This window comes from Heterodontus francisci, unplaced genomic scaffold (genome assembly GCF_036365525.1).
Source record: "Heterodontus francisci isolate sHetFra1 unplaced genomic scaffold, sHetFra1.hap1 HAP1_SCAFFOLD_267, whole genome shotgun sequence".
Lineage (NCBI taxonomy): Eukaryota > Metazoa > Chordata > Chondrichthyes > Heterodontiformes > Heterodontidae > Heterodontus > Heterodontus francisci.
Window position 1 is genome coordinate 1,179,049 of NW_027140560.1, and position 72,089 is coordinate 1,251,137.

Below are 72,089 nucleotides of genomic sequence, written 5' to 3' on the forward strand. Positions count from 1 at the left end.
AGTCCACATACCCCTCGTCCAGAGTTGGGTCACCAAATCCTCTGCCCTCCCTGATTGTCTGCAGCAGCTCACAACACGGCCTCCAGAAAACCATCCACAGCACCTCCACTAACTTTACAATAGCAGAAGTAAGTCAAAAGCCCCTCACCTGTAAGTTGGATGCCTGGTCCTTTTAAATAACACCAGAGGGGGTTCCTCGTGCTGCTGAATGTATGTTCAGCTGAGAGTGACTAACACAGGCGGCCAGTGGAAATGCACAAACCAAGTTTCAAAGACGTACATCAAAGCTGCCGGAATGGTTGATTGACATCACATTCAGACACCTCCTCACACTGCAGACAAACGCACACAATTTCTGTTCATCCAGGACTGGATGTCGGATAAGCGGTCTGATAATTTAACAACCGTGGAGGAGAGGAGAGAGCTGGTGGTGAGGTAAACTTGATGGGTTCTTCGACAAAACAGTGGAGAGGGTTGATGAGGGTGGAGTGTTTGAAGTTATATATATGAACTTTCAAAAGGTGTTTGATCAAGTGACATTCAATAGACAGGTTAGGAAAACTAAAGTGGCTGTCCTGCACAATGTGCTGGATGTGACCGGCAGTGCAGATCGCACCATTTTATGGATCCAAACTTCCACAGTACCAGTAGAGTTGGAGAGATGAAATGTGTGGTTAGGGAGAGAGACAGAGGGAAATAAACCCGCTTTGAAAATGGAATGAGATAAAGACATTCAGATGAACAAGTTTCAGGAATTTTAGAAATGGGGAGGGGATTGGGATAATCAGAGGGCTAAGGACATGGAGGGGTTTGATCACATGAGTGAGAATATTGAAATTGAGGTCTTACTGGACCAAGCGTCAATGTAGGTCAGTGAGCACAAGGATGTTGGGTGAAGAGAATTTATTGTAAATTAGAAGATGGCAGCCGAGGTTTGGATGACCACAAGGTTACAGAGAATAGAATGTGGGAGACCAGCCAGGAGTGTGTTAGAATAGACAAGTCTAGAGGTAACAAAGGCATGGATGAGGGTTTCAGCAGCAGATGAGCTGAGCTCTCACTCTATCTCTCTCTGTTTCTCTCTGTTTCTCTCTCTGTCGCCCTGTCTTGCTCTATCACACACTCAGCATGTTATATGTTTCAATCAAGTCGCCTTTTAACCTTCTAAACCCCAGCTGCTGTACGCCTAGCCTGTCCAGCCTTTCCTCATATGACAGCCCGCTCATTCCAGGTATTTGTTTAGTAAACCTTCTCTGAACTGCTTCCGGCACATTTAAATCTTGCCTTAAATAAGGAGCCAGTACTGGACACAATACTCCAGATGTGGCTTCATCAATGTCCTGCATAACTGAAGCATAACCTCCCTACTTTTGTATTCAGTTCCTCCTGCAATACATGATAACACACGATTAGTTTCCTAATTACGTGTTGTACCTGCATAAAAACCTGATACAATGCATGCACTATGACACCCAGTTCGCTGCATCTTGGAGCTCTGCAATCGCTCACCGTTCAGATAATATGTTTCTTTTTTTATTCGACCTGCCAAAATGGACAGTTCCACATTTTGCCACATTATACTCCATTTTCTAGATCTTTGCCAACTTACCCAACCTATCTATATCCCTTTGGAGCCCACTTATGTCCTCTTCACAACTTACTTTCCGACCTGTCTTTGTTTCATCAGCAAATTTAGCAACCATACCGTCGGTCCCTTCATCCAAGTCATTTATATAAATTGTAAAATGTTAAGCCCCCAGCACTGATCCCTGTGTCACACCACTCGATGCATCTGACCAAACAGAAAATGACCCATTTTTGCCTACTCTCTGTGACCTGTTAGGTAGCAAATATTCTATCCATGCCGAAATGTTACCCCCTACAGCATCAGTTTTTATTTTCCGCAATAACGTTTGATGTGGCACCTTAGCAAATTCCTTCTGGAAATCTAAATACAGTACATCCACCGGCTCCCCGTAACACAGTACGTGTTACTTTTTCAAAAAACTCCAATAAATTGGTTAAACATGACGTCCCTTTCACAAAACCATGTTGACTCTGCCTGATCACCTTGAATTTCCTGCCTGCCCTGCTCCAACATCCTTAATAATAGCTTCTAACATCTGATCCATAGCCAGAAAGCCTTTCTCACCTGTCACAGGTCGTATGTCTAGTGTGTCTATTCTGATATTGTGCTGTATTTGAACTATCACTCCTCAATAAACTGCTGGTTGCCCTTTGATCTCCTTTTAGTTAATCTGTGATCCTAGACCAGATCTTACAGTGGTTTAGGAGAGGGAACAGAGTCCATGTCAAAATCCTGCCTCCCTTTCATATGATCCTGCATAATGGACAGGGACTACTGGGCAGTAAATTGCTCAAAGGTTATCAGCAGTAATTGATTATCTCTATATTTGTATATTGTGGAACTTTAAACCATATCCCTACTCTCGTGTCCAGTGCGCCCTCAATATTCATGATTAAAATATCAGAGGAGTGTGAACCAGTCACCTCTGATCACCCTGAGGTACAGGCGATTCTCGAGTCGGTGCTGAGTGTATTCACAACCCATAAAGATAACTGTGGAAACATGAGCAGACCCGAAGAAATTAACTGACCATTGCATGCTCCATGAAGCAGTATTCTTACCGAGCTGAGATTATATCATATATTCCAGACACCATCAGGTCATTGTTATACCAGGGTGTAGTTCACAAAGACACATTCACTACCAACTGCGCGATTTGGCTGGTTAGAAAAGCGGATGGCTGTTGGTGACTGATATTGACCACCACAAACTGAAATCAGTCACCCCTGTGTGTAATACCGGTTATCTGATAGACACCCACCCTCCTCTCCCGGATTCGCTTCTGAGGACCAGAGATACCCTTGAACAAGGGGTTCCACAATAACCCCACTATTTTCCACAAACATATGGCCGGAGCCCTTGTGAGATTTGCACAGTCTTCCTGCTTGCTGAAATATTTCGATGATCTCCTCCTCATTACCACAAACAGTGTCCACACATTTAACGCTTGTTCAGGAACTACTGCAGTTACTTTGGGAGCTGGACTAAAAGAACATCCAAGTAAGGCCTAGCTGGTGTGAGATCGAGTCATATTTCTATGTGTCCAGATAGGATCATTCAGCATCAGGCCAGACCAACATCAGGTCAAGAACATCAAGTGTCTACCTCTGTCCACCTCAAAGCCTGCCCTGTGTCCTATCCTCAGGCTGGTGGGGTATCAGCGGACCCTCATCCAGTGTTTGCCCCTGTTCACATCAAAGACTGTTTTGTGCCATAGCCTCAGGCTGGTGGGGCATCGGCGGACCCTAATCCAGTATCTACCCCTGTCCATCTCAAAGACTGCCCTGTGTCCTATCCTCAGGCTGTGGGGTAACAGTAAACCTTCATCCAATGTCTACCCATGTCCACCTCAAAGACTGTCCTGTGTCCTATCCGCAGGCTGTGGGGTATCAGTGGACCGTCATCCAGTGTCTACCCCTGTCCACCTCAAAGACTGCCCTGGGTCCTATCCTCAGGCTGGTGGGGTATCAGTGGACCGTCATCCAGTGTCTACCCCTCTCCACCTCAAAGACTGCCCTGTGACTTATCCTCAGGCTGGTGGGGTATCACTTGACCCTCATCCAGTGTCCACCGCTGTCCACCTCAAAGACTGCCCCGTGTCCTATCCTCAGCCTGGTGGCGTATCATTGGACCCTCGTCCAGCCAGTGACGTCCCATGTCCACCTCATAGACTGCCCTACGTCTTATCCTCAGACTGGTGGGGTATCAGTAAACCCTCATCCAGTGTCTACCCCTGTCCACCTCAAAGACTGCCCTGTGACCTATCCACAGGTTGGTGGGTTATGAGTGGACCCTCACCCAGTGTCTCCCCCTGGCCACTTCAAAGATTGCCCTGTGTCCTATCCTCCGGCTGGTCGGGTATCAGGAAACCCTCATCCAGTGTCCACCCCTATCCACCTCAAAAACTGCCCTGTATGCTATCCTCTGGCTGTTGGGGTATCAGCAAACCCGCATTCAGTGTCTACCCCTGCCCACCTCAGTGACTGCCATGTGTCCTATCCTCAGGCTGGTGGGGCATCATTGGTCCCTCATCCAGTGTCTACCGCTGTCCACCTCAAAGACTGCCCTGTGTCCTATCCTAAGCCTGGTGGCGTATCAGTGGACCCTCGTCCAGCCAGTGTCTACCCCTGTCCACCTCATAGACTGCCCTGCGTCTTATCCTCAGGCTGGTGGGGTATCAGTAAACCCTCATCCAGCGTCTACCCCTGTCCACCTCAAAGACTGCCCTGCGTCTTATCCTCAGGCTGGTGGCTTATCAGCAAACCCGCATCCAGTGTCTACCCCTGTCCATCTCAGTGACTGCCCTGTGTCCTATCCTCAGGCTGTTGGGTATCAGCGGAACCTCATCCAGTGTTTACCCCTGTCCACCTCAAAGACTGCCCTGTGTCGTATCCTCAGGCTGGTGGGGTATCAGCGGACCCTCATCCAGTGTCTACCCCTGTCCACCTCAAAGACTTCCCTGTGTCTTATCCTCAGGCTGGTGGGGTATCAGTAAACCCTCATCCAGTGTCCACCCCTGTCCACCCAAAAGACAGCCCTGTGTCCTATCCTCAGGCTGGTGGGGTATCAGCGGACCCTCATCCATAGTCCACCCCTGTCCACCCCAACAACTGCCCTGTGTCCTATCCTCAGGCTGGTGGGGTATCAGTGGTCCCTCATCCAGTGTCCACCCCTGTCCACCTCAAAGACTGCCCTGTGTCCTATCCTCAGGCTGGTGGGGTATCAGTGGACCCTCATCCAGTTTCTACCCCTGTCCACCAGAAAGACTACCCTGTGTCCTATCCTCAGGCTGGTGGGGTATCAGTGGACCGTCATCCTTCGATTTACAGAGACTGTGACTCCTATTTATGGACTACCTAATGGTGATGATGAGCAGGTTAATCCCGTTTGGACTGAAGGGAGCACGGAAACAGTAACACAATTGAAGAAAGCTGTCGCCCAGGCAACGTGTCTTAACCCTGTCAAGACTTTCCACATGGAGGTGGGGGACACAGTGAAAAGCTTGCGTGCTGTCCTATATAGAGAAAACCAGGAAACACTACTCCCCATTGTGAATGACTACAGAATTGTGGGTGGGGCTGAACTGATTTACCCTGCTTGTGAAGGACATTTGTTAACCACGTTCTGGAGCATCAAACATTTCACTTACATCACGGGGTTCAACAGGGTGATACTGTCCAGTCCATTATAAACTTTCCCAGTATAGGAAAGCCATCGTAATAGTATTCTCCTGTCAGAGCGCCGTATAGTCATAGTCATTTCGGTACAGAATGAGGCCATTTGGCCCATCGAGCCCATGCCTGTTCTTTGTCGATAAATCCAGTCAGTCTCATTCCCCAGCTCTGTCTCCATATTCCTGCAAGTTTATTTCCCTCAGGTGTTCATCCAATATCCTTTTGAAATCATTCACCATCTCCACTTCCACCACCCTCGTTGGCAGTGGCCATTCCCACTCGCTGTGTAAAAAAGTTGTTCCACACATCCCCGTTTATCTCTTGCACACCACCTTAACTCTAGTCCTTATACCATTAACTAATGGGAACATCTTTTCCTGTCGACCTTATCCAAACATGTCATCATCATGTATACCTCTATCAAATCTCTCCTCTTTCTCCTTTACTCCAAGGAAAATAATCCCAGCTTTTCCAGACTAGCCTTGTAGCTAAAATCCTCCATCACTGGAACCATTCTGGTAAATCTCCTCTACATCCTGTCAAGGACCCTCACATCCTTCCTAAAGTGTGGTGAACAGAACTGGATGCAGTACTCCAGTTGGGGCTTAACCAGAGCTTTATAAAGGTTCATGGCCCTCCTGCCTTGGGCGCTATGGCATTGGTAGGGTGAATGAGAATGGACAGAGACTGCTTGAGTTGTGTACCTATCATAACCTCTGCATCACCAGCTCATTCTTTCACACTAAACCCTGTCACCAGGTTTCTTGCAGGCACCCAAGATCACGTCGTTGGCACCAGCTGGACCTCAAAGTCATAAGGCGAGCCTCTTTAAACAGCGTTCAAATCACACGCAGCTTCCACAGTGCGGAATGCGACACCAACCACTCCCTGGTGTGCAGCAAGGTTAGACTCAGACCAAAGAAGCTGCATCACTCCAAGCAGAAGGGCCACCCGTGCATAAACACAAGCAGAATTTCTCATCCACAGCTGTTACGTAAGTTTCTAAATTCACTTGACAAAGCCCTTCAAAACACTCCCACGGGATTCAGGGACCAAGTGGGCCCAACTCAGAGACGCCACCTATGATTCAGCAATGATCCCCAATGGCAAACGTGTGAAGCGGAATGTTTCAATCTCACGCTGAAGAGCTGGGACCTGTCACAGCCACTAAGGGCAGTGCACTGCGGAACTACAAGAAAGCCCCCAGCGAGTTAACATCCATAGCTCTTAAAGCTACAAAGAACAGCCAGGCGCTGCGCAAATGATTACTGGCAACACCTATGAAGTCATATTCAGCTGGCCTCTGACAGCAGAAACGTCAGAGGAATGTATGATGGCATTAAGAGAGCTTTTGGGCCAATCATCAAGAAGATTGTTCCACTCAAATCGAAATCGGGGACGCAATCACTGACCAACGCAAGCAAATGGACCGCTGGTGGGAACACTACCTAGAACTGTACTCCAGGGAGAATGTTGTCACTGAGACCGCCCTCAATGCAGCCCAGTCTCTGCCAGTCATGGATGAGCTGCACGTACAGCCAACAAAATCGGAACTCAGTGATGCCATTGATTCTCCAGCCAGCGGAAAAGCCCCTGGGAAGGACAGCATTACCCCAGAAATCATCAAGAGTGCCAAGCCTGCTATACTTTCAGCACTGTCCGAACTGCTTTGCCTGTTCTGGAACGATGGAGCAGTACCACAGGACATGCACAATGCCAATATCTCACCCTCTTTTAGAACAAGGGTGACCGCAGTGACTGCAACAACTGCCGTGGAATCTCCCTGCTCAGCATAGTGGGGAAAGTCTTCACTCGAGTCACTTTAAACAGGCTCCAGAAGCTGGCAGAGCGTGTCTACCCTGAGGCACAGTGTGGCTTTCGAGCAGAGGTTTCCACTTTACTGTATTTAGTACTCTGCACAAGCAGTACCCCCTTAAAACTGGGCTCTGTGCAACCTACTGTATTTAGGGTTTAGGGAGAGAATTCCAGAGATTAGAGATGAGAACAGAAAGTGCCGAAAATACTCAGCAGGTCTGTCAGCATCTGTGTAGAGAGAAACAGAGTTAATATTTCAGATCTGTGACCCTTCATCAGAACTGATAAACGTTAGAAATGTAACAGTCTTTGAACAAGTGAAAGAGGGGAAGGGGGAAGAAGAACAAGAAGGAAGGGCTGGGATGGGACGGAGATGGGAGTGATTAAATGCCAGACTGTTACATTTCTAACCTTTACCAGTTCTGATGAAGGGTCACAGATCTGAAATATTACCACAGTGGCACAGCGGTTAGCACCGCCGCCTCACAGCTCCAGTGACCCGGGTTCAATTCTGGGCACTGCCTGTGTGGAGTTTGCAAGTTCTCCCTGTGTCTGCGTGGGTTTCCTCCGGGTGCTCCGGTTTCCTCCCACATGCCAAAGACTTGCAGGTTGATAGGTAAATTGGCCATTATAAATTTCCCCTAGTATAGGTAGGTGGTAGGGAAATATAGGGACAGGTGGGGATGTGGTAGGAATATGGGATTAGTGTAGGATTAGTATAAATGGGTGGTTGATGGTCGGCACAGACTCGGTGGGCCGAAGGGCCTGTTTCAGTGCTGTATCTCTAAACTAAACTAAACTAAACTCTATTTCTCTCTACATCGATGCAGCCAGACCTGTTGAGTATTCTCAGCACTTTCTGTTCTCATTTCAGAGTTCCAGCATCCGCAGTATTTTTATTTCATTTTAGTGTTTAATTGACTGCCACTTTTCTTCCAGGAATGTCTACCTTGAAGAAGTTCTGCTCTTCTCTTCCAGAGCTTAAGGCCTCGGCAGCTGAAGGCACAGCCACCAATGGTAGAGTAGGATTACAGGAAGATAGGAACATAGGAGCAGGAGTAGGCCATTCAGCCCATCGAGCCTGCCACACCATTCAATAGCCCGTTTTACTGATGTTGTGAGCATTTCGTAGGAAGCTCATCTCAAGGCATCTCAAGGTTAACTATGGAACCAGGTTTGTGAACAGTTTGGCTTAGGCTCAAGCATTTCCAGAGAGGGATAGAGGGTGTAGCTGGGAAATGTTTGGAGCAGAGACAGAAAACAATTACTTCAATCTACTCAATATCTAATTGGCATTGCAGACGTGTGAGGTAATACGTTTTGGAAGGGTGAATGAGGAGAGACAATACAAGTTAAGTGGTACAACTATAAAGGTGGTGAAGTAACAGAGAAACCAGGGGTTTCTGTACACATATCTTTGAAGGGGGCAGAAAAGGTTAACTAGACTGTTAATAAATATATGGGATCCTAGTCTTTATAAATAGAGGCAAAAATAGCAAAAGTAAGGACATTATCATAGAAAGATAAATAAAGTCTGTGCAGACCATCAACCACCTATTTCTACGAATCCCATATGCCCTACTACATCCCCAGCTTCCCTCAATTCTCCTAACACCTCTCTACACTAGTGGTAACTTACAACGGCCAATATATCTATCAACCTGAATGTCTTTGGCTGTGGGAAGAAACCGGAGCACCTGACGGAAACCCACGCGGTTACAGGTAGAACTTGCAAACTCCGCACAGGCAGTACCCAGAACTGAAACCGGGTCGCTGGAGCTATGAGGCAGCGGTGCTAACCACTGCACCACTGTGCCGTCCGATATGCGATATATATAAAGTACTAGTTCAGGTGCATCTGGAGTCTTGTGTCGAATACTGGGAACCATACTTTAGGAAGGACATGAAGCCTTTGGAGAGGGTCCAGAACTGTTTTCCGAGAATTTGTTCAGGCATGAGGGATTACACTTATGTAACTGGGGTTGTTCGACTTCGAGCAGAGAACTTTCAGAGGAGATTTGATTGAGGTGTTAAAATTAGGAAGGATTTAGATAAATTAAATTAAGTGAAACTGTTTCCAATGTCCAAGGGACCACTAACCAGAGTCACAGATTTAAGTCGATTGGTAAAAGAAGCAGACATGAGGACGTTTGTTTCTGAGTGGTTTGGATTTGGAATGTACTGTCTGATAGGCAGATGGATGCAGATTCAATAGTAGATCCCAAAAGGGAATTGGATAAATATCTGAAGCAGGAAAAATGTAAGGATATAGTGAAAGGGAGTGAGACTAAGTGGATTGCTCTTTGCAAGGGCCAGCACAGACGCGATGGGGACATGAGGATAAACACAGTGAGTGGTTAGAATATGGAATGAACTGCCTTAGAGTGTGGTGGAGGCAAAGTCAAACGCAATTTTCTAAAGGGAATTGGATAATTATCTGAAAATAAAAAAGGTGCAGGTATTAGGGAAAAGGCAGGGGGAGTGGAACGAGCTGAGTGACTTTCACAGAGATGCAACATGGACATAAAGGGGCGAATGGCCTCCTTCTGTGCTGCAACAATCAAATGAGTCTCTGAAACACCACGTGCAGATTCTGACTCTATACCATCCTTGAAGGTACAGACAGTGTAGGTACTTGATCTGGTGACTGTGAGTGACAGACCAAGTGATGGGGCTTCACCATCAGTGCTGTGCTGCTGCTCTCTCTCTGCTTCCTGGAACTGCTGTGACTGGGAAGCTGGCAGTTTTGCATTATCCTTGGAAAGTAAAAAACCATCTGCTTCACTATTGTCCTTTAGGGAAGGAAATCTGTTGTCCTTACCTGGTCTGGCCTACATGTGACTCCACAGCAACTTTATTGACATTTAACCTGCCCCTGAAATGGCCTAGCAAGCCATTCAGTTCAAGGGCAAATCAGGATGGGCAGCGAATGCTGGCCTTGAAAGGCACATACAACCTCATGATAGAATAAAATAATCCTAATTTTTGGGATGAGGGATTGGGGCCAACACTGTCTTGACAGTCTGTGCTATTCTATGATTATATGATTGTTCCTGTCTGTACTTTCCCAATATTCCTATCCTTTCAACAAGCGTTTGATAAAGTACCACATAACAGCCGTGTTACCAAATTAGAAACACAAGAAGTGTTAGGAATAAGGGTGATGAACTTAGAGCATGGATCAGTACTCGGAGCTACGATGTTGTGGCCATTACGGAGACGTGGATATCACAGGGGCAGGAATGGATGTTGGAGGTTCCGGGGTTTAGATGTTTCACAAGGAATAGGGAGGGAGGTAAAAGAGGTGATGGTGTGGCATTGCTAATCAGGGATAGTATCACAACTGCAGAAAGGGAGGTCGTCGAGGAGGGTTTGTCTACTGAGTCAGTATGGGTAGAAGTCAGAAACAGGAAAGGAGCAGTCACTTTATTGGGAGTTTTCTATAGACCCCCCAATAGCAACAGAGACACGGAGGAACAGACTGGGTGCAGATTTTGGAAAGGTGCAGAAGTAACAGGGTTGTTGTCATGGGTGACTTCAACTTCCCTAATATTGATTGGAACCTCCTCAGTGCAAATAGTTTGGATGGAGCAGCTTTTGTCAGGTGTGTCCAGGAAGGTTTCCTGTCTCAATATGTAGACAGGCCGACCAGAGAGGAGACAATGTTGGACTTGGTGCTTGGCAACGAACCAGGCCAGGTGGCAGATCTCTCGGTGGGAGAGCATTTCGGTGATAGTGATCACAACTCCCTGACCTTTACTATAGTCATGGAGAGGGTGTGACGCAGACGGGATGGCAAAAAATTTAATTGGGGGAGGGGGAATTACAATGCTATTAGGCAGGAAATGGGGTGCATAAATTGGGAACAGATGTTCTCAGGGAAATGCACGACAGAAATGTGGAGGTTGTTTAGGGAGCACTTGCTGCGAATGCTGGATAGGTTTGTCCCGATGAGGCAGGGAAGGGATGGTAGGGTGAAGGAACCTTGGATGACAAGACATGTGGAACAGCTAGTCAAGTGGAACAAGGAAGCTTACTTAAGGTTGAGGAAGCAAGGATCAGGCAGGGTTCTACAGGGTTACAAGGTAGCCAGGATGGAACTGAAGAATGGACTGAGGAGAGCTAGACATGAAAAAGTCTTGGCGGGTCGGATTAAGGAAAATCCCAAGGCGTTCTACACTTACGTGAGGAACAAGAGGATGGCCAGAGTGAGGGTAGGGCTGAACAGGGATAGAGGAGGGAACTTGTGCCTGAAGTCTGAGGAGGTAGGGGAGGTCCTAAATGAATACTTTGCTTCAGTATTCATTAGTGAGAGGGACCTGGTCGTTTGTGAGGACAGCGTGGAACAGGATGATATGCTCGTACTGATTGAGGTTAAGAGGGAGGATGTGCTGGAAATTTTGAATGATATGAGGGCAGATAATTCCCCGGGACCAGACGGGATATACCCAAGGTTATTACGGGAAGTGAGGGAAGAGATTGCTGCGCCTTTTGCGATGATCTTTGCGTCTTCACTGTCCACTGGAGTAGTACTGGATGATTGGAGGGTGGCAAATGTTGTTCCCTTGTTCACGAAAGGGAATCAGGATAACCCATGGAATTATAGACAAGTCAGTCTTACGTCGGTAGTGGGCAAATTATTGGAGAGGATTCTCAGAGGCAGGATTTATGATTATTTGGAAAAGCATGGTTTGATTAGAGACAGTCAGCATGGCTTTGTAAGGGGCAGGTCATGTCTCACAAGCCTCATTGAATGCTTTGAAGATGTGACAAAACACATCTTGGTAGTATGGAGGAACAGAGGGATCTTGGGGTCCATGTCCATAGATCGTTAAGAGTTGCCACCCAAGTTGATAGGGTTGTTAAGAAGGCGTATGGTGTGTTGGCTTTCATTAACAGGGGGATTGAGTTTAAGAGCTGCGAGGTTATGCTGCAGCTCTATAAGGCCCTGGTTTGACCACACTTGGAATATTGTGTTCAGTTCTGGTCGCCTCGTTATAGGATGGATGTGGAATCCTTAGAGAGTTTGCAGAAGAGATTTACCAGGGTGCTGCCTGGACTGGAGGGCATGTCTTACGAAGAAAGGTTGAGGGAGCTAGGGCTTTTCTCGTTGGAGTGAAGAAGGATGAGAGGTGACTTGATAGAGGGGTACAAGATGATGAGAGGCATAGATAGAGTGGATAGCCAGAGACCTTTTCCCAGGGCGGAAAGGGCTATCAACAGGGGGCATAATTTTAAGGTGATTGCAGGAAGGATTCGGTGAGATGTCAGAGGTAGGTTCTTTACACAGAGAGTGGTGAGTGCCTGGAATGCGCTACCAGTGGTGGTAGTGTAAGCAGATACATTAGGGGCATTTAAGCGACTCATGGACAGGTACATGGATGATAGTCGAATGAAGGGTAGGTAGTTAGTTTGATCTTAGAGCAGGTTAAAGGTTCTGCACAACATCGTGGGCCGAAGGGCCTGTACTGTGCTGTACTGTTCTATGTTCTATGTTCTATGTTCTATGTACATGGGATTAAAGGACCAATGTCAGCCGTGGCTCAGTTTGTAGCTCTCTCCCCTTTCAGTCACAAGCTTCTCGGTTCAAGTGTCACTGCAGGACTTGATGACAAGAATAAAGGGTGACAAAGCAGTGCAGTACAGAGGGAGTGTTGCTCCATCAGAGGTGCCGCCTTTCGAATGAAACGTTGAACCAAAACCCCCGCCCGCCCTCCCTGGTGGATGTTAAAGGTCCAATGGAATTATTTTGAAGAGGCACATGGGGGTTATCCCCAGTGCCCTGGTCAACATTTACCATTCAATCAACATCACAATAACAGATCTGATCATGATCACAATGCTGCTTGTGGGATCTTGCTGTGCAGAATGTCAGGCAACCACCTCCCCCACAAAGACTCCTCCCCCACAGTAAGAGGAAAAAGGAACCACCCAGCCCCTGAAGCCAAATGTCTTTACATGAATCAGGGAGATGAGGATAGATCTGCCCCCGCCCCTACTAACTCTCCTGAGGGAAAAGAAAGGGAAAAAATTAAAGCAGACCTGGCACCTACAACAGACCATGTTTAATAAGCTTAAGATTGGTAAATGAAAGGACTTTCTATATCGTATATTTCTCACACTCTGTTATGAAGTGCACCGTTTGTCTTCAAATCACATTTTATTCCCCTGGGTGGGGAGGTTTCAGGTAAACCCCCCACCTGCCAAGACTAAGGCACACATTATTTCATCACATGAGCATTAAAACCTAAACATTGCAAGTTCCTGACTGGGAAGATAATTGAATAGTAGCAGACAATGTGGAGACAAAGGAAGCCAGTACCTGCCCCAATACACAGAAAGAGATCTGGTCACAACATTCGGTCACGTGACCACCTGGACAACTCGGGGAGTTTGAAACAGATTTTAAACTCAGAACACCGTATGCTCCTGGACTGAGAACATCTCCTCTCCTGTCTGCCTGCCTTCATCTTTTCCCATGGAACAGAATCTTGTAGAAACATGAGAAATTCAAAGAGAAAAGGGTTTCGCAGAATCACAGAATAATGCAGTGCAAAAGAGGCCCTTCGGCCCATCGACTCTGCACCGATGCATTGAAGACACCTGACCTGTCTACCTTATCCCATCTGCCAGCACCTGGCCCATAGCTTTGAATGTTATGACGTGCCAAGTGCTCATCCAGGTACTTTTTAAAGGATGTGAGGCAACCTGCCTCGCCGACCCTCCCAGGCAGGGCATTCCAGACCGTCACCACCCTCTGGGTAAAATGTTTCTTCCTCAAATTCTCCTTAAACCTCCTGCCCCTCAGCTTATACTTGTGTCCCCTCGTAACTGACCCTTCAACTAAGGGGAACAACTGCTCTCCACCCACCCTGTCCATGTCCCTCATAATCTTGGACACCTCGATCAGGTCACCCCTCAGTCTTCACTGCTCCAGCGAAAACAACCCAAGCCTATCCAACCTCACTTCATAACTTAAATGTTCCATCCCAGGCAACATCCTGGTGAATCACCTCTGCACCCCCTCCAGTGCAATCAGATCCTTCCTATAATGTGGCGACCAGAATTGCACACAGTACTCCAGCTGTGGCCTTACCAAAGTTCTGTACAACTCCAACATGACCTCCCTGCTTTTATAATCTATGTCTCAATTGATGGAGGCAAGTGTCCCATATGCCTTTTTCACCATCCTATTAACCTGCCCTTCTGCCTTCATAGATCTATGGACAAACATGCCAAGGTCCCTTTGTTCCTTCCCAGTGTCAGGCCATTCATTGAATACTTCCATGTCCTTCCAAAGTGTATCAGTTCACACTTTTCGGTGTTAAATTCCATCTGCCACTTTTCTGCCCATTTGACCATCCCGTCTATATCTTCCTGTAACCCAAGACATTCAACCACACTGTTAACCACTCGACAAATCTTTGTGTCATCTGCGAACGTACTGATCCTACCCCCCACATAGTCATCTATGTCGTTTATATAAATGACAAACAATAGGGAACCCAGCACAGATCCCTGTGGTACGCCACTGGACACTGGCTTCCAGTCCCTAAAACAGCCGCCTGTCATCACTCTCTGTCTCCTACAGCTAAGCCAATATTGAATCCACCTTTTCAAGTTACTCTGTATCCCATGTGCATTTGCTTTCTTGATAAGTCTCCCAGGTGGGACCTTGTCAAAGGCTTTGCTGAAATCCATGTAAACTACATCAAATGCACGACCCTCATCTACACACCTGGTCACATGCTCAAAAAATTCAATGAACTTTGTTAGGCATGACCTACCTCTGACAAAGCCATGCTGACTATTCCTAATCAAATTTTGCCTCTCCGAGTGGAGATAGGTTCTCTACTTCAGAATTTTCTCCAATAGTTTCCCTACCACTGACGTGAGACTCACTGGTCTGTAGTTCCCTGGCTTATCTCTACAACCTTTCCTAAATGGTAGGACCACATTAGTTGTTCTGCAGTCTTCTGGCACCTCCCCCGTGGCCAGAGAGGAATTAAAAATTAGGTTCCGAGCCCCTGCAATTTCCACCCTCGCCTCCCACAGAATCCTGGGACACAAATCGTCCGGACCTGGAGATTCGTTCACTTTTAAGCCAGCTAAAACCTCCAATACCTCGCCAGTCCCTGTGAGACAATTTGCTCAAGAAACTTACAGCCTCTCTCTCTCTGAATTCTATGCCAACATCCTCATTCTCTTGGGTGAAGACAGATGAAGTATTCGATCAACACCCTACCAATGTCCTCTGGCTCCACCCACAGTTTTTCCCCTTGGTCCCTAATGGGTCCTACTCTTTCCCTAGTTATCCTGGTTATCCCTGGTTATTTCCATTAATATACTTTTAGAATATCTTGGGATATTCCCTACTTTTGGCAGCCAGAGCTTTCTCATATCCCCTCTTTGCTCTCCTAATTGTTTTCTTAAGCTCCATCCTACACTTTCTGTACTCCACTAATGCTTCCGTTGATTTGCTCTCCTTGTTTTTGCTAAAAGCCTCTATTTTCATTCTCATCGTCCCCTGAATGTTTCTGCTCATCCATAGTTCTCTGGGCTTGTTGCTCCTATCTATTACCCGAGAGGGAACATGTTGGGCCTGTACCCTCCCCATTTCCTTTTTGAATGCCCCCGACTGCTCTTCTGTTTCCTCCCTGAACAAGGTTTTAAGAAGACTACTGGGCCCCAATTAAACACAAGACCATATCTACAATCAAGGACTACAGCGAGCTCGAGAAACAGTGACAAGATATTGCCTCAATCTGTTCTGCTTATCTTTTCTTCTGTTCTTTTATGTCCCTATCGGCATACTTATATTGGGTATACGTGCTGGCGTGGGCCGGTCGTATATCCGTAGGCATGAACCATAATAGAGTGTAAATTTAAGGTTTAATACATTTCATTCTTTCTTCTTTTAACCAAAGAAATCCTGTTTGTGCTCATTTCTTTGCCTTATAATTGGACCGTTGTGAACAAGGATTCACAAAGGGGGAGCTCAAAACACAGTGTGTTTCAAATTAAACCCTGTTACACAAAGACCAGGTAAAGAGCCCGAGACACATTTCTCACCTGGTCTTAACAGAAATTGGGTGTGAGCATCTGGATTGTAACGCACAGACACACAAGTGGAAATTGGAAGTGGGAAGCCCAATTATTCCCAATCAAAAAGAGCAAATCAATACAGGTTTTTTGTGGTTTGTGCGCTTGAACACTAAGATATCTGCAACTGAAGCTAGTAGCTCTCCAAGCCAGGGTGAAGTAACCTGGGATAACTTAAAAGCATTCTCCATGGAGGAGTTGAGGAAAATGTCTGAGCAATCTGGGATCACTGTATGTTGCAAGGCTAGGAAGTCTGAACTCCTAAGGCTGGTGGCCCACCATTTTTCCCTTGAATTTGAAGAAGTAGGAATCGGCTTAAAAGCAGAATCCGACAGGGTGGTGTTAGTAAAGGTACAATTGGAACAAATGAAACTTGAATTTGAGGAATAGGAAAAAGAGGGAGAGAGGCAGGACAGGGAGGAAGAGAGAGCCTTTCAAATGGAACATAAAGAGAAAGAAATACAGGAGAAGGAACGAGAGAGAGAGAGAGAGAGAGAGAGGAGCGTGAAAGAGAAAGAATATTCCAGAAAGAATGTGAAGAACGAAAGCTGAAGTGGCTTGAGTTAACTCGGGGGCGACAGCGTAGCCCTTGTGAAAGCATGGACAATATTGAGGAACAGAATTCAGGACTGGGTACAAGATTGCTGAAACTCGCCCAACCGATTCCAAAATTCAATGAGGAAGATGTGGAAGCGTTTTTCGTGTCCTTCGATAATCGGTCAAGGCAGCTAAAATAGCCAGCTGAGACCTGGTCTCTTTTACTAAAAAGCAAGCTGACTGGAAAAAGCCGATGAGGTCTAATCCTTGCTGCCAGATGAGAGATCATCAAATTATGAACTGACCAAAAATGCTATCCTCGGGTCATATGAATTAGTACCCAAAGCCTATCACCAAAAGATTAAACCCACAAAAAGCAAGTTAAACGAATCTGGAGTTTGAAAGAAGTAAGCAGCTGGCTTTTGACCAGTGGCCAAGGGCTCTTAAAATACAGCTCCGCTATGAGACTATCAGAGAAGTAATCATGTTAGAGGAAATTACATTCTCTCCCATTCACAATAAAGACTCATGTAGAGGAGCAACTGGTTCAGGGAGCCCGGCAAGTGGTTTTTCTGGCCAATGAGTTTGCTTTAATTAATAAGTTAGTTTCCCAGGGGATAACCTTTCCTAATCACCCCCCAACTCCGAAAAAGAGAAAGGGTGGGAAGGTGATCGAAGCCCAGGCAGTCCTAGAAGAGAAAAGAAGGCAGGAGATACAGGGGCCCCTCCTACAGTCAAAAAGGAAGGTGCTGTGAGCAACAGTGAGACCCGGAGACCTGTGTGCTTCCGTTGTAATAAGGCAAGGCATTTAAGAGCTGACTGCTGGCAATAAAAGGGGAAACCGGCAGGGTTAATCAGGGCACACCCGCTCAGTGCAGTTGAGTGCCTGATGGGAAACGCATAACGGGCTGTTCCTTTGACTGCAGTAAGTGTGGAACCCAGGAAGCTTACTATGGCCAGTGCAGGAAAAGTTAATAGGATTCCTGACGTTTATCAGGGTTTGGCATTTGAAGAGAAAGTAACCCCATATCCCTCGAGTGGGGCAAGCAAGCCCATAATAATTCTCAGGCACACAGGGGCCACGATCTCCCCTTTACAGGGCAAAGACCTGATCTTTCGCCCAGGGATTGCAGTGCGCACCAGAATGGGGGTGAATGATATCGGAGGGCATCGTATGCCTGTACCTGTACACTGAGTGCACCTGGAGTTTGAGTAGTTTCGGGACCAGTGACTGCAGGGATTGTCCCTAGCTTGCCTGTGGACGGGGTTGACCTGCTCCTAGGTAATGATCTGGCAGGGGTGAATGTGGTAGACCCCCAGTAGTGAAAGAAAGACCGAAGGAGGTCAGAGAGACAGGGCAGGGGCAGGAGACGGTCCCCTGCAGAGTCTCTGAATGTGTAGTGGGTCAGGTCATGATCACACCAGCTCCCCCAGAGGAGACTGCATTGGCACTGCAGGCAAATGAACAGCTCTGCCTGTCTGAAACGTTCTTTGGAAAATTAGGAGACCCAGGGAATGAGTCAAATGGATTTTCCCTAGCTGAAGCTCAGCAAACAGACCCAGTCTTGCGAGAGTTGCCACAGGCTGGCCAGAGTGAAAGTGAAGCTGAGGGAGTCCCTGATTGTTACTATTTAAATAATAGGGCACTAATGAGGAAATGGAGTTCTCCTCATTGACCTGAGAGCAAAGAGTGGACAGTAGTTCACCAGATAGTGCTGCCACAGAGGTACCGGAGAGAAATATTGCGAAGGGCCCAGGAGACAGTAGCTTACTGTGTCACTCATATAGTTGTGCCTGGTGCTGCTGCTGGTTCTGTTCACTTTGAGCTACCATTTCTCTCACGTGTGACTGTTTCACTTCCATATCGCACTATGCACGGTGTGATGCTGCACCTGGAGTCACATTTAAAGCCTTTTCACCTTTCCAATGTCAGCCAAGACCTGTCACTGGATAAACTTCACTATCTTTTTAAATAGAACGTGATCATGCTTCCATGCACAGTTTCCTAACAGGGACTAGATGCTATCCATATTACACTTAGTGGTCAACTCTGATTCATATGTTTCCCAGAGACATATCTTCCCATTGTCTTTTTGTCACATAATGTGTAATTAAAGAAACATCACTGGGTCAGTATAACCTGCTGCCCCTCAAAGGAGTTTATCCCCGCAAGAATTTTCACCGGTCAAACGAATGTTTCCATGTTTGTGAAACTTGCTTCAACATTAATGATTTAGATGTGAATATAGGAGGTCTGATCGGTAAGTTCACAGATGACACAAAAATTAGCGGTGTCGTAAATAGCGAGGAGGAAAGCCTGAGATTACAGGACGATATAGATGGGCTGGTAAAATGGGCAGAACAGTGGTAAATGTAATTTAATCCTGAGAAGTGTGAGGTGATGCGTTTTGGGAGGACTAACAAGGTAAAGGAATATACAATGGATGTTAGAACCTTAGGAATTACAGAGGGTCAGAGTGACCTTGTTGTACTTGTCCATAGATCACTGAAGGCAGCAGCACAGGTAGATATGGTGGTTAGGAAGGCATATGGCATACTTGCCTTTATTAGCCGAGGCACAGAATATAAGAGCAGAGAGGTTATGATGGAGCTATATAAAACTCTCATTAGGTCAGCTGGAGTACTGTGTACAGTTCTGGTCACCACACTATAGGAAGGATGTGATTGCACTGGAGAGGGTGCAGAGGAGATTCACCAGGATGTTGCCTGGGCTGGAGCATTTCAGCTATGAAGAGGGACTGGATAGGCTAGGTTTGTTTTCCTTAGAGCAGAGAAGGCTGAGGGGGGACCTGACTGAGGTATACAAAATTAGCAGGGGCATAGATAGGGTAGGTAGGAAGAAACATTTTCCCTTAGCCCAGGTGTCAATAACCAAGGGGCATAGATTTAAGGTAAGGGGCACGAGCTTTGGAGGGGATTTGAGAAAATACCTTTCACCCAGAGGATGGTTGGGATCTGGAACACACTGCCTGAAGAATTGGTAGAGGCAGAAACCCTGAGAACATTGAAGAAGCATTTAGATGAGCACTTGAAACGCCATGACTACGGGCCAAGTGCTGGAAAATGGCATTCGAATAGATAGGTGCTTGATGGCCAGCACAGTCACGATGGACCGAAGGGCCTGTTTCAGTGCTATATGACTCTATAAGTCTACAACTCTATGAGACTGCAGTGGCTGTGCATGCCAGTATACGAAAGACCAACGCCGACATAAGGCATCTGTTTGACTGGCCAAAACTCCACAAAGATGTGGTGGTGTACTGCAGGAGTTGCCACATGTGCCAGTTTGAGGGTATGCCCCAACCTAAAGTACATCCTACACCCCTACGTCCTATACTGGTGTTAGGTGGACCCTTCAGCAGAGGGCTGGTGAACTGTAAGGGACCCCCACCGAGAACAAAAGGGGAAAGACAGGCAGGCACATGGCTGGTAAAATTAATAGAAAAAGAATGGAAAAAGTGACTCAGAGGACAGGTTAAAAAAACTCCAGGACGAATCCCGGATGAAAACCCCTCCTGTCTGGTCAACTAACCCGAAAAATGTGATAAGTTGGACCTCACATCCTCCTATGTGAATGCAAACTCTGGAAGCTCCCCACCACAGTTGCTAACAGCATTTACAGGAACCTGCAGAGACAAAGACCAACCTCTCGGGGGCAGAGAAACCGTGAAGGTGATGCATCACCTAAGCGAAGTGTCACAGGAGAATACAGTTAACTCTGCACAAATACCTGCAGGTAGGACTGTTCCAGAGTACAAAGGGGAGAGTAACAAAGACTACTTCCCCACAGTCAGGGGAAAAGGGAACCACTCATCCCCTGAAGACAAAAGTCTTTACATGGATCAGGCAGTTGAGGATAGAACCGGCCCCACCCCTACTAACACTCCTGAGGGCAAAAAAGGGGAAAGATTAAAGCAGCCCTGGCACCTAGAACAGACCATGTTTAATAAGCTTAAGCTTGGTGAATGAATGGACTTTCTACATCTTGTATTTCTCAAACTCTGTTATGAAGTGTACCGTTTGACAATGCGGAAACAAAGGGAGCCAAAACGTGCCCCAATACACGGAAGGAGACCTGCTCAAACCAGTCGTCACGTGACCACCTGCTGGACGACTCGGGGAGCTTTAAACTGGAAAACCAGATTTTGAACTCAGAGTACCGTGTGCTTCTGGACTGAAAACATCTTCTGTCCTGTCTGCCTGCCTTCATCTTTTCCCACGAAATTGAATCTTGCAAAAACACGTGAAACTCAAAGAGAGAAAGGTTTCCTCCGTGAACAAGGTTTTAAGACGACGACTGGGCACCAACGAAATGCAAGACCATTTATTCAATCAAGGAATACACCAAGCTCGAGAAACAGTAACATGATATTGTGTCAAAATGTTCTACTTATCTCTTCTTCTCTTCTTTTCTGGCCCTATTTGTATGTTTTTATTGAGTTTGCATGCTAGTGTGGGTGCGTCGTATATCTGTAGGCAGGAACCTTATTAGAGTTCAAGTTGAAGGTTCAATAAATTTAATTATTTCTTCTTTAAACCAAAGAAAGCCTGTTCGTGTTCATTTCTTTGCCTCATAATTGGAAAGTTGTGAACAAGGATTCACAAAGGGGGAGCTCAAAACACAATGTGTTCAAAGTTAAACCCCGTTACAATAAGACCAGGTCATGACAGCAAAAGACCCTAGCCACCTTTATCACCCCGTAGTAAAAGGAAATGTGTTGCTGTGTTTCCGACATTACAAGAATGACTTCGCTTTAAAAAGTGCTCATTCGTATCAAGCGCTTTGGGACATGCAGTGGTCATGAAAGTCGCTACATTCATAGAAATCTTTTCTTTTATTTTCAATGCCAGCACGCAGGAAATTAGCTAAATGACCGAAAGCAGAGGGTAGTGGAGAATGGTTGTTGTTCAGTCTGGAGGGAAGTACACAGTGGGGTTCGCAGGGTCACTGTTGGGATCACTGTTGCTGTATGTTAATACAATGGGCTTGTGTACAAAGGGGATAATGTCAAAGTTTTCAGATGGCAGGAAACTCAGAAATGTTAATAAATAGTGAGAAGGATAGTAACAGACTTCAGGAGGACAGAGACTGACCAGGGAAATGGACTGGCACATGGCAGATGTAATTTAACACAGTGAAGTGTGAAGTGAGACATTATTGTAGAAAGTGCAATCGAAGGCAATGCAAACAAATGGGCATTGTTTAAATGAGGAGACAGGAACAGAAAAACGTGATGTGTATTCACACAAATCTTTGAAGGTCGCACCAAATGTTGACAAGTTTTATCACCGATATTCAAACTTATGACAGATGCCAGGTAGAAAATACTATTGCGAAACAGGCTGATTATAGAAGGTCCAGACAGGGAATGAAAAAGCATATAACAGAAGCAAAGAGAGAGCGTGAATAAATACTGGCAGCAAGAATTGAAGGAAATCCCAAAGTTTTCTATAGGCATATAAATAGTGAAAGGGTAGTAAAAGGCGGAATGTGACCGATTCGCGACCAGGCAGAGGGCATAGCTGAGGTACTAAATAAATAATTTGCATCTATCTTTAATAAGACAGAAAATACGCAGTCTTGTCCTTTATTAATCGAGGTACAGAATATAAGAGCAGGGAGGTTATACTGAAAGTATATAACTCATTGGTTAGGCCACAACCTGAGGACTGTGTGCAGTTCCGATCACCTCTTTACAGAAAGGATGTATTTGCATTAGAGACGGTACAGAGGAGATTTATGAGGATATTGACTGGGACTGGAAAAATGCAGCTATGGGGAAAGATTTGATAGGCTGGGGTTGTTCTCCTTGGGACAGAGAAGGCTGAGAGGAGATCGCACTGAAATGTACAAAATTGATAGCGGCCTGTATAGATTGGAGGTGAAGGGTCTATTCACCTTAGCAGAGAGATCAGTGAAGAGGGGATATAGAACAAAGCGATTGGTAGAACGATTATAGGGGAGCTGCAGATTTTATTTTTCACCCAGAAGGTGGTGGGAGTCTGCAACTCACTGCCCGAATGGGGAGTTGAGGCAGAAACCCACAACTCATTCAAAAGGGATATGTACCTCAAGTGCTGTAGTCTATAAAATGGTGCAAGGTGGGATTAGAATGGATGGATCGTTTTTTGGACAGCATTGGCACGATGGGCCATGTGGTCTCTTTCTATGCCATAAACTTTCTATGATTCCAAGATGCAACCCACGCAATGTTGAAAGAGGAGGTAGGTCAGACACTGGATTGGTTTAAAATTGATAAATGAGTAGTATTAGATAGGCTGTCTGTACTTAAAGTGAATAAAGCACCAGGAACAGATGAAATATATCGGGTGAATACGTCGCTGAAGAGATGATGTGAGGGGGAGGGCTGTAGATTCCTGGGACATTAGGGCCCGTTCTGGGGAAGGTGGGATCAGTACAAACTGGACGGGTTACGCCTGGGCAAGTCTGGGACTGATGGCCAAGGGGCAGCATTTGCTAGATTGGTTGGGGAGGGATAAAACTAAAATGGAAGGGGGATGGAAACCTTTGGAAGGAATCAGAGGAGGGGTAATCAAAGATAAGAACAAAAGACAGAAAGGGGAATAAGAAAAGTGATCGGCAGAGAAATCAACAGCCAGAATCAACAGGACCACAGTGAAAACTAGTGGGAAGGGGACAAGTAATGTTAAAAAAGACAAGCCTTAAGGGTTTGTGCCTGAAAGGGCGGAGCATTCACAATAAAGTGGATGAATTAATCATGCAAATAGATGTAAATGGGTATGATATAGTCACAATTCGGAGACATGGCTGCAGGGTGACCAGGGAAGGGAAATGAGCATCCAGGGGTATTCAGCATTTAGGAAGGACAGACAAAAAGCAAAAGGCGGTGGAGTTGCATTGCTCATTAAAGCGGAAATTATAGAAATGGTGAGGAAAGATATTAGCTCTGACGATTTGGAAACTGTATGGGTAGAGCTGAGAAACACCAATGGGCAAAAATGTTAGTGGGGGTTGTATATAGACTACCAAACTGCAGTGGTGATGTTGGGAATGGCATTAAACAGGAAATTGGAAATGCATGCGATAAAGGAACATCTGTAATTATTCTTTTCTTCTTATTTTGGGCCTCCTTATCTCGAGAGACAATGGATACGCGCCTGGAGGTGGTCAGTGGTTTGTGAAGCAGCGCCTGGAGTGGCTATAAAGGCCAATTCTGGAGTGACAGGCTCTTCCACAGGTGCTGCAGAGAAATTTGTTTGTCGGGGCTGCTGCACAGTTGGCTCTCCCCTTGGGCCTCTGTCTTTTTTCCGGCCAACTACTAAGTCTCTTCGACTCGCCACAATTTAGCCCTGTCTTTATGGCTGCCCGCCAGCTCTGGCGAATGCTGGCAACTGACTCCCACGACTTGTGATCAATGTCACACGATTTCATGTCGCGTTTGCAGACGTCTTTATAGCGGAGACATGGACGGCCGGTGGGTCTGATACCAGTGGCGAGCTCGCTGTACAATGTGTCTTTGGGGATCCTGCCATCTTCCATGCGGCTCACATGGCCAAGCCATCTCAAGCGCCGCTGACTCAGTAGTGTGTATAAGCTGGGGGTGTTGGCCGCTTCAAGGACTTCTGTGTTGGAGATATAGTCCTGCCACCTGATGCCAAGTATTCTCCGAAGGCAGCGAAGATGGAATGAATTGAGACGTCGCTCTTGGCTGGCATACGTTGTCCAGGCCTCGCTGCCGTAGAGCAAGGTACTGAGGACACAGGCCTGATACACTCGGACTTTTGTGTTCCGTGTCAGTGCGCCATTTTCCCACACTCTCTTGGCCAGTCTGGACATAGCAGTGGAAGCCTTACCCATGCGCTTGTTGATTTCTGCATCTAGAGACAGGTTACTGGTTGAGCCTAGGAAGGTGAACTCTTGAACCACTTCCAGAGCGTGGTCGCCAATATTGATGGATGGAGCATTTCTGACATCCTGCCCCATGATGTTCGTTTTCTTGAGGCTGATGGTTAGGCCAAATTCATTGCAGGCAGACGCAAACCTGTCGATGAGACTCTGCAGGCACTCTTCAGTGTGAGATGTTAAAGCAGCATCGTCAGCAAAGAGGAGTTCTCTGATGAGGACTTTCCGTACTTTGGACTTCGCTCTTAGACGGGCAAGGTTGAACAAACTGCCCCCTGATCTTGTGTGGAGGAAAATTCCTTCTTCAGAGGAGTTGAACGCATGTGAAAGCAGCAGGGAGAAGAAAATCCCAAAAAGTGTGGGTGCGAGAACACAGCCCTGTTTCACACCACTCAGGATAGGAAAGGGCTCTGATGAGGAGCCACCATGTTGAATTGTGCCTTTCATATTGTCATGGAATGAGGTGATGATACTTAGTAGCTTTGGTGGACATCCGATCTTTTCTAGTAGTCTGAAGAGACCACGTCGGCTGACGAGGTCAAAGGCTTTGGTGAGATCAATGAAAGCAATGTAGAGGGGCATCTGTTGTTCACGGCATTTCTCCTGTATCTGACGAAGGGAGAACAGCATGTCAATGGTCGATCTCTCTGCACGAAAGCCACACTGTGCCCCAGGGAAGACGCGCTTGGCCAGCTTCTGGAGCCTGTTCAGAGCGACTCGAGCAAAGACTTTCCCCACGATGCTGAGCAGGGAGATTCCACGGTAGTTGTTGCAGTCACCGCGGTCACCTTTGTTTTTATAGAGGGTGATGATGTTGGCATCGCGCATGTCCTGGGGTACTGCTCCCTCGTCCCAGCACAGGCATAGCAGTTCATGTAGTGCTGAGAGTATAGCAGGCTTGGCACTCTTGATTATTTCAGGGGTAATGCTGTCCTTCCCAGGGGCTTTTCCGCTGGCTAGGGAATCAATGGCATGACTGAGTTCCGATATGGTTGGCTGTATGTCCAGCTCATCCATGACTGGTGGAGGCTGGGCTGCATTGAGGGCAGTCTCAGTGACAGCATTCTCCCTGGAGTACAGTTCTGTAATTATGGGTGATTTTAATCTAGTAAAGATTGGTCAAATCAAATTGGTCACAATGCAGCAGAGGAGGAATTCCTGGAGTGTATACAGGATGGTTTTCTGGACCAAGACGTTGAGGAACCAAATAGAGAACAGGCCATTGTAGACTGGATATTGTGTAATGAAAGAGGAATAATTGACAATCTAGTTGTGTGAGATTCCTTGGCGATGAGCGTCCAGTATATGACAGAATTCTTCATCAAGATGGAGAGTGACCTGGTTGATTCTGAGACTAGGGTCCTGAATCTTAATAAAGGAAACTACGAGGGTATGAGGCATGATGGATCGGGAAATGTTACTAAAAAGGATGATGCTGGGCCGGCAATGGCAAACATTTAAAGAGCACATAGATGAACTGCAAAAATTGTTTATTCCTGTCTGGCGCAAAAGTAGAGCGGGAAAGATCGCCAAACCATGGCTTACGATGGAAATTAGAGATAGCATTAGATACAATGAAGAGGCATAAGAATTTGCCAGAAAAAACAAACAACAGACCTGAGGATTGGGAGCAGTTTAGAATTCAGCCAAGGAGGCCCAAATGATTGATTAAGAAGGGGAAAAGTAAGCTTTCAGGTACATAAAAACTGACTGCAAAAGTTTCTACAGGTATGTGAAGAGAAAAATATCGATGAAGACAAACGTCGGTTCCTTAAAGTCAGAAACATGGGAATTTATGATGGGGAGCAAAGAAATGGCTGACCAACTAGATGCATACTTTGGTTCTGGCTTCACAAAGAAGAACACAAATATCATACCAGAAATGTTGGGGAAGACAGGGTTTAGTGAGAGGGAGGAACTGAAGGAAATCAGGATTAATAGAGAAATGGTGCTGGGGAAATTGATGGGATTGAAGGCCGATAATTCCCCAGAGCCTGATGGTATGCATCCCAGAGTACTTGAGGAAGTGGCCCTCGAAATAGTGTATGCATTGGTGGTCATCCTTCAAGATTCTATAGACTCTGGAACTGTTCCGACAGATTGGGGGCTGGCAAATGTAACCCTACTATTTAAAAAGGGAGGTGGAGAGAAAACAGGGAATTATAGACCAGTCAGCCTGACGTCGGTAGTGGGGAAAATTGTAGATTCCATTATCAAAGATTTTATAACAGAGCATTTAGAGAACAATAGTGGAATCGGACAGAGTCTGCTGGGATTCCAGCTATTCACAATATACATTAATGATTTAGATGAGGGAACTAAATGTAATATCTCCACATTTGCAGATGACACAAAACTGGATGTGAGAGTGAGTTGTGAGGAGGATGCAGAGAGGCTTCAGGCTGATTTGGACAAGTTGAGGGAGTGGGCAAATGCATGGCAGATGCAGTATAATGTGGATAAATGTGAGGTTATCCACTTTGGAAGGATAAACAGGAAGGCAGATTATTATCTGAACGCATACAAACTGAAAGAGGGGAATATGCAACGAGACCTAGATGTTCTCATACACAGGTCACTGAAGGTAAGCATGCAGGTGCAGCAGGCGGTAAAAAAGGCAAATGGTATGTTCGCCTTCATAGTGAGAGGATTCGAGTACAGGAGCAGGGATGTTTTGCTGCAAATATACAGGGCCTTGGTGAGGCAACACCTAGAATATTGTGTGCAGTTTTTGTCTACTTATCTGAGGAAGGATGTTCTTGCTGTAGAGGGAGTGCAGCGAAGGTTTACCAGACTGATTCCTGGGATGGCGGGACCAACGTATGAGAATTAGGATTATATTCGCTGGAGTTCAGAAGAATGAGGGGGGATCTCATAGAAACCTATAACATTTCAACAGGAATTGACAGGGTAGGTGCAGGAAGGATGTTTCCTTTGATGGGGGAATCCAGAACCAGGGGTCATAGTCTAAGGATACGGGTAAACCTTTCATAACTGAGATGAGGAGAAATTTCTTCACCCACAGAGTAGTGAGCCTGTGGAATTTGCTGCCGCAGAAGGCAGTTGAGGACAAAACATTTAACGTTTTCAATAAGGAGTTAGATATAGCTCTTGAGACAAATGGGATCGAAGGATATGGGGGAAAGCGGGAACAGGTAACTGATTTGGATGATCAGCCATGATCATAATGAATGGTGGAGCAGGCTGGAAGGGCCTACTCCTGATCCTATTTTCTATATTTCTCTGAGATGCATCCAAGGATACTGAGGGAAGTGAGGGTGGAAATCGCAGAGGCAGTGGTCAACATTTTTCACTCTTCCTTGTACTCGGAGGTGATGCCAGAAAACTGGAGAATTGTAAACGTTACACCCTTGTTCAAAGAAGGAAGTCAAGATAAGCCCAGCAACTACAGAGCAGTCAATTCTACTCCTGTGGTGGGAAAACGTCTAGAATAATAATTTTGGACAAAATCAATAGTCACATGGACAAATGTGAGTTAATTAAGCAAGCCAGCATGGATTTCTTACGGGAACATCATGTTTAACTAACTTTCTGGAGTTTTATTTGAAGTGGTAACAAAGAGAGTTGATGAGGGCAATACCGTTGATGTGGTGAACATGGACTTGAATACAACAGTCTATTCAGTTTCAATTGAACCTGCCTCCACCACACTCTCAGGAATAGCATTCCAGACAGTTAACTACTCCCTGAATGAAACAAAACCTTTTGATACAGTGCCACACAACAGAGCTGTGAGCAAACTTGTAGCCCGTGAAATAAAAGGGACGGTAGCAACATGGATACGAAATTAGCTGAGTGACAGGAAACACACAGTAGTGGTTAACGGATATTTTTCAGTCTGGAGGAAGGCTTGCAGTGGAGTTGCGCAGGGATCAGTGTTGGGATCCTTGATTTTCCTGACTTATATTAATGACATAGACCTTGGCATGCAGGGCACGATTTCAAAGTTTGCAATTGATATACGAAACTTGGAAGAATTGTGAACCTTGAGGAGGATAGTGTAGAACTTTAAAAGGACACAGACAGGTTGGTGGAATGGGCAGACAGGTGGCAGATAAACTTCAATGCAGAGAAATGCGAAGTGATTCATTTTGGTAGCAGGAACCTGGCCTGGAGAGACAATACACAATAAAGGGAACAATTCTAAAGTGGGTGCAGGGGCAGAGAGACCTGGGTGTATATGTGCATCAGTGATTGAAGGTGGCAGGACAGATTGAGAGAGCGTGTAATAAAGCATACAGTATCATGGGCGTTATTAATAGGGGCACAGAGTACAAGAGCAAGAATGTTATGCTGAACTTGTATAAGACACTAGTTCAGCCTCAGCTGGGGTATTGCATCCAGTTCTGATAGCCGCACTTGAGGAAAGACGTGAGGGCATTGGACAGAGTACTGAAAATATTGATCAGAATGGTTGCAGGGATGAGGAATTCCAGTTATGAAGATGGATTGGAGAAGTTAGGACTGTTTTCCTTGGAGAAGAGAAGACTGAGAGGTGATTTGCTAGAGGTACCAAAAATCATGAGGACAGAGTAGATAGAGAAAATCTGTTCCCACTCGTGAAAGGATCAAGAACGAGAGGGCATAGATTTAAAGTAATGGGTAAAAGAAGCAAAGACGACAAGAGGAAAAGTTTTTTTTTTCACACAGTGAGTGGTTAGAGCCTGGAATACACTGCGTGAGAGTGTGATGGGAGCAGGTTCATTTGAAGCTGAATAGACTGTCATATGAGAAGGAAGAATGTGCAGGGTACAGGTAGAAGGCAGGGAACGGCATTAGGTGAATTGTTCATTCGGGGAGCCAGTGCAGACACGACGGGTGAATAGTTCCATATGTGATGTAATAACATTGTGATGGGGCGTCTCAGATGGGTGTAGAGGTGGAGAATGGGGGATCCATGGTGAGAAAGGGAAGTTGTCCTATGGAAAATGGATTTGGTTCTGCCCCAACTGGAGAACTGTGCCCAAATCTGGTCACCACACTTGAGGAAGGATGTGAAGGTCCTTGAGAGGTTGCAGAGGAGAATGGTTCCAGGGATAGGAGGTTTAGTTACAAGGTTAGTTTGGAGAAGATGGAGTTGTTCTCCCTGGAGTAATGGCGATTGAGAGAGATTTGATAGAGGTGTACAAGATTATGATAGGTATAGATTAGATATAGACAAGGAAAAACTGTTCCCATTAACTGTTGGAACACGGACTAGGGGACACAGATGAAAGGTTTTGGGTAAGAGATGCAGGCGGAATCTGAGGAAGAACTTATTTACACAGTGGATGGTAATGATCTGGAACTCGCTGCCCATGAGGGTGGTGGAAGCCGAGACACTCAATGATTTCAAATGAAAACTGGATGGACAGCTGAAGGAAATGAACTTGTCAGGATATGGGGATTGAGCGGGTGAGTGGAACTGACTGGATCATTCCAGAGGGAGCCAGCATGGAGGGGCCGAATGGAAACTTTCTGTGTCGTGCATGACTCTAAAACTCCATCAATTTCGACGACTCTGTTGGATATGTCTGCTGCTTCTGCCTGGAAAGATCCAGAAACATAGAAGTTCAATGAAACTGTGACCTTAACGGCCACTGACAGCTCCGTCATCACCCTGGTGTGAGGCTCCAGCTCGTGTTACAGGAGGTGACACAGCTCTCTCACAACCTCCTTATTGAATCAGAGTCACCTCACACACTACTCCTGGGTTAGGCGCAGGTAGGAAAAGTGTTCTTGGAAAACCCAGGGTGGTTAGGGCCGAGTCCCCTCGTCCTCCCTCTTCACAGACCTCCCTCTCTGCAGCCTCTGCTCCATTTTTTGGTCATGTTACAGACCCAGAGACACTGCAACTACAGTCCCCATACCTCGTGCAGAGTTGGGTCACCAAATACTCTGTCCTCCATGAATGTCCGCAGCAGCTCACAACACAACCTCCAGAAAACCATCCACAGCACCTCCACTAACTTTACAAAACCAGAAGTAAGTCAAAAGCCCCTCACCTGTAATTTGGATGACTGGTCCTATTAAATAACGTTCGGGGGGGTTCCTCGTGCTGCTGAATGTATGTTCAGCTGAGAGTGACTAACACAGGCGGGCAGTGCACATGCACAGACCAAGTTTCAAAGACGTACATCAAAGCTGTCAGAATCGCTCACTTCAAATCCCTCCTCACACGAACAGAACATACATGGTGCACCAGGGCTTCAGCCCTTCCCAGCATGGGACACTGTGCTGACTACACTAGAGCCCTGCCCAGCATGGGGCACCATGAAAATCACGGGCGGGGGAGGTAGAGAGGGAAAGCAACTCACTTTAAAAAGCGAATTGATAACATATTCTAAGGGATACGATTGCAAAAATATGGGAAATGGACAGGGGAATGGGACTAATTGAAGGGGTGAGGCCATGGAGAGATTCAAACCCAAGATTGAGAATATTAAAATTAAGGTGCTACCAGAACGGGAGTCGATGTCGATCAGTCAGCACAGGGGTGATGGGTGATGGGGACTCAGTGTGAGTTAGGATACAGGTAGAAGAGTTATGGATTGGTTGTGGTCTATGGAGTTTTATAACTGGGAGGTTGACCAGGATAGAATTTGTTTAGTCAAGTGTGGATTTATCAAAGTCATGAGGCTTTATGCAGAAGATAGGCTGAGGCAGAAGGGGAGATGGGCGATATTATGGAGGTGTTATTTGTGTCAAGGAAACACGGTATGCCAATGACGAATGTTAATTAATCGGTTGGAAACTTACAATCAACTTTTAACGGAAAGACATCCTGCATTTAAACTTTTAAAAAGTCTAGCAGCCAAGATGGCCACTGCAATTGGCATCTGAAACATCTTTTCACATTCCCACGCCTCGAACAGGAGACACATGTCTGATGAGCCTGGACCCAAAATAATGGCTTGCTCTTGAGATTGAATTATCTAAGATTGCGTTCATTAGCACGACATTCAAGGCCATCTTGACACATTGCCTTGAAAGAGCAAACCCTCTTACTGTAATTACTGGCATCCTGAACCCTGGGGAGATGGAAATTCCTCAGTTTGAATATCATGTGAAAAGTTGTTTAAGTCTGCAGATGACACGAAAATTGGCAGTGTCGTAAATAGTGAGGAGGAAATGCTTAAAACACAGGATGATATAGATGGGCTGGTAAGATGGGCAGACCAGTGGCAAATGGAATTTAATTCTGAGCAGTGTGAGGTGATGCATCTTGGGAGGACTAACAAGGGAAGGGAATACACAACGGATGGTAGGACCCTAGGAATTAGAGAGGGTCAGAGCAACCTTGGTGTACTTGTCCATAGATCACTGAAGGCAGAAGCACAGGTAGATATGGTGGCTAGGAAGGATTATGGGATATTTGTCTTCATTAGCTCAGACATAGAATATAAGAGCAGGGAGGTTATGATGGAGCTGTATAAATTGCTAGTTAGGCCACATCTGGAGTACTGTGTACAGTTCTGGTCGCCACACTATAGGAAGGATGTGATTGCACTGGAGAGGGCACAGAGGAGATTCACCAGGATGTTGCCTGGGCTGGAGCATTTCACCTATGAAGAGAGACTTGATAGGCTAGGGTTGTTTTCCTCAGAACAGAGGAGGCTGAGGGGGGACCTGATTGAGGCATATAAAATTATGAGCGGCATTGGTAGGATGGATAGAAGGAAATGTCTTCCCTTAGTGGTGGGGTCAATAACCAGAGGACATAGATTTACGGTGATGGGCAGGAGGTTAACAGACTTGAACAAAATAATTTTCACCCAGAGGGTGGTTGGGATCTGGAACACACTGCCTGAAGAGGTGGTGGAGGCAGGAACACTCACAACATTTAAGAAGTATTAAGATGAACATTTGAAGCGCCATAGCATGCAAGGCTACAGGCCAAGTGCTGGGAAATGGGATTAGAATAGATAGGTGCTTGATGGCTGGCACAGTGACGATGGGCCTGTTTCTGTGCTGTATCACTCTATGACTCTGTGGCTAATTAGAAGGGTCGAGAGAATATATTGAGGTAGTCATGATACTGCCTGGCCTTCTCTGTGGAAGCTGGGAGTTTCCTCTGGACAAAGACACACAAGCCAGTGACTCAAACCGTGCAGAATCAGAAGGGCTGTCTCCTTCCCCCATCCTCCTTCCCACCACACGCCCCAACTCCAATTCCCATTCTCTTTCTGCCTCTCTCCAGATGACATCACAAGTTTTAAAACCATATGCGACTGTGCACCCTCCAACAGGCAGCGACAGGCAGCGACATCAGTTGAACAAGGTTACCTACATGTCGACCTCCAAGAAAATCCAGAGCCACGTGGACCAGCCACAAAGGACAGTTCGACCAACCAAAGGCTTCAAGAATACAACCTCAGCTGGAACACCACGGAATCATCCAACCTCACACACTGCATGTTATTATTTATTTATTTATTCTGGACTCGAATCCAGCCACAAATTTACTTCTCACCATGTAATCTATCTGTGTGTGTGATATTCTTGTGTCAGTGTGCACATCAATGTGTATCTTTTTTTATTATTTCGTTTATATCGTGTTTAGATTATTAAGTGTAACAAACTCACCTATTCCATGTCTAAACTCAAGAAAACCTTTCTGATTGGTTCCTTCCCCATCATCCCAAAGGGAAAATATAAAATACTCACTGAGAGCGTAAACACATGTTTAAACTTGTTCAAAAAGGACAAACACTATTGCCGTCAAATAAGAGGAAGGACAAGAGGAGCGATTGTGACCCCTCCTCACCTGGCCATAACAACAGGCATGGTTGGGGAAGGAGAGAATATGGGGATGATCTCAGCTCAGCATTAAATCGATAACAGAGGTTTTAAACATCCTGGTTCAGCCTCAGCCAATGGCCAACAAGGGGAATGCAGATCGTGGAGAGGGAATGGAGTTTGTGACAGAAAATGAAGACAATGGCTTCGGTTTTCTCGCGATTTAAATGACAAGAACGCTAATTCGGCGAAATATGACTTATGAATATAATAGTTGGATACAGGGACTTAGCGAGGACACCAATCATAGCGAGGATGGAATCGTAAATCGGTTGAATCATCCTCAGTGCACATCAGTCGAATCCGCTACTGTCATCCAAGAATAATGCACATTAAGATAGTTTTTTTTAGTTCTTTCATGGTATGTGGGCTTCGCTGGCTTGGCCAGCATTTGTTGCCCATCCCTAATTGCCCTTGAGAAGGTGGTGGTGAGCTGCCTTCTTGAACCGCTGCAGTCCATGAGGGGTAGGTACACCCACAGTGCTGTTAGGAAGGGAGTTCCAGGATTTTGACCCAGCGACAGTGAAGGAACGCCGATATAGTTCCAAGTCAGGATGGTATGTAACTTGGAGGGAACTTGCAGGTGGTGGTGTTCCCATGTGTTTGCTGCCCTTGTCCTTCTGGGTGGTCGAGGTCGCGGGTTTGGAAGGTGCTGTCTAAGGAGCCTTGGTGCATTGCTGCAGTGCATCTGATAGATGGTACACACTGCTGCCACTGTGAGTCGGTAGTGTAGGGAGTGAATGTTTGCAGATGGGGTGCCAATCAAGCGGGCTGCTTTGTCCTAGATGGTGTCGAGCTTCTTGAGTGTTGTTTGAGCTGCATCCATCCAAGAAAGTGGAGAGTATTCCATCACACTCCTGACCTGTGCATTGTAGATGGTGGACAGGCTTTGGGGAGTCAGGAGGTGAGTTACCCGTCTCAGGATTCCTAGTCTCAGACCTGCTCTTGTAGCCACGGCATTTATATGGCTACTCCAGTTCAGTTTCTGGTCAATGGTAGCCCCTAGGATGTTGATAGTGGGGGATTCAGCGATGGTAATGCCGTTGAATGTCAAGGGGAGATGATTAGATTCTCTCTTGTTGGAGATTGTCATTGCCTGGCACTTGTGTGGCGCGAATGTTACTTGCCACTTATCAGCCCAAGCCTGGATATTGTCCAGGTCTTGCTGCATTTCTACACGGACTGCTTCAGTATCTGAGGAGTCACGAATGGTGCTGATCATTGTGCAATCGTCAGCGAACATCCCCACTTCTGACCTTATGATTAAAGAAAGGTCATTGATGAAGAAGCTGAAGATGGTAGTCGGCTTCATGAGGACATTAACAGTCTGATGGTGAAATGAGAATACGCATGGAGAATGAAATTCAACACAGAGAATAGGGGAAAAGATTATTTTGTGACGGATAATCAGGGGAGTGAACAGAAACTGAAATGCACCAGTTAAAAGATGGTACAGGAGCACTGAGAATTGGTGTGTATGTGCACAACTCTTCAATGGTGGCTGGACAAGTTGTGGAGGTTTTAAAAAGGCATACGGGATCGTTAGCTTTATAAGTAGAAGCAAAAAATTAAAGAAAAATAAACCACAAGAACATTGTGCTGAGACTAGATAAATGACTGTTTAAGCCTCAGCTGGAATATTGTGTCCCATTCTGGACACCATACTTTATGAAGGATTTCAAGGCCTTGGGGATGGTGCCTAGGTGATATATTAGAATGGTAACAAGGATGAGGCACTTCAGTTATGTGGAGAGAAGCTGGGATTGTTCTCCTTAGAGCAGAGAAGAAAGAAGGGAGATTTAATAGAGGGGCTGAAAATGATGTTGTGCTTTGCTAAAATAAATAAGGAGAATCGGGTTTGACTGGATGAAGTGTCAGTAACCAAAGAACACAGTTTAATATTGATTAGCAAACAAACAGAGGAGAGATGAGGATATTTTCTTTTCTTTACACAGCGAGTGTTTATGATTTGGAATTCACTTCCTGGAATGGGTTTTGGAAGAAAGTTTAACAGAAACTTTCAAAAGCGAATTGGATCAATACTAACAGGGTGATTTTCTGAACTGGGAGAAAAGAACAGGCGGGAGGAATAATCAGAAATCTCCTTCAAAGAGCTGGAACTGGTACGATTTGTTAACTAGTCTCCTCCTGTGCTGTGTGATACTCTGACTGTCTGATAACAGAAATCATTGAGTAGATATCTCATGTGTGCAATTGACATTCAGCAGTTTTTAATCCCGAGATTAATTGTTACTTGTTTTCTGATGAAGACAACAGCAGCAAGACAAACACAAGGGGCTGGTGAGGTAAATTGTGTTGACAATTTGCTCATCGTGTTATGACGTCTCTCTCTGATAACAGGCCCCGCCTGGTTTCAATCAGTCAATTACAAACTCATTGATTTTATTCCTATTTTATTTCCTGTCTATTTGCTGTCAGGATGTGGGTGATACTGACAAGGCCAGCATTACCTCCCCATCCCTGGTTACCATGAGAAAATGGTGGGCCTTCATCCTGAACCACTGCAGTCTGGGTGGTGAAGGTGTTCCCACAGACAAACTAACGTTTAGTATTTTGAGGAGACAGTTTCATTACTGGGTAGTTCGGAATGATTTGGGTCACAAAGCTAGGATGAGAGTTTTAAAAGCAAGGAATTACCAGACCAGGAACCAATGTAGGTCAGTGAGCACAGGAGTGATGGGTGAACGGGACTTGGTGTAAAGGCCATCTACCCGACCCGAACCCGATTGGACCCGACAAAGTGTGTCAGGTACGGTGGCAGCACTCTTCCGAACCCGACCTTCGGGCTTGGGTCAAGTCGAGGCAGGGAAACTCTGAGTTTGCGCAGTGAGCGTGTCAACATTTCTATGTCGTCACCACGCTCATGTTGCTGCTTCCAGCAGATTGGGTGTCGCAAGGAAAGCAAATGGGTTGTGGTCGGGTCGGGTTCAGGTTGGGTCGGTTCAGTCCAGGGGGAAAATGGAGGGACCTGGGCCAGGTCAGGCTTGGGTCCCATGTGGTTCCATTGCGTTTGGGTCGGGTTTTTGTTTGTGACTTGAGCAGGCCTTTAACTTGGTGCGAGTTTTATTTGTGCTGAAGTTTATGGCAGGGGCATCACGGCTTAGATACAGAATAAAGCTGCCTCTAAACTGTTAAGTTAAACTCTCCCAGGACAGGTACAGCGTGACTTAGATACAGAATAAAGCTCCCTCTACACTGCCAAAAAAACGGGGGTTAGATACAGAGTAAAGCTCCCTCTACACTGTCCCACCAAACACTCCCAGGACAGGTACAGCATTAGGTTGGCTGCTGGCTAATTGGAGGTGCTGAGCGCCTCAACGAGTTGCAGCTGACAGTGCTGCAGTCAGTTGCTAGAGGTTCTGCAGCAGAGGGAGAGCTGAGGAGAGAACTGCAAAAACCTTTCAACAACTTTTGTTGCAGAGGAAAGTCTTTGGAATACGGCAGTATTTTGAGGTGGGTGTCAAGCACCAGAGTTTTATTTAATTTGACTGTTGGGGGAGGTTGGAGAGGCCAAAAGAACAAGGAGTGGGGGCTATACAATTACAAAGTAATTCATGACAACGCTACTTCATCGGACACGTCATCAGGATGCGCCGTGCTGCGCACATGCGCGGACGGTCTCATGCTCCCTGCGCATGCGCTGCGGTCCGGCTTACCAGGACCGCTTTGCGCATGCGCAGATGACGCGGTACGCCCATGCCCACACAGTCTCCTAATCACTGCGCATGCGCTGCGGGCCGACCTGCCAGTACCGTTGTGCGCATGCGCAGATTACGTCATCGTGTTTATTCGTCTTCCTCGCCGACGCGCCTGTTTGGCCTCTGCGCATGCGTCAAAGCTTCTGCGCGACTTTTTGAAAGTGGAAGGAGGGGAGGTTTCGTCGGGCATTTTCTCGCATTTTATCTGAATTATTTATTCGTTTTGGAGACTTGCTTCATTTTTATTTGGCACAGGAGATTGTTCCAAGGTAAGTTGCTCTGCCTTTGTAAGTTGCTCTGAAAACATTTCCATTGTCTGGGCCACTGCATGTTCTCAAGTCCCTGTTGTAACTTGCTCTGAAAACATTTCCATTGTCTGGGCCACCGCATTTTCTCCAGTCCCTGTTGTGAGTTGCTCTCAAAACATTTCCATTGTCTGGACCACCGCATGTAGCAGGATGAAGGCACAGTGACTGTGATTTCTGGCGCCAAACAGGACACACTGCAGATACATGATGGCCAGGCTACCTGCAGCTGCATCTTCTCCATTCAGACTTTGTTGTCCTGCAAACATGCTGTTGTTGTGCAGAGGCATCTGGGTCTGCCTTTGGACGAGCTCGCCTCCAATTGTCGCTGGCGTGCATCTCAGACACCAACGACGACAGGCATGACTGCTGCCATTGTGATTACAGATGAACAGCCAAGGCCCCTCAGCCACAATGAAAAATACCGCTTGCTTTCAGATCAATTGTACCAGCTACAACAGGCCGTTCTGCAGAGTGGAACGGCAGCATTCATGAGGAGACTGGACTAGCTGCGGCAACAGACTCTCCGCTGGCAGCAAGGGCTGGCTGATGAGATGGAGCCATTTACTATGCCCAACAATTGCCCGGAAGCACCTTCGGATGGAGATGGCCGCGCGCTGGACATCAGTCACGTGTCACAAACCCTGGATCCTGAGCGTCTCACCCCCTAGCCTAATGATCTGATGGACCATACATATGCCTGCCTGTTCAAATCTCCATTTCCCCTACCTGCGGTACCCTCTCCTTGCTGCTCAGTTACAGTCACCTGCTCCTACACCCATCAGGGCAGTGCACATGGACACACAGTTACCTGCTCCTACACCCATCAGGGCAGTGCTCATGGGCACACAGTTACCTGCTCCTACACCCATCAGGGCAGTGCTCATGGACACACAGCCACCTGTTTCCCCATCCGACGTTGAAACAACCATGCAGAGCCTTGTGAGACTCCGCAATTGCCAGTTGCTGCCTGTCAAGCAGAGAGGGTGTCCAAAGGGGTCAAGCACTTGGGGAACATTCAGCAAGAAGAGACTGAAGACTAAAAGAAACAAGCATGCCGTGTCCAGTGGTAGCAGAAATGTGAATGCTCTTGCTGTGAACACAACTGGTGATAGTAGTAGGCAGGATTAAATGGGAATGGATGGAAAGACGCACGAGTAACATAACCACTGGCAGGGAACTGCTGGGCTAAATGGCCAGCTTTATGTTCATAGCCCAAAAGAAATGTGCTTCTTTTCCAGCACCCTCACATCATTCATGTTTTCCCTGAGAGCAGCATTGAACCATCACGAGATAGGGGCGGTAACATCATCCTGCCTCCTACAGCTGAGGTGGGTACTAAGTGATTCATTGGCGGTGTTATCAGTACATGCCTTTACCGCAGAACACAAAGCATGCTCAACAGTAATTTCATTGGAGGGAGGGAAGCTCTGACACTGATGTTCTTTCCTTATTTTCTTCCATGTAAAACGTGCCCTTGAGAAAACAATCCTTGACACTTAAGGACGGCATTCAAGCAAAGGAGGCAGTGCGGGAGAGGATACAAGGATGTGCTGATTCCTGCATCTGAGGTGGGTAATAAGTGCTTCATTGGCGACGTTATCAATTGGTGCCTTCACTGCAGAACTTAAAAAGGTGTGCACAACAGTAATTTCAGTGGATGGAGAGAGGCAAGCTCTGACTCTGATTTGCTTTATTTCTTTTCATGTAAAACATGCCGTCGAGAAAACAATCCTTGAGACTTAAGGTCAGCATTCAAGCAACGAAGGCAACTAGATCATGCTGCGGAGCTCATCACGATGTGGAAAGGAACATTGCATTTATGGATGAATTGGGAATGCACATTGGGATGCGCTTGGGGAACATTCACCAAGAATAGACTGAGCTCAGACTCTTGTGACTTTGCCTTCTTCACATGGACAATACAGTAGTGGAATAGAGAGCCAAGCTTTTATTCACCACAAGGCTCTCCAGGAACAATCTCTTTAGCTGTGCTTAGCAGAGACTCAGCCTGTCTGTCCAACGGGAATGCTGGACACAACACTCATGTATCCATGCACAGCAGTTCCTCGGATACTTAATGAACTTAATAAAACTTTTCAATAATTAAACCCAGAATTGTTGAGGTTCTGTTTTGCATGCTATTTCCCCGACTTTGCAACTGCACTTCAGATATTCAACTATGGTGGGGGGGGTAGAGGGAGGGGTGGGTGAAGAGGGGGAGGGTTGGGGAGAGCGGGGAGGGGTGGGGAGAGGGAGCATGCAAAATGCAGGGACCAAACAGTTGCAATGCCTGAAGTACTGTGGAGAAGTAGAGAAAGCAACAGGGTAGGGGAGAAAGCAACTGGATTGGGCATCCGCAGCTGGAGGGAACGGCTGAATGGAGAGGGCCAGAAGCGAGAGGCCGTAGAGAGCCGCGGGGAGCGAGCGTGCGAAGACCTTGGTGTCACCGGGTCCAGGGACTGGCCAGTAAGTCTTTTGCTGTTGTGTTTATGGCGCATGCACAGAAAAAGGCGCTCCTCTTCCGTTCCGCTGCTCCCCCCAACTCTCTCCCCTTCCTCCCTCTCCCCCAGCTCTCTCCCTCCCCCTTCCTTACCCCTCCCTCTCCCTCTTTCTCCCCCCTCCCCTCTCCCTCTTTCTCTCCCCCTCCCCCTCTTTCTCTCCCCTCCCCCTCTCCCTCTTTCTCTCCCTCTCCCTTTCCCTCTTTCTCCCCCTCCCTCTTTCTCCCCCTCCCTCTTTCTCCCCCCTTCTTTCTCCACCCTCCCTCTCCCTCTTTCTCCCCTCCCTCAATCTCCCCCTCCCCCTCCCTCTCCCTCTTTCTCCCCCTCCCCTTCCTTACCCCTCCCTCCCCTCTTTCTCTCCCCTCCCCCTCTCCCTCTTTCTCTCCCTCTCCCCCTCCCTCTTTCTCCCCCTCCCTCTTTCTCCCCCTCCCCCTCCCTCTCCCTCATTCTCCCCCTCCCCCTTCATTACCCCTCCCTCTCCCTCTGTCTCCCCCTCTCCCTCTTTCTCCCACTCCCCCTTCCTTACCCCTCCCTCTTTCTCCCCCTCTCCCTCTTTCTCCCCCCCTCCCTCTTTCTCCCACTCCCCCTTCCTTACCCCTCCCTCTTTCTCCTCCCTCTCCCTCCCCTCCCGGCACCGCTACAGCTGGTCTCCCCGCGCTGCTCTCCCCGTCCCCCGCGCTGCTGTCCCCGGCCCCCGCGCTGCTCTCCCCGGCCCCCGCGCTGCTGTCCCCGGCCCCCGCGTGGCTCTCCCCGGCCCCCGCGCTGCTGTCCCCGGACCCTGCGCTGCTCTCCACAGCCCCCGCGCTGCTGTCCCCGGCCCCCACGCTGATCTCCCCGGCCCCCGCGCTGCTCTCCCCGGCCCGCTCCACTCTCTCACTCCGGCCATTGTATTCTGCCACGTGTTTGTCAGGTTTCATCTCTGTGATTCTTTGAGCAGCGCCATCTTTAGTCCTGGCAGCTGCTGCAGTCGCAAGCCGTGACGTTTCCGTGGCACATGCTGTATTTGCGCATGTGCCAAAACAGCGCCACCTACCGATCGCGTTGTCAACAATTGCGGTCATACAATTATGCAGGGAGCTGTGCAGTTACACTAAAATTACAAGGAAGCTCCTCCCCACCCCAAGTGCCCAGCAAGGGTCAGCTGAAGCTGCCTGACTAACTCGATGGAAGGGGATAAATAGTGCCTGGGCAGCTTCAGCTGGCCCAGGTGAAGAAGTCTCCCGCAACGAGAAGACCGGAAGACCAAGTGTGCTGGCAGAGACTGTTTTAAGTGTGCTGTGTCCACCACATCCTGAGAACAAGTCATCCCTCACAGCCTGTCTTTCCCTCTCCTCTATTCCCTCAGCCTCTCCCCTAACCTGTTGTTTGCTTGTTTTGTGAATCTTTCAAGTTATTAGAATTACAAGCCTACAATTTGGGGTGTGTTTTGCTGTTAAACCCATGGCAAGCCCTTCATCACCGGTGGCAGGGTCCTCTACTACCTATGCAGCTGCAGGCTCTGTGGCTGCCCAGGCAACCCCGTCACCGGTTAAATTGATAACACCCAGCCATGGGGTGAACAGCTATCCCCACCGCAACATGTTCATTGAGGCCTGCTTGAAGACAATGGCCCAGGTTGTCGGCCACTCGACCATTGTTGCAGCCTCAAAGATGTATGGAAAGGCTGTGTTCTTCTTGAAGACCAAGCGGGCGGTGTCTCTGGACCTGAATAAAGGGATCACTGTGGGGCGGGGGTCGTGGGGGGGGGACCTTCCTGCCGCTGGACCCTCTGGAGGCCACTGCGCGGCGGTTAATGTTGTCCAATGTCCCACCTTTCGTCCCCAGTGAGCTCCTCCTCCCCCACCTGCACCATCTGGGGGAGGTGAGGTCGCGGTCACCGCAATCACGCTCGGTCTTCAGGAAAACAGCCTCCGGCATGTGTACTCCTTCCGCCACCAGCTATTTATGCAGCTGGCGCGGGAGGAGGTCTCGGAGGGCCGATTTAACGTGGAATTTCAGGGGACAGCCTATCACGTCTTCTGGACCACGGACGGGTTGCAGTACCGTGCCTGCAAGGGCGTGGGGCACGTTTGTGAGAACTGTCCCAACCTCCCGGTCGCCAACACCACCTCGGCGGCCCAGGGTGGCGCCACTGCACCTCCTCCCACTCCCCCCACACATCGTAGAGACACCGTTCAGTCGGTTCCAGAGGCTCTAGCCTGAGCTCAGCCCAAGGACCATTCACACGGAATCCAACTATCCCAGGGCTGGGCCCAGGCCGAGGCCCATGCCCAGTATAACTAAGATAAAGGAGGGTGCGGAGGCGGAGGCCTCTGATGACATGGAGATCCCTGAGCGTCTGCGCACAACTGGGAAAAAGAGAAGGCACCCCTCCACATAGGTAACACAGGGCTCTGAGGTGCAGGGCCCATTTGTTGGAGGGGAGCCATCTCCTGTTTCGAGTCCCCAGGTTCCCCCTACCACCGCCATCATCAAGGCTGCAATGAAAGAACAATAGATCCATACCCCTCAGGATGGAGGGGAGGGGGCGGCCCCTGTACATGTGGCCCCTACGGGGGAAGCCAGTGGAGCTCTGCTTGTGGTGGGGGAGCCTGGGGACCCCTCCCATTCTGCCCCTGGGTCGGGTACCTGAGTGGAGGGGAGGGGGAGGCACAGAGTGTTCGGCCCAGCCAGCCAGAATCCACTCACAACCAGAAGACAACCGACCCGATTACAAGTAAACATTTTGTCCTATTTGCTGGTCTGTGGTTTCTGGCGGAGCGGGTGATGGCCTCCTCACTTCGCCTCCGGCCTTTGCTCTGGCTGGATCTCCGGAGTCGGGAACTTCTATCTCCCCTGGGCCTGGGGAAGGAGGTGGAGGCAGGTCCTGAACCGCTGGTACCCACAAGCTCCAGTTCCATCCTAGAACGCAGAGAGGACTCCTTTGCCATCGATCCTGGGGGTGGGATCGTGACGGAGGTGGGTCCAGCTGGCGCGGCTGTGTCGCCCGCCCCACAGTGTGTGGTGGGTGTGTCGGCCGCTGGCGGTGATGACCCGGAGGAGGACGGGGATTCGGTGTGGGACGTGGAGGACGACCTTGATTTCATCGCCAGTAAGGTGGTGGAGTCCCTCGTACCTCCCACTGACTCTCCTCTCCACCCCACGCGGAACTCCGGGATTTCCTCGCGGCTTGCAGGTGTTGCAGCGATAAAGTTCAGCTGGCCCTCGGCCGTTGGTCGAGCCTGGCGCTGATCATCCGGTCCATCTGTGCCGCCCTCAAGAAAGCAGGCAAGGGTGTGGGAGTGAAACTGGATGAAACGTGCTAGTTTATGCGTTCCTCAATGGGTTGCTGGGGGAGTGGAAGGCCAGGTGAACTTGCACTCCCTCGTAACGGTGAGGTGTTGGTGACGGGTTTTAAGTACCTTTTACATGAAGATAACCATAGCCAGCCTCAGCATCAACGGCGGCATGGGGTCTCCCCGCAGATCTCAGTTCCCAGGGAAGGGAGATATGCGTTGAGCTTTCTGCAGGAAACACAAACCGTTCCGGGAGATGAACAATAAGTTCATTTGCGATAGTCAGCACGGTTTTGTGAAAGGTAGGTCGTGCCTCACAAACCTTATTGAGTTTTACGAGAAGGTGACCAAACAGGTGGATGAGGGTAATGCCGTGGATGTGGTGTATATGGATTTCAGTAAGGCGTTTGATAAGGTTCCCCACGGTAGGCTATTGCAGAAAATACGGAAGTATGGGGTTGAAGGTGATTTAGAGCTTTGGATCAGAAATTGGCTAGCTGAAAGAAGACAGAGGGTGGTGGTTGATGGCAAATGTTCATCCTGGAGTTTAGTTACTAGTGGTGTACCGCAAGGTTCTGTTTTGGGGCCATTGCTGTTTGTCATTTTTATAAATGACCTGGATGAGGGTGTAGAAGGGTGGGTTGGTAAATTTGCGGATGACACGAAGGTCGGTGGAGTTGTGGATAGTGTCGAAGGGTGTTGTAGGGTACAGAGGGACATAGATAGGCTGCATGGGTGGGGTGTGAGATGGCAAATGGAGTTCAATGCGGAGAAGCGTGAGGTGATTCACTTCGGAAGGAGTAACAGGAATGCAGAGTACTGGGCTAATGGGAAGATTCTTGGTAATGTAGATGAGCAGAGAGATCTTGGTGTCCAGGTACATAAATCCCTGAAAGTTGCTACCCAGGTTAATAGTGCTGTTAAGAAGGCATATGGTGTGTTAGCTTTTATTAGTAGGGGGATCGAGTTTCGGAGCCACGAGGTCATGATGCAGCTTGACAAAACTCTGGTGAGGCCGCACCTTGAGTATTGCGTGCAGTTCTGGTCACCGCATTATAGGAAGGATGTGGAAGCTTTGGAAAGGGTGCAGAGGAGATTTACTAGGATGTTGCCTGGTATGGAAGGAAGGTCTTACGAGGAAAGGCTGAGGGACTTGGGGTTGTTTTCGTTAGAGAGAAGGAGGAGGAGAGGTGACTTAAGAGACATACAAGATAATCAGAGGGTTCGATAGGGTGGATAGTGAGAGTCTTTTTCCTCGGATGATGATGGCAAACACGAGGGGACATAGCTTTAAGTTGAGGGGTGAAAGATATAGGACAGATGTCAGAGGTAGTTTCTTTACGCAGAGAGTAGTAGGGGCGTGGAACGCCCTGCCTGCAACAGTAGTAGACTCGCCAACTTTAAGGGCATTTAAGTGGTCATTGGATAGACATATGGATGAAAATGGAATAGTGTAGGTCAGATGGTCGGCGCAACATCGAGGGCCGAAGGGCCTGTACTGCGCTGTAATGTTCTAATGTTCTAATGTTCTAATGTTCTGTCGATTCTGGGCTGACTGGAGAAGGAAGCAGGGGGCTTCCCCTCCTTGAGCCTATGATGGGACGTGGGCAAGACTCGCATCCGTGTCTTCTGTCAGGAGTACTCGAAGGGGTCGATCAAGAGGCGGGAAACAGAGATCGGGCGCCTAGAGAGGGAGGTGCTCGACTTGGAGTCCCACCTCGGTCATGCCGTCGCGGCCCTGGCCCTGTGGCAGGCGTATAAAGGGAAGGGCGTGCTGAGGGAGCTGCAGCTGATAGGATCCCGAGGCGCATACGTGAGGTCGCGGATCCAGATCCTGGATGATTTGGACCGTGCCTCACCCTTGTTCTACTCGTTGGAAAAAAGGCTTTGGGCAGTAAGCAGCTCGTTGAGCTGGTGGCCGACGACGGATCCTCCATCACGGATCCTGAGGGAATGGGCCTCTTGGTCCATACTTATTACAGTGCGTTGTTCTCTCCATATCCGTCCAACGAGGATGCGCGCAGATTTTTGTGGAGGACCTGCCGCAGTGCAGCCCAGAGAGCGGCGAAGGATTGGAGGCTCCTCTCACGTTGGAAGGAGCTGACTGGCGCCCTTCACCAGCTCTCGAGGGGCAAATCCCTGGGGCTGGACGGGTTGGACCATGGAGTTCATCAGGGCGTTCTGGGACGACCTGGGGGACGATTACGCATGGGTCCTGGGGGAAAGCCTGGCTACTGGGGAGATGCTCCTCTCGTGGCACAGGGCGTTCATCATCCTGCTGCCGAAGTGGGGCAATCTCCGCCTGCTTAAAAACTGGCATCTGATCTCCCTCCTCAGCATGGATTATAAGATTTTTACCCGGGCTATGTCTCCCCGCCTGAGCTCCGTGCAGGCTCACATGATCCACCCCGACCAGTCCTGCACAGTCCTGGGCTGGTCCATCTAGGACAACATCCAACTGGTCCGGGGCCTGATAGATCTTTCCCAGAGGACTGGACAGTCTGTCGCCTTTCCCTCCCTCGATCAGGAGAAGGCGTTCGACAGGGTGGATCACGAATACCTTTTCGGGACTCAGCACGCTTTCAGACTCGGGCTGCATTTCGTGGCTTGGGTCCGACTTTTATACGCCGCTGCAGAGTGTCTAGTCCAGGTTAACGGGTCCTTGAAGGCCACCCTTCGCTTTGGGGGAGGAGTGCGTCAAGGGTGCCCCATGTCCGGCCAATTCTATACCAACTGCGTGGAGCCCTTCCTGTGCCTACTTCGCAGGAGGTTGACGGGATTTGCTCTGCGCGTGCAGCCCATGCGGGTCGTCCTCTCGGCTTATGCTGATGATGTGCTCCTCGCGGTCACAGATCCCGTTGACTTCCGGAGGATGTGCAACTGCCAGCAGACCTTTTCTGCTGCGTGCTCCGCGAAGATCAATTGGCAGAAATGTTCCGGGCTCCTGGTGGGTCAGTGGCGGGTAGACTCCCTGTCGGAGGAGTTGACACCTTTTGCATGGAGCACCACGCACCTCCTCGATCTGGGAGTCCACCTTAGCCCCGCTGAGGAAGCCTGGCCGGCAAAATGGCAGGAGTTGGAGGCGTAAGTCATCACTGAGCTGGGGCGCTTGACAGGACTGCTCCAAGTGCTTTCCCACAGGGACCGAACGCTCGTCATAAACCAGCTGGTGGTCTCGATGCTGTGGTACCGGTTGGTCACTTTGGCCCCGCCCCCTGCATTTGCCACATAGAATAAGGGGAAACTCATCGATTTCTACTGGGTCTCTGCCGCGGTCCTGAGTCTCCTGATGGTGAAGGGCGGCCAGTCGCTGGTGTGCGTCTGCACCCAGGCTGCGACTCTCCATCTTTGTACCCTGCAGAGATACTTGCATGTCGAGCATCCTCCTAGATGGTGTGCACTGGCGATGTATTCTTTCCGCCAGTGTCACTGCCTTCAAGACGACACGCAGCTTCCGGCGGAGGGAGTTGCCTGTCTTTTACTGGGATCTATTCCGAGTCTGGAGCATGTTCGCCTCCAGTCAAGGCGCTCCCCCACCAGCGGAGTAGAGTGCCTCGGCTGTCCGGAAGGCCGACTCCGAGGTTGGACCGGCGGGCGGAGGAGTAGCCAAAGCACCAAGGACGGCCCTCACTGCGAGTGTCGAGGGTTTCGGGAAAGCGGAACGCTCCTGGCTGAGCTGACCCCCACTTGGCCGGAACTCCTCATCGGACCGAAGCCGCGAAACCCTCCTCGGGAGCCGGTCCCGCAGAACCCCAGCCTCCTCTCCGAAATGCCCTCTGTGCCATTCCAATCGGCGTGGAGGTGTTTCCAGTACGGGCTGCTCCTGCACACTCGCCACTTCCTCGCCCGCGTCAGCCAGCTGGACGCACCCTGGCGGTCTGCGTTGTGCCGAAACGTTCACCTACTCTAAGATCAAACTACCTACATACCCTTCATTCCACTATCATCCATGCACCTATCCAAGAGTCGTTTAAATGTCCCTAATGTATCTGCTTCTACTACCACCGCTGGCAGTGCATTCCACGCACCCACCACTCTCTGTGCAAAGAACCAACCTCTGACATCTCCCCGAAACCTTCCTCCAATCACCATAAAATTATGCCATCTGGTGACAGCCCTTTCCGCCCTGGGAAAAAGTCTCTGGCTATCCATTCTATCTATGCCTCTCATCATCTTGTACCCCTCTATCAAGTCGATTCTCATCTTTCTTCGCTCCAATGAGAAAAGCCCTAGCTCCCTCAACCTTTCTTCGCAAGGCATGCCCTCCAGTCCAGGCAGCACCCTGGTAAATCTCCTCTGCACCCTCTCTAAAGCTTCCACATCCTTCCTATAATGAGGTGACCAGAACTGAACACAATATTCCAAGTGTGGTCTAACCAGGGCTTTATAGAGCTGCAGCATAACCTCACGGCTCTTAAACTCAATCCCCCAATTAATGAAAGCCAACACACCATACGTCTTCTTAACAACCCTATCAACTTGGGTGGCAAATTTGAGCGATCTATGGACATGGACCCCAAGATCCCTCTGTTCCTCCACACTACCAACAATCCTGTCTTTAAACCTGTATTCTGCATTCAAATTCGACCTACCAAAAAGAATCACTTCTCACTTTTCCAGGTTGAACTCCATCTGCCACTTCTCAGCCCAGCTCTGCATCCTTTCAATGACCCGTTGTAACGTACAACAGCCTTCCACACTATCCACAACTCCAGCGAACTTCGTGTCATTGGTAAAGTTGCTAACCCCGCCTTCCACTTCCTCATCCAAGTCATTTATACAAATCACAAAGAGCAGAGGTCCCAGAACAGATCCCTGCGGTACACCACTGGTCACCGAGCTCCAGGCTGAATACGTTCCATCTACTACCAACTTCTGTCTTCTATTGGCCAGCCAATTCTGTATCCAGTCAGCCAACTTTCCCTGTATCCCATGCCTACGTACTTTCTGAATCAGCATACCATGGGGAACCTGATCAAACGCCTTGCTAAAATCCATATACACCACATCCACTGCTCTTCCTTCATCAATGTGTTTTGTCACATCTTCAAAGAATTCAATAAGGCTTGTGAGGCATGAACTACCCCTCACAAAGCCATGTTGACTGTTTCTAATCAAACTATGCTTTTCCAAATAATCATAAATCCTGTCTCTCAGAAACCTCTCCAATAATTTGCCCACTATCGACGTAAGACTGACTTGTCTATAATTCCCAGGGTTATCCCTATTCACTTTCTTGAACAAGGGAATAACATTTACCACCTTCCAATCATCTGGTACTACTCCAGTGGACATTGAGGACGCAAAGATCATCGCCAAAGTAGCGGAAATCTCTTCCCTCGCTTCCCGTAACATCGTTGGATATATCCCGTCTGGCCCAGGGGAATTATCTGTCCTCATGTCTTTCAAAATTTCAAGCCCATCCTCCCTCTTAACATCAACCTGTTCGAGCATATCAGCCTGTTTCATGTTGTCCTCACAAACGACCACCTCCCTCTCACTAGTGAATACTGAAGCAAAGTATTCATTTAGGTCGTTCCCTACCTCCTCTGACTCCAGACACAAGTTCCCTCCACTATCCCTGATCGGCCCTACCCTCACTCTGGCCATTCTCTTGTTCCTCACATAAGTGTAGAACGCCTTGGGATTTTCCTTAATCCTACCCGCTAAAACTTTTTCATGTCCCCTTCTAGCTCTCCCAAGTCCATTCTTCAGTTCCTTCCTGGCTACCTAGAAACCCTCTAGAGCCCTGTCTGATCCTTGCTTCCTCAACCTTAAGTAAGCTTCCTTCTGCCTCTTGTCTAGCTGTTCCACATCTCTTGTCATCCAAGGTTCCTTCACCCGACCATCCCTTCCTTGCCTCATTGGGACAAACCTATCCAGCAGTCGCAGCAAGTGCTCCCTGAACAACCTCCACATTTCTGTCGTGCATTTCCCTGACTACATCTGTTCCCAGTTTATGCTCCCCAGTTCCTGCCTAATAGCATTGTAATTCCCCCTCCCCCAATTAAATATTTTCCCATCCCGTCTGCTCCTGTCCCTCTCCATGACTATAGTAAACGTCAGGGAGTTGTGATCATTATCACCGAAATGCTCTCCCACCGAGAGATCTGCCACCTGGCCTGGTTCGTTGCCAAGCACCAAATCCAACATCGCCTCCCCTCTAGTCGGCCTATCTACATATTGAGTCAGGAAACCTTCCTGGACACACCTGACAAAAACTGCTCAATCCAAACTATTTGCAGTAAGGAGATTCCAATCAATATTAGGGAAGTTGAATTCACCCTTGACAACAACTCTGTTACTACTGCACCTTTCCAAAATCTGCACCCCCCCCCCACCCAATCTGTTCCTCCGTGTCTCTGTTGCTATTGGGGGCTCGATAGAAAACTCCCAATAAAGTGACTGCTCTTTTCCTGTTTCTGACTTCCACCCATAATGACTCAGTGGACAAACCCTCCTCGACGACCTCCCTTTCTGCAGCTGTGATACTATCCCTGAATAACAATGGCACTCCCCCACCTCTTTTACTTCCCTCCCTATTCCTTTTGAAACATCTAAACCCTGGAACATCCAACATCCATTCCTGCCCCTGTGATATCCAAGTCTCCGTAATGGCCACAACATCGTAGCTCCAAGTACTGATCCATGCTTTAAGTTCATCACCCTTATTCCTGACACTTCTTGCGTTAAAATAGACACACTTCAACCCATCATACAGGCTGCAACTTTGCCCTGTCAACTGTCTAAACTTCCTCACAGACACTCTGCACTCTGTATCTGCCTGTTCAACAGCTACCCCATCCACTGATCCGTAGCTCCGGTTCCCATTTTCCTGCCAAACTAGTTTAAACCATCCCGAAGAGCTCTAGCAAACCTCCCGCCCAAGATATTGGTGCCCCTCCAGTTCAGATGCAACCCATCCTTCTTGTACAGGTCCCACCTTCCCCACAAGGTATCCCAATGATCCACATACCTGAAGCCCTCCCTCCTACACCAGTTCTGTAGCCACGTGTTCAGCTGCACTCGCTCCCTGTTTCTAGCCTCACTAGCACATGGCACCGGTATCAATCCTGAGATTACTATTCTGCTCATCCTGACTTTTAGCTTCCAATCTAACTCCCTATATTCGCTTTTCAGGTCATCATCCCTTTTCCTAGCTATGTCATTGGTACCGATATGTGCCACGACTTCTGGCTGCTCCCCCTCCCCCTTAAGAATCCTGTAGACTCGATCCGAGACATCCCTGACCCTGGCACCCGGGAGGCAACATACCATCCGGGAGTCTCGTTCGCGACCACAGAATCTCCTGTCTGTTCCTCTACCCATTGAATCTCCTATCACTATCACTCTCCTATTCTACCCCTCTTCCATTCTGAGCCGCAGTGCCCGGCTAAGTGCCAGAGACCTGGCTGCTGTGGCTTTGCCCTGGTTGGTCGTCCTCCCCAACCGTATCCAAAACGGTATACTTATTACTGAGGGGAACGGCCACAGGGGATCCCTGCACTGTGCGCCTATTCCCTTTCCCTCCCTTGTCGGTCACCCAGCTATCTTTATCCTGTGACTTAAGTGTCAGTACTTCCCTATAACTGCTCTCTGTCACCCCCTCAGCTTCCCGATTGATCCAAAATCCATCCAGCTCCAGCTCCAGTTCTCTAACGCGGTCTGTGAGGAGCTGGAGTTGGGTGCACTTCTCACAGGTGATGTCAGCAGGGACACAAGTGGTGACCCTCACCTCCCACATCCTGCAAGAGGAGCATGCAACTGCCCTAGCTTCCATCCCCCCTGCTCTAAATTGACAACAGAGAATAAAAACAAATAAAAGAAAACCTTACCTTACCAAACCATCCACACAAAAGTAGTTTTTGTTTTGGTTAGAGGACGAGGATGGCAAGAGGGATGCGCATAGAGACAGAGAGAGAAATGTGCATTGAGACAGAGGGACACACAAACACACAAAGAAAGACAGAGGGAGAGACACTCAAACACAGACAGATATAGAGGGAGAGAGACATAGGATGAGAGAGAGAGAGAAACTCACAGACAGACTCACAGACAGCGACAAACATGCACAGAGACACACACTGAAGTCGAGCATTACAGAGAGAGAGAGATCGACACAGAGACAGAGATACACAGACATGGAGAGAAACACACACACGCACAACCAGACGCATACAGAGAAAGATATACACACGCATATGCAGAGATTTAACCACACAGAGAGACACATAAACACAAAAACATACAGAAAGACAAAGAGAGAGGCAGAGAGAGACAGTGAGACAGAGAGAGAGAGAGACAAAGAGAGACAAATAGAGAGAGTGAGAGAGACAGATACAGGCAAAGGGAGGCAGACAGGCACAGGGGCATGTAGAGAGAGGCATGGAGAATGACGCACGGAGAGAGACACAGAGAGAGATAGAGACAGAGAGAGAGAGAGAGGGAGAGACAGAGAGAGAGAGATAATAAGAGAGAGAGGCACACAGAGGGAGAGGCACAAGTGAGAGACAGCGAGAGACACGCACACACAGAGCAACATGCACAAACACGGAGGAACTCACACACGCACAGAGACAGAAAGCGAGAGAGAAAGACAGACACAGAGCGAGGGCGACAGGCAGAGAGAGATCGGGTGGTGGGCATCCAGAGAACGGGGAGCACACAGGGAGTGGGGGCACACAGAGACCGGAGGGCACACAGAGAGCGGGGCACATAGAGATCGGAGCAGAGAGAGAGAGAGAGAGAGAGACAGAGACAGAGACAGAGAGAGTGTGAGCCAGAGAGAGAGAGTGAGAGAGACGGAGAGAGAGAGAGAGAGAAGAGACTGAGAGAGAGACAGAGACAGAGAGACAGAGAGAGTGAGAGCGCGAGCGAGCAAGAGACAGAGAGAGAGAGAGATAGAGGGAGAGACACAGATATATATAGAGACAGATATAGAGAGACAGACACCCAGAGACAGAGAGAGAGACACCCAGAGAGAGACAGACACCCAGAGAGAGAGAGAGAGACACACACACACAGACAGTTACCGAGAGGTGTCGCAGAGAGAAAGAGAGACAGAGAGATAGAGAGAGGGAGAGAGAAACACAGAGAGACAGAGAGAAAGAGAGACAGAGGCACACAGAGAGGGGATATCCAGAGAGAGTCATAGAGACAGAGCAGGGCCAGAGGAGGGACACAGAGAGAGAGAGGGAGAGAGAGACAGAGGGAGAGAGAGACAGAGAGAGGGAGAGAGACAGACAGAGGGAAAGAGAGACACAGAGAGACAGAGGGAGAGAGAGACAGAGGGAGAGAGAGACAGAGAGAGGGAGAGAGACAGACAGAGGGAAAGAGAGACAGAGTGAGATAGAGAGACAGAGGGAGAAAGAGAGAGATAGAAGGAGAGAGACACAGAGTGAGAGAGAGAGAGAGAGAGAGAGGCAGACAGCGAAAGAGAGACACACACAGAGCTGACGCACAGAGAGAGAGAGACTCAGAGAGAGAGAGAGAGGGAGACAGAGACAGACAGAGAGGTAGAGAGAGACACAGAGCGGGAGAGACACATAGAGAGCTAGACAGAGAGAGGGAGAGAGCTAGACACAGAGAGCGAGAGAGAGAGACAGAGAGACAGAGAGAGAGGCAGAGAGAGAGAGGCACACAGAGAGGGGACAGACAGAGGGAGAGAGAGAGAGTGTGTGTGTGAGAGAGAGAGAGAGAAAGAAAACGGGAGAGAGAGAGAAAGAGAGAGAGAGAGAGAGAGAGAGAGAGAGAGAGAGAGGGTGTGTGACGGACGCAGGGAGAGAGAGGAGACAGAGAAGAGAGAGGAGTCACACACACACAGAGGCGCAGAGAGAGGGAGACACAGAGAGAGAGAGACTCAGAGAGAGGGAGACACAGAGTAGGGAGACAAAGAGAGAGGGAGACACAGAGAGGGACAGAGAGAGAGAGAGACACACACACAGACACCCACCCAGAGACAGAGACACAGAGAGACAGAGAGAGGCAAAGAGAGACAGAGAGAAAGAGAGACACAGAGAGATATTGAGAGGGAGACACAGAGAGTGAGACAAATGCAAAGAGAGTGACAGAGAGACAGACAGACAGACCGAGAGACAGCGAGAGAGGTAAAGACGGGGAGAGGGAGAAAGATAGGGAGAGAGGGCGAGAGACAGGGAGGGTGGGAGAGTGGGAGAGTGGGAGGGAGGGAGAGAGGGAGTGTGGGAGAGTTGGAGAGAAGGAGAGTAGGAGAGAGGGAGAGTGGGAGAGTGGGAGAGTGGGAGAGAGGTAGAGTGGGAGAGTGGGAGAGAGGGAGTGTGTGAGACAGGGAGACAGAGAGAGACACACACACACAGACAGACACAAAGATAGAGGGAGACAGAGGGAAAGAGGGACACAGAGAGACAGCCCCCTCCAACAACACATACACACACACACACACACAGACACGCACAGTGTTGGGCACATATTTAGAGAGAGGGAGGAAGAGAGAGAGAGAGAGAAAGACACACACAGACAGACAGAGATGCACACACAGACCTAGCATACTCCGGGAAATAAGCCTAACACACACACAATTACACACCATTACACACAATTACACGGAGAGAGGGAGGGAGTGAGGGGGAAAGAGATAGAGAGAGAGAAGCAGAGACACACACAGAGATAAAGATAGGGAGACACACACACACTGTCACACAAACAGACATACAGAGAGACGCACACACAGAGACACACACACCCTGACCAGCAGACCCATTAATCCGCCTCTAGCATTCCCTCTCTACCTGGACCCCTCCCTTTGGCCTCTTACCCGCTCTTGATCTTTTCATTCAAAACTTTTGGCGAGACATTGGTCATCTCAATTTCTCTGCCCCCCTCACTCACCCTAAACTTTTCCCTCTGAGCCTGAAGCACTCCGTTCTCTCAGGTCTAACCCCGACATTGTGATTAAACCTGCTGAAAAGGTTGGTGCTGTTGTTGTCTGCCATACCGACCTCTACCTTGCAGAGTCTCAGCGCAAACTCTCAGACACTTCCTCCTACTTCCCCCGGACCCTGACCCCACCACCAAACATCAAGCTACTGTCTACAGGTCTGTCACTGACCTTATTTCCTCAGGAAATCTTCCCTCAACAGCTTCTAAGCCCATAGTCCCACAACCCCCCCCCCCCCCCCGCCCCCCCCGCCTCACCACCAGCCCGCTTCTACCTACTTCCCAAAATCCACAAGCAGGACTGTCCTGTCAGACCCATTGTTTCAGCCTGTTCCTGCTGCACTGAATTTAGTTTTTCCTATCTTAACTCTATCTTTTCTCCCTAGTCCAGTCTCTTACGCCAAAGCATACAAGGCTACGGGTCAAGTGCTAGAAAGTGTGATTAGAATAGTCGGGTGCTTGATGGTCAGCCCAGCCACTATCGGCCGAAGGGCCTGTTTCTGTGCTGGATCACTATGACTCTATGACAGCCGTGACTTTGCTGACGCCCTACGTCATTTTGACAATTTCCAGTTTCCTGGCCACAACCGCCTCCTCTTCACTATGAACGTCCAATCTCTAAACACCTCCATCCCCCACCAGGACGATTTGAGGGCTCTCCACTTCTTCCTTGAACAAACGCCCAACAAGTCCCCATCCACCACCACCCTCCTCCGCCTGGCTGAACTTGTTCTCACATTGAACAACTTCTCCTTCAACTCCACTCACTTACTTCAAATAAAAGGTGTTGCTATGGGTACCCGCATGGGTCCTAGTTATGCCTGCTTTTTGTGGGATATGTCGAGCATTCTTTGTTCCAATCCTACTCAGGCCTCTCCCCCAATTCTTTTTCCGGTCCATTGATTACTGTAGCGGGGCCGTTTCCTGCTCCCGCCCCGAACTGGAAAACTTTATCAACTTTGTTTCCAATTTCCACCCTACTCTCAACTTTACATGGTCCATCTCTGACATTTCCTTTCCCTTCCTCGACTTCTCTGTCTCCATCTCTGGGGATAGGCTATCCACTAATATCCATTATAGGCCCACCGATTCCCTCAGCTACCTCGACTACAATTCTTCACACCCTTCCTCCTGTAAGGACCTCATTCCATTCTCGCAGTTTCTCCGTCTCTGATGCATATGCTCTGATGATGCAACCTTCTACAACAGCGCTTCTGATATGTCTTCCTTTTTCCTCCACGAGAACTCTTAACCACTGTGGTTGACAGGGCCCACAACCTGTTTTGACCCATTTTCCGCACTCTGCTCTCACCCCTTCCCCTCCCTCACAGACTTGTGAAATGGTTAGTCTTGTCTTCACTTTCCACCCCACCAGCCTCCACATCCAAAGGATCATCCTCTGCCATTTTCGCCACCTCCCTTGTCAGCATTCCGAAAGGATCACTCCCTCTGCGAAACCCTGGTCCACTCCTCCATTGCTCCCAACACCTCGTCCACTTCCCGTGGCACCTTCCCCTACAATAGCAGGAGGTGTAATACCTGCACTTTTACCTCCTCTCTCCTCACTACCCATGGACCCAAACATTCCTTTCAGGTGAAGCAGCGATTTACCTGCACTTCTTTCAATTTAGTATACTGTATTCGCTGCTCACAATGTGGTCTCTTCTACATTGGGGAGACGGAATGCAGATTGGGTGACCGCTTTCCACTCAGTCCGAAAGCACGACCTTGAGTTTCTGGTTGCTTGCCATTTCAACATTTCGCCCTGCTCTCATGCTCACATCTCTGTCCTGGGATTGCTGCAGTGTTCCAGTGAACATCAACACAAGCTCGAGGAACAGAATCTCAATTACCGATTAGGCACACTACAGCCTGCTGGACTGAACATTGAGTTCAATAATTTCAGAGCATGACGACCCTCCTCCCTTTTTAGTTTTAGTTTTTTAAAATTTTATTTTAGTTTGTTCCATCATTCATTTTTTGCACCATGCGCCTACCCACTGTTGTTTTTTTTCATGTTTGCGCTTGGAGCCAGGCTGTTCAGTATTCTGTCCATTAAACCCTCTCTGCTCTGACGCTTTGTCTTTCACCACACCATTAACATACCGTTGGCCTTTGCTCCATGACCTTCTGGTCAGTTATTCCCTGAGACCTTGTCCGATCAACACCTTCCCTTCTGTTATCTCTTGCCCCATCCCCGCTTTATTTGCTTAAAACCTATTACATTTCTAACATTCGCCAATTCTGATGAAGGGTCACTGACCTGAACCGATGACTCTGCTTCTCTCTGCTCAGATGCTGCCAGACCTGCTGAGTGTTACCAGCATTTCTTGTTTTTATTTCATATTTCCAGCATCTGCAGTTATATTACGATTTTATATTAGGATATTATACTCCGTGTATCAGTGATGGCATGTAATTTAACAATTAACTGCAATGTCTTACTCTCTATATTAGTTATCATGCATATTTCAACAATGAATATGGGTATAGAAACCTACGGGACTACAATCTGACAAATCCCCAGTCCCTGATGGCCTACATCCTAGAGTTCTAACAGACATATTTGCAGAGATGTTCGATGCTCTGGTTATGATTTTCAAAAATTTCCTGGATTCTGTCTCAGTCCCTGCAGATTGGATGTTAGAAAATGTACAACCCCTGTGGGAGAAAGGACACAGGGAGCTACGGACCATTTAGCCGAATGTCAGTCGTTAGGAAAATGCTAGAATCTATTAAGTAATTTTTAATCATGCACTCAGAAAAGCACAGTATGATTAGAACAAGTCAAAATGGTTTTACTAATGGGAAATCCTGTTTGACAAATGTAATAGTTTCTGTGAGGATGCAACTAGTAGGTTTGATAAAGGAGGACCGCTAGGTGTAGTAGACCTGGATTTCCAAAAGGTGTTCGATAAGGTTCCACACAAAAATGTTAATAGGCAGGATAAGTGCTCATGGATTTGTGGACAATCTATTGGCATGAATAGAGGATTAGTTAAGTGACAGGAAGTGGTTATAAACGGGCATTTTGAAGTTGTCAGGCAGTGAATAATGGAGTATCGCAAGGATCAGTGCTGGGGCCTCAACTATTTACAATGTATATTAATGACTAAGAGACATAGAGTAATGTATCTACGTTTGCTGATGATACAAAGGTAGGCAGAAGTGCACACTGTGAGAAGAACACAGAAAGGCAGCAAAGAGAAATAGACAGGTTAAGTTAATGGACAACAAGCTGGCAGATGGAGTCTCATGTGGGGAAGTGTGAAGTTATTCGCTTCAATCAGAAGAATAGAAGAGCAGAATATTTTTAAAATGTCCTGAATCTTCTAAATGTTGATGTTCAGAGAGACTTTGATGTGCTTGTACAATAAACACAGACAGATAGCGTGCTGGTACAGCAAGCAATTAGGAAGGTAAATGGCATGTTTGTCTTTATTGAAAGGGGATAGGAATATAAGAATAAAGCAGTCTTGCTACAATTGCACAGGGTTTTGGTGAGACCACACCTGGAATACTGTGAACTGTTTTGGTCTCCATATTTAAATCATTGAAGACAGTACTGTGCGGGTTCATTAGATTTGTCTCTGGGATGAGGGGGTTGTCCTGTGATGAGAGGCTGAGTAAATTGGGTTTATATTCTCAGGAGTTTAGAAGAATGAGAGGTGTTCTTATTGAAACATACAAGATTCTGAAAGGACTTGACAGGGGAGATACATGAGTTTATTGCCCTGGCTGGGATAGGGGGAGGATCATTTAGGACTGAGATGAGAATATTTAAACTTAAAGCATTGTGAATCCTTTGAATTCTTTACACCAGAGAAATGTGGATGACCCATCATTGAATATATTTAATGCGAAATGGACAGATGCTGGTGTCTCAGAGAATCAAGGGATATGGGCAGCAGGCTGGAAAGTGAAGTCCAAGATCAGCCATGATCATGTTGCATGGTGGAGCAGGTTCGGCGTGTCATATGGTCTATTCCTGCTCCTATTTGTTATCTTCTTCATGTCTGATATCATCCTGTCAATCTTCCTGTTACCTTCACCAAGGTCATGATATCCTTCTGAAAGTGTGATGCTGGGATTATTCACAATACTCCAGCTGAGGCCGGACCAGTGATTTGCAAAGGTGTTGAATGAGTTCCTTGGATCTTTTTAATGGATTGCCTGCATTTGCGAAACCAAATATTCCTCGCGCTTTCTTAAGTGCGATATCAACTTGCCCTGTTACATTCAAAGATTTGTGTCTACGTTCCCGAGGTACCTTCGCTCTTGCACCCCACTCAGTAAAGAACCATTTAGTTTCTATTGCCTCTCCATGTGGTTTTCTTTCATTAGTTCATGGAATGTGAATGTCACTGGCTAGGCCAGCATTTATTTTACATCCCTCATTACCCTCTAGAAGGTGGGGGTGAGCTGCCTTCTTGAACAACTGCACTATGTGTGGTGTAGGGACAACCACAGTGCTATTTTCCTGCAGCAGTTTATCATAACTGAGTGGATTGTTCAGCTATTTTAGAGCGCAGGTAGGAGTCAACCACATTGCTGTGGTTCTGGAGTTACATGTAGGTCAGACCAGGTAAGGACAGCAGATTGCCTCCACTGAAATGCATTAGTGAACCAGATGAAAGTTGACAACAATCTGGCAGTTACTTGACATTAATGAGTCGAGCTTTTTCACTTGCAGATTTATTTAATTGAATTGAATTTCCTCCAGCTGCAATGGTGGGATTTGAACTGATATCTCCAGATCATTAGTGCAGGCCTCTGGATTACCAGCCCAGTATCATTAGCACTGTGCTGCCGTCCCCATATTCTTTCCACAAAGTTCACTTCATACTCATCCAAATTAAATTGTATCTCCCATGTTCCTGTCCATTTCACCAGTGTTTCTCTGTCACATTTCAGTCTGTTACTGCACTGTTCACTATTCACTACACTGTCAAATTTTCTATCACCTGCAAGCTTCAAAATTATATTCCATACACACAACTCCGTTAATAAGTAATAAAATATAAAGGTGAGGAGATTTTCCACCAGTTAAATAAAACTCTGTCTAAATCATACTTGGAGAACTGTGTACAGTTCTGGGCATCGCACCTTAGAAAAATATATTGGCCATTGAAGCAGAGCAGCACAGAGTCACCAGAATAATATGAGAGCACCAAGGGTTAAATTGTGTGGGCAGGTTACAGAAACAAGGATTGCAGCTTGTATTCTCTGGAATGTAGACGGTTCAGGGGTGATTCCAACTGAGGGAGATTGTTAGGATTTTGAAATGTATTGAGAAGGGAGATCGAAAGTTTTCTCTGCTGGTCGGGAAGTCGAGGACAAGGGGACATCAACTTAAAATCAGAGCCAGGCTGTGAAGGAGAGGAATTAGGAAACATATTTTCAGACAAATAGTGATCAAAGTGTGGAACTGACCCCACAAAAAATAACAGAGGTGAGCTCAAGACATAATTTAAAACTGCAATTGATAGATTTTTACTGAACATGGGTAATAATAGAAATGGAGCAAAGACAGGGAAATGGAGCAAATACAGGTAAATGGAGTGAACAAAGAAATCAGCCACGATCACAATGATTGGTGGAATATATCCGAGGGGTATAACAGCCCAATCCCATTCCTCTGTTCCTACTTGCACTTTATACCCAGTGTCAGTATCGAGCACAAGGGCAGGTGCAATACAGAGCTCCTTCGACATTACCCTGCAACCCTGTTTATATATACCAACTGTCAGTATCGAGCACTCCCAGTGTCTGCACAATACAGAGCTCCCTCTACATTAACCTGACAATGAACACCATTATATACACAGTGTCAGCAGCGAGCATTCCCAGTGTAGGTTCAATGGAGGGCTCCCTCTACATTACCCTGACAGTGAACCCCCATGATATACCCAGTGTCAGTATCGACCTCTCCCAGCGTCTGCACAATACAGAGCTCCCTCAACATTGCCCTGACAGTGAACCCCCATTATATACACAGTGTCAGTATCGAGCACTCCCAGTGTAGGTATAATACAGACCTACGTCTACATTACCCTGACAGTGAACCCCATTGTATACCCAATGTCAGTATCGAGCACTCCCAGTGTAGGTACAATACAGAGCTCCCTCTACATTACCCTGAGAGGGAACACCCAATATATACTCAGTGTCATTATCGTGCACTCCCAGTGTTGGCACAAGACAGAGCTCCCTCTACATTACTCTGACTGTGAACCCCATTAAATACCCAGTGTCAGTATTGAGCACTCCCAGTGCAGGTACAATACAGAGTTCCCTCTACATTACCCTGACAGTGAACCCCCATTATATACCCAGTGTCAGTGTCGCCCACTCACAGTGCAGGTACAATACAGATCTCCCTCTACATTACAATAAATGTGAACCACCATTATATACTCAGTTTCAGTATCGATAACTCCAAGTGCAGGTACAATACAGAGCTCCATCTACATTTCACTAACAGTGAATCCCCATTATATGCCCAGTGTCAGTATCGAGCAATCCCAGTGTAGGTACAATACAAAGCTCCCTCTACATTACCCTGACAGTGAACAACGTTATATACTCAGTGTCAGCATCGAGATTTTCCAGTTTAGGTACAATACAGAGCTTTCTCGGTGGGGAAGCACAGTGGTGCAGTGGTTCGCACCGCAGCCTCACAGCTCCAGTGAACCGGGTTCAATTCTGGGTACTGCCTGCGTGGAGTTTGCAAGTTCTCCCCGTGTCTGCGTGGGTTTCCTCTGGGTGCTCTGGTTTCCTCCCACATGCCAAAGACTTGCAGGTTGATAGGTAAATTGGCCATTAGCAATTGCCCCTAGTACAGGTAGGTGGTAGGGAAATATAGGGACAGGTGGGGATGTGGTAAGAATATGGAATTAGTGCAGGATTAGTATAAATGGGTGGTCGATGGTCGGCACAGACTTGGTGGGCCGAAGGGTCTGTTTCAGTGCTGTATAACCAAACGCTACATTACCCGAACAGTGAACCCCATTTCTACCCAGTGTCAGTATCGAGCACTCCCAGTGTAGGTATAATGCAGACCTACGTCTACATTACCCTGACAGTGAACCCCATTGTATACCCAATGTCAGTATCGAGCACTCCCAGTGTAGGTACAATACAGAGCTCCCTCTACATTACCCTCACAGAGAACCCCCATTATATACCCAGTGTCAGTATCGAGCACTCCCAGTGTAGGTCCAACACAGAGCTCCCTCCACATTACCCTGAGAGGGAACAACCAATATATACTCAGTGTCATTATCGTGCACCCCTAGTGTTGGTACAATACAGAGCTCCCTCTACATTACCCTAACAGTGAACCCCATTTCTACCCAGTGTCAGTATCAAGCACTCCCAGAGTAGGTACAATACTGAGACATCTCTACATTATCCTTACAGAAAACCCCATAATATAACCAGTGTCAGTATCGAGCACTCCCAGTGTAGGTACAATACGGAGCTCCCTCTACATTACCATGACAGTGAAACCCATTATATACCAAGTGTCAGTATCACGCACTCCCAGTGTTGGTACAATACAGAGCTCCCACTAAATTATACTAACAGTGAACTCCCATAATACACCCAGTGTCAGTATCGAGCAGTCCCTGTGTTAGGTACAATACAGAGCTCCCTCTACATTACCCTGACAGTGAACCTCCATTATATATCCAGGGTCAGTATCGAGCACTCCCAGTGTCTGCACAATACAGAGTTCCCTCCACATTACCCTGACAGTGAACACCATTATGTACCCAGTGTCAGTAGCGAGCATTCCCAGTGTAGCTTCAGTAGAGAGCTCCATCTACATTACCCTGACAGTGAAGCGCAATTATATACCCAGTGTCAGTATCGAGCACTCCCAGTTTCGGTACAATACAGAGCTCCTTCTACATAACACTAACAATGAACCCCTATTATATCCTCAGTGCCAGTATCGAGTACTCCCAGTGCAGGTACAATAGAGAGCTCCCTCTACATTACCCTAACAGTAAACCGCATTTCTTCCCGGTCTCAGTATCGAGCACTCCAATTGTAGCTACAATACAGAGCTCCCTCTACTTTGACCTGACAGTGAACTCCATTATGTACCGGCTGTCAGCATCGAGATCTTCCAGTGTAGGTACATACAGAGCTTCCTCCACATTACCCTAACAGTGAACCCCATTTCTATCCAGTGTCAGTATCAAGCACTCCCAGAGTAGGTACAATACAGAGCCATCTCTACATTACCCTTACAGAGAACCCCATTATATACCCAGTGTCAGTTTCGAGCAATCCCAGTGTAGGTACAATACGGAGCTCCCTCTACATTACCATGACAGTGAAACCCATTATATACCCAGTGTCAGTATCGCGCATTCCCCGTGTCGGTACCATACGGAGCTCCCTCTACATTACCATGACAGTGAAACCCATCATATACCCAGTGTCAGTATCGCACACTCCCAGTGTTGGTACAATACAGAGCTCCCTCTACATTACACTAACAGGGAACCCTCATTATATACCCAGAGTCAGTATCGAGCACTCGCAGTGTAGGTACAAAACAGTGCTCCCTCGACATACCCGAAGAGAGAACCCCATTTCTTCCCAGTGTCATTAACGAGCTCTCCCAGTGTAGGTACAATACATAGCTCCCTCTACATTACCCTGACAGTGAACTCCATTATATACACAGTGTCAGCATCGAGATCTTCCAGTGTTGGTACAATACAGAGCTCACTCTTCATTACATTAACAGTGAAGCCCCAATATATACCCAGCGTCAGCATCGAGCACTCCCAGTGTAGGTACAATACAGAGCACACTCTACATTACGCTGACAGTGAGTCCCCGTTATATGCCCAGTGTCAGTATCGAGCACTCCCAGAGTAGGTACAATAAAGAGCTCCCTCCACGTTATCTTGACAGTGAACACCATTATATACCCAGTGTCAGTATCGAGCATACCCAGTGTAGGTACAATAGAGAGCACCCTCGATATTACCCTGACAGTGAACCCCATTATATCCCCAGTGTCAGTATTGAGCATTTCCAGTGTAGGTACAATACAGAGCTCCCTCTACATTACACTGACTGTGAACCCCATTCTATACCCAGTGTCAGTATCGAGCATACCCAATGTACTTACAGTACAGAGCTCCCTCTACATTACACTGACTGTGAACCCCATTCTATACCCAGTGTCAGTATCGAGCGATCCCATTGCAGGTACAATAGAGAGCTCCCTCGATATTACCCTGACAGTGAACCCCCATTATATACCCAGTGTCAGTATCGAGCACTCCCATTGTAGGTACAATACAGAGCTGCCTCCAAATTACCCTGTCAGTGAACCCCCATTAAATACCCAGTGTCTGTATCGAGCACGCCAAGTGCAAGGACAATACAGGGCTCCCTCCACATTATCCTGACAGTGACCACCATTATATATCCAGTGTCAGTATGGAGCCCTCCCAGTGTATGTACAATACAGAGCTCCCTCTACATTACCCTGACAGTGAACACGCAATATATACCCAGTGCCATTATCGACCACTCCCAGTGTTGGAACAATACAGATCTCCCTCTACATTACCCTGACAGTGAACCCCCATTATATACCCAGTGTCAGTATTGCCCACTTTCAGTGTGGGTACAATACAGAGATCCCTCCGCATTACACTAACAGTGAACCCCATTGTATACCCAGTGTCAGTATGGAGCCCTCCCAGTGTACGTACAATGCAGAGCTCCATCTACATTAACCTGACAGTGAACCTCATGATCTCCCAAGTGTCAGTATCGAGCACTCCCAGTGACTGCAAAATACAGAGCTCCCTCTGCATTACCCTGACAGTGAACACAATTATATACCCAGTGTCAGCAGCGAGTAATCCCAGTGTAGGCTCAATAGAGAGCTCCCTCTACATTACCCTGACAGTGAACACCCATGATATAACCAGTGTCATTTTCGAGCACTCCCAGTGTTGCTACAATACCGATCCCCCTACATTTCCCTGACAGTGAACCCCATTTCTACCCAGTGTCAGTATCGAGCACGCGCAGGGTAGGTACAATACAGACCTCCCTCTATATTACCCAGATAGTTAACCTCCATTATCTTCCCAGTGACAGTATCGCGCAGTCCCAGCGTGGGTATAATGCAGAGCTCTCTCTACATTACCCGAACAGTGAACACTATTATATACCCAATGTCAGTATCGAGCACTCCCTGTGTTCGGTACAATACAGAGCTCCCTCTACATTACCCTGACAGTGAACCCCCATTATTTGCCCAGTGTCAGTATAGACCACTACCAGTGTTGGTACAATACAGAGCTCCCTCTACATTTCACGATGACTGAACCACCATTATATGCCCAGTGTCAGTATTGAGCACTCGCAGTGCAGGGACAATACAGAGCTCCCTCGACATTACCCTAACCGTGAAACCCATTTCTTCCTCGTGTCAGTATCGAGTACTCCCAGTGCAGGTACAATAGAGAGCTCCCTCTACATTACCCTAACAGTAAACCGCATTTCTTCCCGGTCTCAGTATCGAGCACTCCAATTGTAGCTACAATACAGAGCTCCCTCTACTTTGACCTGACAGTGAACTCCATTATGTACCGGCTGTCAGCATCGAGATCTTCCAGTGTAGGTACATACAGAGCTTCCTCCACATTACCCTAACAGTGAACCCCATTTCTATCCAGTGTCAGTATCAAGCACTCCCAGAGTAGGTACAATACAGAGCCATCTCTACATTACCCTTACAGAGAACCCCATTATATACCCAGTGTCAGTTTCGAGCAATCCCAGTGTAGGTACAATACGGAGCTCCCTCTACATTACCATGACAGTGAAACCCATTATATACCCAGTGTCAGTATCGCGCATTCCCCGTGTAGGTACCATACGGAGCTCCCTCTACATTACCATGACAGTGAAACCCATTATATACCCAGTGTCAGTATCGCACACTCCCAGTGCAGGTACAATAAAGAGCTCCCTCGACATGACCCTGACAGTGAACCCCATTTCTGCCCAGTGTCATACCGAGCACCCGCAGTGTAGGCACAATGCAGAGCTGCCTCTACATTACCCTGACAGTGAACCCCAGTATATACCCAGTGTCAGTATCAAGCACTCCCAGTGTAGATACAATACAGAGCTCCCTCTATACTACCCTGACAGTGAACACCATTATATACCCAATGTCAGTATCGAGCACTCCCTGTGTTCGTTACAATGCAGAGCTCCCTCATAATTACCCTGACAGTGAACCCGCATTATTTGCCCAGTGTCAGTATTGACCACTCCCAGTGCTCGTATAAAACAGAGCTCCCTCGACTATACCCTGACAGTGACCCCCATTATATACCCAGTGTCAGCTTCGAGATCTTCCACTGTAGGTACAATACAGAGCTTCCTCTACATTACCGTAATAGTGAACCCCATCTGCATGCAGTGTCCGTATCGAACAATCCAAATGTAGGTACAATACCGATCCCCCTACATTTCCCTGACAGTGAACCCCATTTCTACCCAGTGTCAGTATCGAGCACTCCCAGTGTAGATAAAATACAGAGCTCCCTTTATACTACCCTGATTGTTAACCTCCATTATACACCCAGTGTCAGTATCGAGCACTCCCAGTGTAGGTACAATACAGAGCTCCCCCAACATTACCCTGACAGTGAACCCCTATTATATACCCACTGTCAGTGTTGCACACTCCCAGTGTAGGTACAATACAGAGCTCCCTCTGCATTACACTAACAGGGAACACCCGTTATATATCCAGTGTCAGTATCGAGCACTCGCAGTGTAGGTACAATACAGAGCTCCCTCTACATTACCCTGACAGTGAATTCCATTATATACCCAATGTCAGCATCGAGATCTTCCAGTGTAGGTACAATACAGAGCCCCCTCTACATTACCCTGACAGTGAACACCCATGATATAACCAGTGTCATTATCGAGCACTCCTAGTGTTGCTGCAATACCGATCCCCCTACATTTCCCTGACAGTGAACCCCATTTCTACCCAGTGTCAGTATCGAGCACTCGCAGTGTTGGTACAATACAGACCTCCCTCTATATTACCCAGATAGTTAACCTCCATTATCTTCCCAGTGGGTATAATGCAGAGCTCTCTCTACATTACCCCAACAGTGAACACCATTATATACCCAATGTCAGTATCGAGCACTCCCTGTGTTTGGTACAATACAGAGCTCCCTCTACATTACCCTGACAGTCAACCCCCATTATTTCCCCAGTGTTAGTATTGACCACTCCCTGTGTTGGTACAATACAGAGCTTCCTCCACATTACCCTGACAGTGAACCCCCATTATTTGCCCAGTGTCAGTATTGACCACTCTCAGTGTTGGTGCAATACAGAGCTCCCTCTACATTTCACTATGACTGAACCACCATTATATACCCAGTGTCAGTATCGAGCACTCCCAGTGTAGGTACAATACGGAGCTCCCTCTACATTACACTAATAGTGAACAACCATTACATACCCAGTGTCAGTATCGAGCACTCCCAGATCAGGTGCAATACAGAGCTCCCTCTACATTACACTAACAGTGAACCCCCATTATATACCCAGTGTCAGCATCGAGCACTCGTATTGTAGGTACAATACAGAGCTCCGGCTACATACCCTAACAGTGAACCCCATTTCTTCCCAGTGTCAGTATCGAGCACTCCCAGTGTAGGTACAATACATAGCTCCCTCTACATTACCCTGACAGTGAACCCCATTATATACACAGTGTCAGCATCGAGATCTTCCAGTGTAGGTACAATACTGACCTTCCTCTACATTGCCCTAAGAATGAACCCCATTTCTACTCACTGTCAGTATCGACGATTTCAGTGTAGGTACAATACAGAGCTACCTCTCCGTTACCCTGACAGTGAACCCCCATTATATACCCACTGTCAGTATCGAGCACTCCCAGTGTAGGTACAATACAGAGCTCCCTCTACATTACCCTGACAGTGAACCCCCATTATATACCCAGTGTCAGTATCGAGCACTCCCAGTGTAGGTACAATACAGAGCTTCCTCTACAATTCCCTGATGGGTGTACGCCCATTATAGACCCAGTGTCAGTATCGATTACTCACAGCGTAGGTACAATGCAGAGCTCCCTCTACATTACCCTGACAGTGAACCCCCCATTATTTGCCCAGTGTCAGCATTGACCACTCCCAATGTTGGTACAATACAGAACTCCATCTACAGTACCCTGGCAGTGATCCCACATTACATACCCAGTGTCAGTATTGCCCACTCCCTGTGTAGGTGCGATACAGAGCTCCCTCTGCATTACACTTACAGTGAACGCCCATTATATTCCCAGTGTCAGTATAGAGCACTCCCAGTGCAGGTACAATACAGAGCTCCTTCTACATTACCCTGACAATGAACACCCATTATATACCCAGTGTCATTATCGAGCACTCCTAGTGTTGGTGCAATGCAGAGCTCCCTCTACATTACCCTGACAGTGAATCCCATTATATACCCAGTGTCAGTATCGAGCACCCCCAGTCTAGGGAAATGTATAGGGAGCTCTGTATTATACCGATCATTACCATTGTTACTCACTGCCCCTCCTCTCCCAGTTGGGACTGTTAGAATCTGCGGTCAAATGCTATATCAAATAAAGGAACCAGAGGTCAGTGACCTTTTAACAATTTACCCTTGATCAATGACTGGTAACACCCACAATGACCAGAATCAGTGACCCTGTACCCACAATCCCGTCTCCAGTCCGATCACCTCAGTGATGAGCTGCTTTGACCAATCAGCTGGCTGTATGTCTGTGATATATCAACTGTCTTCTCAGTGGCTGGAGATACCTCGGTCCAGCTCCCCGACATCGGCAGAGCGGTCAGAGCGTGGACTGAGCAAGGGGCAATCATCAGAGATTAGATACAGAATCAAGAGCGGCTGCAGGGCATTCTGATGGGGAAGGGCAAGCAGCCAGTTTTCGTGGTACATATCAGTACCAACGACACAGGTAAAAATGGATGATGTCCTGCAAGCTGAATATAGGGAGTTCGGACGAAATTTAAAAAGTAGGACCTCAAAGGTTGTAATCTCAGGATTGCTACCAGTGCAACGTGCCAGTGAGAGCAGAAATAGCAGGATATTCAGATGAATACGTGGCTGTAGAAATGGTGTAGGGGGAAGGGATTCAGATTCCTGGGACATTGGGACCGGTTGTGGGGAAGGTGGGACCAGTACAAGCTGGAAGGGTTGCATTTGGGCAGGACCAGGCCGAATTTCCTCGGGGATGTGTTTGCTAGTGCTGTTGGGAAGGATTTAAACTAGAATGGCAGGGGGATGGGAATCTGAGCATGGAGACAGAGGAGGGGGAAACAAGGATAGAAATGAAAGACAGAACGGTAGGAAGCAAAAGTGGAAGGCAGAGAAAACAAGGGCGAGAAATAAATGGGGCCATTGTGCAAAATAAAGCTAAGATGACTAACAATGTTAAAAAGACAAGTCTAAATGCCATGTATCTTAATGTGCAGAGCATTCGCAAGAAGGTAGATTTACAGTGCAAATAGATATAAACAGTTATGATATAGTAGCGATTATGGAGACATGGCTGCAGGGTGACCAAGGATGGGAACTGAATATCCAGGGGTTCTCAATATTTCGGGGAAGGACTTGCAAAAAGGGAAAGGAGTTGGAGTAGCGTTGTGAGGATAGGACGAAATCAATACAATAGTGAAGAAGGATATTGGCTCTGAAAATCATGATGCAGAATCTGTATGGGTGGAGCTAAGAGACATCTCGGGGCAGGAAAGGTTGGTGGGGGTTGTTTATCGGCCCCAAACAGTAGTGAAGATGTAAGGGATCGCATAAAACAGGAAATAAGAGATGCATGCCTTAGGGTACAACAGTAATCATGAGTGGCCTTAATCTACAAATAGATTGGTGAAACCAAATTAGCAATAATACTGTAGAGGAGCATTTCCTGCAGTGTGGACGTGACGGTTTTTTAGACCAATACATTGAGGAACCAACTAGAGAATAGGTTATCCTGGACTGGGTACTGTGCAATGTGAAAGGAGTAACAATCTTGTTGTGCAGGGTCCCTTGGGGAGGAGAGACCATCACATGATAGAACTCTTCATTAAGATGGAGAGTGAAGTAGTTGAATCCGAAACGAGGGTCCTGCATCTAAATAAAGGAAATTGCTAAGGTATGAGCCGCGAGTTGGCAATGGTAGATTGGGGAACTTTACTGAAAGGGTTGACGGTGGATAGGCATGGATAATATGTAAAGAACGTGTGCGTGAATGACAACAATTATTCATTCCTGTCTGGCGCAAAAGTAAAACTGGAAAAGTGGCTCAACCGTGGCTCACAAAAGGAATTAGGGATAATATTAGATCCAAAGAGGAGGCATATATCATGGCCAGAAAATGCAGTCAGTCTGAGGATGGGGAGCAGTTTAGATTTCAGTAAAGGAGGACAATCAGGTTGATTAAGCGGGTGGAAATTGAGTATGAGAGTAACCATACAGGGAACATAAAAACTGACTGTAAAAGTTTCTATAAATGTATGAAGACAAAAAGATCAATGAAGACGAATGTCGGTCCCTTACAATCAGAAACATGGGAAATTATAATGGGACACAAAGAAATGGCAGAATAACTAAACGCATACTTTGGTTCTGTCTTCAGAAAGGAGGACACAAGTAACCTCCCAGAAATGTTAGGGAGCCAAATGTCTAATGAGAAGGAGGAACAAAAGGATTAGTAAGAAAAATGTGCTAGGGAAATTAATCGAGTTAAAGGCTGACAAATCCCGACGGACTGATAATCTACATCTCAGAGTACTAAAGGAAGTAACCCTGGAAATAGTGGATGCATTGGTCATCCCCCAAAATGCTATAGACTCTGGAGCAGTTCCTACAGATTGGAGGGTGGAAAATGTAACCCCACTATTTAAAAAAAGGAGGGAGAGAAATAATAGGGAACTACAGACCAGTTAGTCTTACATCAGCAGTGGGGAAAATGACAGAGTCTATTATAAAGGATGTGATAGCAGAACACTTGAAAAGCATAAACAGGATTGGACAAAGTCAGCATGGGTTTACGATTGGGCAATCATGCTTAGCAAATCGACTGGAGATTTTTCCAGATGTAACTAGTGGAATAGATAAGGGAGAACCAGTGGATGTGCTGTATTTGGATTTTCAGACGGCTTTTGATAGGTCCCACATAAGAGGTTACTGTGCAAAATTAAAGCACATGGGATTGGGGGTAATATACAGCCATGGATTGAGAACTGGTTGACAGACAGGAGACAGAGAGTAGGAATAAACGGGTCTTTTTCCGGGTGGCAGGCAGTGACGAGTGGGGCACCACAAGGATCGATGCTAGGACCCCAGCTATTCACAGTATATATTAATGACCTGGGTGAGGGATCTAAATGTAACATTTCCAAGTTTGCAGATGACACAAAGCTAGGGGGGAATGTGAGCTGTGAGGAAGATGCAAAGAGGCTCCAATGTGATTTGGACAAGTTGGATGAGTGGGAAAATGCATGGCAGATGCAGTATAATTTGGATAAATGTGAGGTTATCCACTTTGGTTGTAAAAACAGAAAGGCAGATTATTATCTCAATGGTGATAGATTGGGAAAGGGGGAGGTGCAACGGGACCTGGGTGTCCTTGTACACCTTTGGCTGAAAGCAAGCATTCAGGTGCAGCAAGCAGTTAGGAAGGCGAATGGTATCTTGGCCTTCATTACAAGAGGATTTGAGCACAGGAGCAAGGAAGTCTTACTGCAGTTATACAGGGCCTTGGTGAGACCACATCTGGAGTATTGTGTGCAGTTTTGGTCTCCTTCTCTGAAGAAGAATGTTCTGGCCATGGAGCGAGTGCAAAGATGATTTACCAGGCTGATTCCTGGGATGGCAGGATTGACGCATGATGAGAGATTGGATTAATTAGGCCTATATTAAACTACGAGTTTAGAAGAATGAGAGAGGATCTCATCGAAACCTCTAAAATTCTAACAGGACCAGACAGGCCAGATGCAAGGAGGATGTGCCCGATGGTTGGGGAGTCCAGAACCAGGGGTCACAGTCTCAGGATACCGGGTATGCCATTTAGAACCGAGATGAGGAGAAATGCCTTCACTCAGAGGGTCATGAATCTGTGGAATTCTCTACCACAGAAGGCAGTGGAGGCCAAGTCATTAAATATATTAAAGAAGGAGATAGATATATTTCTAAATGCAAAAGGGATCAAGGGATTTGGGGAGAAAGCAGAAGCAGGGTCCTGAACTAAACGATCAGCCATGATCGTGGTAGAATTGGGGAGCAGGTCCGAAGGGCCGAATGGCCTACTCCTGATCCTATTTTCTGTGTTTCCATGAATATATTTAATGCTGAGATGGTCAGATTTTGGTGCCCCAGGGAATCAGAGGATAAGGGCAGCAGGCTGGAAAGTGTAGACCAAGATCAGCCATGATCAAATTGAGTGGTGGAGCAAACTCGACATGTCCAGACGTCTATTCCAGCTCCTATTTCTTATCTTCTTATCATCCTGTCAATCTCCCTGTTACCTTCACCAAGGTCATGACATACTTCTGAAAGTGAAGGTGCTCGGAAAGTGTGCTTCTATGTATCGAAGATCCATTCCTTGCCTGTGCGGAATGAGAGGTTTCTCACAGGTATGGGTGTTGAGCCCCATACACAAAGCAAATGATGATCCCAGACCCCATTCCCGGCCCGCGCAGAATGAGATGTTAATCACCAGTACAGAGCCCTACCCACAGAGCACAGGGAGATCCCAGAACCCATTCGCGGCCTGTGAATAATGCGATGTTTATCACCAGTACAGAGCCCCACACACAGAGCAAAGTACGATCCCAGGCCCCATTCCAGCTTGT